The sequence below is a fragment of the Poecilia reticulata genome, linkage group LG3 (genome assembly GCF_000633615.1).
Source record: "Poecilia reticulata strain Guanapo linkage group LG3, Guppy_female_1.0+MT, whole genome shotgun sequence".
NCBI lineage: Eukaryota > Metazoa > Chordata > Actinopteri > Cyprinodontiformes > Poeciliidae > Poecilia > Poecilia reticulata.
This window is the reverse complement of record NC_024333.1, coordinates 21726132-21785884: the sequence shown is the minus strand read 5'-3', so window position 1 is coordinate 21785884 and position 59753 is coordinate 21726132. Positions and strand designations below refer to the sequence as shown.

General features: G+C 36.4%; 3 protein-coding genes across 3 annotated transcripts; 1 reads left to right on the top strand and 2 right to left on the bottom strand.

Moving 5' to 3' along the window:
• Nucleotides 1-15022: 15022 nt before the first annotated feature.
• On the bottom strand, nt 15023-30428 carry apip (APAF1 interacting protein). Its single transcript, XM_008405694.2, has 8 exons — nt 30273-30428; nt 25996-26064; nt 21113-21213; nt 19584-19632; nt 19360-19477; nt 17360-17495; nt 15784-15951; nt 15023-15637 (listed from the first exon to the last, which is right to left on the bottom strand). The coding sequence occupies exons 2-8, from the start codon at nt 26059-26061 to the stop codon at nt 15538-15540; spliced, it is 738 nt and encodes a 245-aa protein (XP_008403916.1). The 5' UTR covers nt 26062-26064; nt 30273-30428; the 3' UTR covers nt 15023-15537.
• A 9907-nt stretch (nt 30429-40335) lies between these two features.
• Nucleotides 40336-43745, top strand: LOC103462731 (mucin-5AC-like). Its single transcript, XM_008405695.2, has 5 exons — nt 40336-40480; nt 41858-42523; nt 42639-42674; nt 42757-42835; nt 42928-43745. The coding sequence occupies exons 1-5, from the start codon at nt 40408-40410 to the stop codon at nt 43091-43093; spliced, it is 1020 nt and encodes a 339-aa protein (XP_008403917.1). The 5' UTR covers nt 40336-40407; the 3' UTR covers nt 43094-43745.
• Nucleotides 43746-43749: 4 nt separating this feature from the next.
• On the bottom strand, nt 43750-56567 carry LOC103462732 (excitatory amino acid transporter 2-like). The gene is made up of 11 exons (XM_008405697.1): nt 56356-56567; nt 53253-53392; nt 51262-51414; nt 50379-50629; nt 50165-50273; nt 49573-49699; nt 49246-49479; nt 48144-48338; nt 47662-47796; nt 47056-47266; nt 43750-46107 (listed from the first exon to the last, which is right to left on the bottom strand). Exons 2-11 carry the CDS (start codon nt 53380-53382, stop codon nt 46036-46038), a joined length of 1617 nt encoding a protein of 538 aa, XP_008403919.1. The 5' UTR covers nt 53383-53392; nt 56356-56567; the 3' UTR covers nt 43750-46035.
• Between the last annotated feature and the right edge of the window lie 3186 nt (nt 56568-59753).

The window sequence follows — 59753 nt, the reverse complement described above, 5'->3', positions numbered from 1 at the left end:
GATTGATTGATTGATTGATTGATTGATTGATTGATTGATTGATTGATTGATTGATTGATTGATTGATTGATTGATTGATTGATTGATTGATTGATCGATCGATCGATTGGACATTTTTAGAACCATCAAGCCCAAAATAAAATGCTGCAGACTCACAGACTGGTTTCCTAGAAAGAAGTGAAATGAGCGTGACGTTTTTAATGACAGATTATTTGGAACAGAGTGTGCTGGAATTGTAACAATTGTAAGAGCAATTTGTGCTCCTGAGCTCAAAGCAAAGCAATTTGTACATGTCCTGTGTTCCCGACAGCCAAGTAGCGTTCGCTGATACACACGAGAGACACTCCAATTCCTCTCACATTTCAGTCAACAGAAGCTAAGCTTGTTGACCAAACATGAAGTCAAAATGGCTTTTTAACACATAGGCAAGGTTCCCATGGCAATTCATTTGTAATTATGATAAAGGCAAATGCAATAAGAATTAAGTTTAAGTAGTATAAAAACAAAATAATTGCTAAAAAAAATAAAGTATCCCTTGCTCAATGTGGATGTTCTCTGTGAGAACAGATGAAATGCCTTGGAAGGGTGCCAGCTTTGGCTGAAGTGCATTTTACCTGGCAAGAATTAAAATGGTGTGAGTCACAAGCTGTTTCTTGTCTGAGCTGGCACTGACCAGCAGTTACCCAGATATATAATAACCCTGCTAGCCCCCGAGATTAAAGTAATTGCTGAAGAAGAGCACGCTGTCCAATCTTTCTCATTTTTCCTTTCTTTTCCCAGATCTCTGTTTTTGAATCAGACAGCTTCTTTTTCTTCTGAAATAAAATCACAGGCAACAATAGCCTAAGCAGCCACCTTCTACTACAATGAGAAATGTATCTTGACAGTTTATTTTCTTCTAACCAGTTAACAGAATCGTTCTGATTCAAATTCCTTTTTAATGCTGTTTCAAATGATTGTTTCAGAGCTGACAAATAGCTTAATGTGACTTAATATTGACAACAAATCAAATCTGCATAAGCATATGCAAAACACAGCTAAAATCCTGGAAGAATAAGGTCGGACATTATATAAATATATACTTTATTTTACTTTTTTCTCATCTAGAAGTTTTGGGTGTCCTTCCACAAGCTCATTACAATAGAATGCTGAACCCTGGTGTAACTAAATGCAGGTTTGTAGGAGATCTGGCTATGACACACTTTTTGGTCCTGCCCATAAATATGAGGTTGAGATCAGGGCTCTTTAACACACAAACTCCAAAGCTTTGTTCGTTTGGAAAACCCAACTATGCCCAAACTTTGCCTTCCTGGGTGATGTATTCAAATGTTGCTTCAATATTTCACATGTTTTGCTTCTTTAGGTCGTCTACGTTGTGTTGTGCCCACCATGCAGTGAAATCACATAATATGATTCCACCACCTCTATACTTAACCGTTAGGAGGGTGTTTGTAAGGCTTACAAAGTTCAATTTTCTTTCAACAATCTAAATGTTATCGCAACCAAACACTTCAATTTTAGTTTTCATCAGAACACAAATCTACTAAATCCAAAATCTTTGAATCTGAGTACATTTGCACGCTGTCACCCTTTTCTGTTGCTTTCGAAGTGGTGACCTCTTCCTCAATTAATGACTTTTCTGTCCATAACAATATAGAGTTGTTCCTGTTGAAAACCTTTTCCCTTAACAGCTCCATCAAGCATTTTCACAAGGTCCTTTGCTTTAGTTCTGGGTTTGATTTGCACATTTGACATCAGATCATGTCCATCTCTGGGACAAAGAACCCGTCTCTTCCCTGAATGGAAAGAATGGACATTTCAACATGCTTGCATGCCATCTTTTGAATGTGGCATCTTCAACCATTTGCAAATCTTATCCAAGAAAGAAGCAGACTTGAGCATGTCCACAATTCTCTTCCTGACGTCTTGCTATGGATATTTTTTCTTCTTCTTTCATGATGTCAGATAAGTAAGCGGTGAGTTTGAGGTGTTGTCTTAAAATACGCTCATAGAAGTGCCTCTATTCAACTTAAATGTTGTATATTTATGTATCAAAAGCTTACAGAATCTTGACATTATCGGAGGTTATCCAAATGTTTAAAAGCATAGTAATCTTAATCTGTGTCAATTTCTGACTTTGATGACACTGATGAAACAAATCATTTAAATATTCCATTTCTGGTTGTTCTGAAATACAGTAAATATAAATAACTTGGCTAATCCTGGCTCGATTAAAACAATAAGAGTTTAGTTTAATTTGACATCAGACAGTGAGAAGAAAAAACAAATATGGGACTTATAAACATTTAGTTTAACTGTATATTTTGTTCAGAAAGTTTTGCACAAAAACAAACATTAAACAAAATACAATCCTGAGAAGTTGTTCTAGTTGGTGGGTACACATAGTGCCCATCGTAATGAATTAAAATGTACATTTTGTGCCAATTTAATTCTAGGATTGACTGTTCTTCCATTGCTCATTTGCTTTTACAGGAACCTATAAAAACTGAGCAGGCTAATTATTGTACAGGGCAACGTTTGAAGGATAAATACTTAACCTGAACCTTAACATGAACATAATTTACAAACTGCGGTGGAGCCACCATTTTTCTCATCTCAGACAGAGGGAAAAACAGTTTATGCGTTTCTGTAAATCACTTGGAGAATGATTTACACTGACAAGCTGTGGGCAGTGAAGTATGATAATGCACAGATCCAAGGAGTGGAGACTCACATTTGATTGTCTAAATCTCCCTCAGTGAAGAGCATGAGGCTCTATGGCAACAGCAGGGTTGAGGAAAATTTTAACTTAGTCAGGAACGCTTAAACAAAACTAAGATATTTCTTTTTCCAATTCTGTTGCTTTAAATTACAAAAAAAAAGAAAAAAAATCCTCAGCTTAGATTTTTCTTAAAACTTTTCTCTCACTAGGAAAGTTTATATTGTTCTTAAATGTGTCTGCATATTTGATCACTAAAAGATCTTTGAAATAAAAATTATAAATTTTAGACACCTATTCTGTTGCCAGATAAAAATATGTCATAGTCATACATCTGAACTAAAAAAAAATGTTAAGTTGTAATTACTGTTCCATGAGCAATTAGCAACAGCAGGGTACCAGCAGAGGGCAACAGAAAATCATCGTCTCCTCTGCTAGGTCTATGTAGGACACCTCCAACAGCTTCTTTTAACAAGAAAAAAATCAAACACTGAAACCATGTGGGCAGCCAAGTTCTGCTGGGATCTGTCTTTGACAACTTCTCTGATCTTACTTATTGCTGTCATTTTATGCTGTGGAGCATCAGGGAAGCTGTCAGCATGTGCGAACCTAAAAGTAGAAGTAACCGGACAGTACTGGCTCTCACAAAAGCACAAACGTCAGAACAAGTCAGATTCTGCTTTTTAAAATCATGTTCTCTTTGCAGAGTTGTTAAATCTCTCAAAATGCAGCCATTTTTCTAAATCACTGAGTAAACCATTATAAGTTACAGGATAAAAGCAAGGACCAATCATTTTACGAGTGGGAGCAGCCTTTTATTTCTCAGAATTCAGATCTAGAAGATTCGGCTCTAGTAATCAACTTGGCTTGCAGCTCCTTTAATGAGTGTGAAAATAACTAAATTAGGGACAAGCATGTTGTATCTTCTCTGTATGTATCAAATCACTTTATGCATGAATCATAGGAATATGGAGTATTGCTCTGCAGATAACCGGAGATGTGTGGTGGCAGCTGCACAGGCGATCGTGTGCCTGCCTCTTGGCACACGTCTATGCCTCTTGAAGCCGGCATGTGTGCCAAGAAGGAACTAAGTTCCTTGCAAATCCATTCACTGGGTATGGTTGTCATTCCTCCAATCCATTCAAATTTGATTTGGCAAAAAGTAGTTTGCATGAAAGAACCTTGAGCTTCAATTCGGGGAGGTGATGAGGAGGAGGGGAATGATGCATAAAACCCAGGGAGCTAAATGAGTCAAGCAGAGGATAGCAGTGCACATACAATACACTTGGTTGATAAATTTAATACCCCATTTTGAAATGGCAGGTTTTTTTATAGCGAGGACACAGTCTGATAGATTTACTTCAGGGTATACAGTAGATAGATGAGCATTTCTCTGCAAAGAAGACCCAAAGCTCAAAACCCCTGGCTGCATGGTGCCTCTCTTTGTGTATTTTGTACGTCCTTCCTGCCTGTGTGTGAATGATTATATGTGTCAACCCTTCCAAGATGAATAGATGGTGGAAAAGCTGAATAGAGTAAGGTGAGAGGTGACAAGCAACAAACAATTAGTCATCACTGTCCAGTCTGTTATTTTTGGTACAGCTGCGATCCGGTGAAGAGGTTGATTGTCTCTCAATAAGAAGGCTGGAAGTTGATCTCCAGTCCTTCTAAAATGGAACTTGTTTGGTTTATGACATGCAAGATGTTCCAGGAACAACCTGAAGTCTAAACCACAATTACTGGGAGTACACAAAAGACTTAAAGTATGTAGTAGTGTGGAGACCTGATGACTCCAAAAGTTGACCTTTTTGCTGCAGTTCTATGAGATTTAGTTCTATGACCACGAGTTTTGGACATTTCATTTGGCTTTTGCTTTTTCCTCTTCAATCACCAAATCAAATGTGCCTCCTTGCCCTGCTGAGATGGCAGGTTTAGGTGAATAGCTGTTTTCTAGTTGCCATCCCTTAACTTGGCAAAATCAGCACACATCTGCTTTATTTAAATATCTCGTGTCATTCCAATTTTGAAGTGTGGCTTCTAGAAAAGGGATACGGAACCAGATTGTATTGATACTTCAGGGTATCACCTGTATGTTTTACAAATTAGAGTTCATCATTTTAAAGTAGGTGATTTTATAAAAAAAAAAAAAAAAAAAAAAGTTATTGACATGTTCACTAGGGGTCACCAATAAATATGGAGGATGATTAGTTTCCAAAATCAACACTGTTAAAACAAATCATGTATCTGAATAATCAGAATGAAAGAACACAAAAAAACACTTAGCAAACCATCTGCTTATATAGAACAGCAAATAGTAGAGACGTGAAAGATGTTAATGCAAATTCAATTAAACATGTTTCTGGTACAACAAGACTTAAAACTGCAGGCTTTCAATAAACTATCAGGCATAAAATAATTTCCAGATCAGTTAATTCACATGTGCATTTTATGCAAACAAATGTGCCTACTGTACATACTTGACCATAGGAGTGTATGTGTATACATGGTTGTCTGTCTCTGTGTTGCCATGTAGAGGACCACTGACAAGTACAGACCGGTAGACCCAGACGCTGTTAGAATTAATCAGGCAAAGAAAATGTGAAGATGGAAATGTTAGCTTCTCTCCACTGCTGTTTTATGTTTTCTCTACACTCAACTGTCCCTCTGTTGAAAGCAGAAAATTAATCTCAGTAAAATGTCTGGAAAGGAAGGACATGTTAGCTTTTCAATAGTACCTGAAAGAACGAGGATGTTTGGACTAACTGTAAGAGAGGAACCCGTTGCTATCACGTTTACCTTGTGTAAGATGGYAAAGGGATCTGTCTTATGTTTCACTAGCCGTAAATATATAAATTAACAAACAATACTAAATGACAAAATGAAGAATAAAATGATCATGGATCAGCTTAAATGCAACATTACCAAAAGGCACCCTGCATTTGTTTAAACAAACCACACACCTATCATCAAGCAATGCTACGTCTCATATATTTTCTGAAACATCAACATGGATCATAATATGTGAACCAAATGGCTCAAGCTGTTAATGTTTGCTTCCTCACCGCCTCTGCTCAGAATGCTGCATATGTGTGACTAAACCTGAGACATGCAGAATAATAATGAAGAGAAGAAACATCAAATTGGAGCTGTTGCCTTGCAGCAAGAAGGTTCTGGGTTCRATTCCYGGCCCCGGTCTTTCTGCATGGAGTTTGCATGTTCTGCCTGTGCATGCGTGGGTTTTCTCTGGGAACTCCGGTTTCCTCCCACAGTTCAAAAAACATGACTGTTAGGTTAATTGGCCTCTCCAAATTGCCCCTAGGTGTGAGTGTGTGTGTGCATGGTTGTTTGTCCTGTGTGTCTCTGTGTTACCCTGCGACAGACTGGCGACCTGTCCAGAGTGTATCCTGCTGCTTGCCCGGAACGTTAGCTGGAGATGGGCACCAGCAACCCTCCCGACCCCACTRAGGGACAAGGGTGTAAAGAAAATGGATGGATATATAAATCTCATTATTATTTAGGATTTCCGTTCAGTGCTGAAAACATGACAAAATACTCAAGTTTGAATCAAATAAGTATTGTTCCAATAATTGTATAAACTCTGGCCTTGTAGTTAAGGACGGTAAAGTAGATGTAGGAAGTCATTTCCCCAAACTTTGTTTTGTGTTTATTTTTCTTCCTTCCAAATTATTCAAAGCTGAGAACGTGATACACTAATCCAGCTTCTCCTCTTGAAAATAACGTTTTATCATTAGCTCAATGCCTTTTTGTAAATTGCTCATCATTCTCTCTTTGAATTTATTTAAAGTAACTCATATTTTGCCTAAAAGTTTGCCTGTAAACAACCTCATTATTTATATTCCTTTAATAAACAATTAAAATTTCCAAGCAAGAGCAGAGAACAGTTTTGGCAACTCAYACAAAAATGCTTTACTTTTTTCCTGACTGAAGAGGTTTGCTGAAGGTGAAAAACTCTTGTTTCCTGTTGAGTTTAGAATATTTTTGTCTTATGAGTTCTTGCAAAGTTTTTGTTTTAATAATTAGAATTTTAAAAAATGACGCCAGCACTTTTCCTTGGCCCATCATTACCTTGGTGACTGCTGTCTTGACTGCTCTCATGAGAGGTATGAAAGGATCCATGACAGCAATTTATTATCATAATCCATTTAATATTTGTGAAGTTAGGGACATTATTCACTGTGCCTTGACAGTTTGAAGGACAATTTAACATCATAACTCTGTATATAACGGCTTTCAATCAAGTAACTTTTATAGATGTGCTGGTGTGTCAGCTTTGACTTTCTAGTGTGGGCTATCTATTGCAAAACTTTTTCTTTTTTTTTATCAGCTTAATCTGATAATTTACACATTTCAGACATATATTAGGAACTACATTCATTTCTCTTACACAAGATCAAAGTAATTCTCTGTCTTTCAACTGTGCTGAGCTCTTGCTTATCAATCGATGAACAGTCTGGCCTCTCTGTAATCTGATAGGTTGATCTTCTTTTTGATTTGCTATGAAGTTTGGAAAAAAAGCATCACATCAAATATATCAATCATAAATAATTAACATGAAGCAAAAGCAGCAGTGGATTCACATTTGCACATGAAAAATAGTGAAAAAAATCCTGTATTTTTTTCTTTAAAACATCTTTCTTGTTAAATCTTTCTGAGGATCTGCTCAGAGCCCATGGGAAAAGCACCTCTGCTCTGGGGGAAACCGAGGCTGCGTTCAAAACCAACGCTGTGTACTTGAAATCGAGGAAAGCAGAAATCTCCACAGAAAATGTCTGAGGAGACACCATCAGATATATAATTTGATGATGTAGTTGATTTAATTTCTATTCATTGTGTTAAGTAAACCAACCACTCAGAAGCATTCAAATATAATAGTAAAGAATATTTGTTTTCTTCAATAGTGATATTTCAATGTATAATCTCCAGGAGAAAAAAGCCATGCAAAAAGTTGCATGAAACATAAGACATTTGGTTCAATTCATATCCATTTAATTTTGTTCTACTTATTAAAAACGTCTATCTGCTGAGGCTAGTCAAGTCCTATTCCCATGTGGTGCATAATTAAGGATCCTCTTAAGGTAGGACAGCTGGGAGAAATCCTGATCAAATGCGACGTACCGCCTTGACTAACTCCTTTTGATTTACATGACCCCTTGCTCCACTCCAACTTCTCTCCAGAAGTCCAAACTCATCTCTCTCTGAAATCAACTTATCCCAGTAAGCYGAGTGCAGAACTCCCATCCTTTCACTCACCAGAAAAATCACATAACCACAGCTAAGGTTAGGAACCTTAAAAGGAAGTAGCATAAAGAGCTTTCCTATTTAACTTAGCTTTGTCTTAAAGATACAGTATGTGCCTTTTATGAAAAAAAGTTTACCTATTTGTTAAAACTGTCATAAGATGGATAATCTGTGAAAAAAACTTGTGGATTTGATTGATTATTTTCRACCAAGAGCGGTGCATTTCTGACAGCTCAGAGAGGAAATGGAAAGCTTGATTCTTTCATAAATGATGTCTCATATTAAACTGTCAAAACATAGTGAAAACATATATTTTTTATATAAAAGTTACGTACTACAGCTTTAAAGTTATAGTATGTTTCATAAACAGTATGTCAAGTCCAGAGGAATGATTCCTGTAGCATCTCCACACAGCCAAGTGTGGTAGTAACATTGTTCCACTGAAGGAAACGACTCCCAGACCATGATGGAGCCTTCTCCCCTGTGCCCTACAGAAAACATCTGGAGTAAGAACTCCTGTGGATTCTACTATCTTTGTCCATTGATCCCTTCTCTTGCAGACCGTTTYGTGTGATTGTTGGGCTGCAGTCAGCGTCAGGAAGGATCTTAATTTCATGCAGTGCAGGTCAAACATTTTGCAGTAGCTTTGGGCCCATAAGTCTCAGCATCTATTAAAAAGTCTAAATGTCTCACTGTGCCTGAAATGTCCAGGGATTTAATGTTTTCAAAYCTGCCACTTTCAAAGACTTTGACATGTKGGGAAAGAGGGCGAAAGAAGTGTAAATKCCTGACAAAATAATATGAATCAAGATATGGCCTAAACATTTTTAATAATTTGACAAGTGACCTATTTGTTTTTGTTAATTTTATTTTATTTGGTCTCTTGCTCCTGCTTCGTTCTTTTGCATTTTGAAGTTCTAGTTATAAGCTGGCTCCCACCTAACAGCATGAAATGTGAATATTTGTAATTTATTCGCCAGTGTTAGATTTTGATCAGCGGTATTAATGCACTTGTTTGCTTGAGGCAAAGAGAGACCCCCAACTAACAGGTTTAATTTGTTAAAACCCTCACTGCTGCAAAAACTACATATAAAATCAAATCAGTTATAATCCAGACGACGTTAACAGAACCAGACTGATATAAGAAATTCAACACTACTTTTTCTTTTACTACAATTAATGTATCTCAAATGTCTTTGCCTTACCATAATAGTAGCATACCAGCATGTCAATAAAAGAAAAAAATATATATATGGATATATAAATAGTCATTACAAAATTCTTAAGTTACTTCAGCAGCCCACATTCAATACCTGTACTGCCATTGGCGGTTTTAATAAAGTTATCAGGGCTGTACCACACTGTGTTTACACTGCTATGGTTTTAAATATGCTTTTATTTATTTTCTATATTTAGTAATTGCTTAAATATTGTTTTCCTACATATGACATCCTTTTTGGTTTTGGTTTCCAAAACCAACAAGGATGTTTTAAACTGTTCCTAACAGGTGGAAACTTTGGATTTAAACCTCAAAGCAWAAATAAAATGACATGTTTGGCATGTAATTGTTTCTGTGACGTTGTGAAATGGTTGTTTAACTTGATTCTGCATAATTATGGCTGCAGGCTGTTTCAGTGAACCCTGGTTGGTTAGAAGTGGATAAACTGGTTCCTGTTGCTACCAAACTGCGGCGAGATGAGTGAACCTCATCAACCACAGGCAAGTTTCTGCATTATTTTAAATAAAATAACCATATAATGTAAAATTAGAGGTTTAGCAGTAAATTATGACAGGGTACTTCAAACAGAATAAAAAAGCTTTCTATGAATGAATGAATGAATGAATGAATAAAATGTATTAAAAATCTCCTAGGAGACTTTAGTAAAGTTTATGCTTATATTTCTGCAGGTATATAGATGGAATTATTATTAAATGTAATGCATAAAACAACCTTGAACATACAAGTTATGAACTTGTATGAAATATTTGGTGAGCATATTCAYTGCTTTATTATTAAATGCGCATACTTTTTGCAAAGACAATTATCATATTTTGAAGAAGTCACAAAAGTATTCATATCTCTTGGGTTCTTCCATAATTTGTTATCTGAAAACCATAAACGTGTGTATTTTATCTGGATTTGAAGTGATAGATCAAAGCAAAGTAATGTTTGATTGTGCACTGAAATTAGACACATGGTTTTCAAATTCTTTTCACAAATAAAAATCTGAATATCTTGGCTTTCCAGTTTTTGGGACCACATGAAGTAGCAGCTRCAATATTTCTATAGTATTTCTTTACCATCTTCACACATTGCCAACTCTTCGAAAAATAGCTCAAGCTCAGTTAGATATGATCAAGAGAAACTTGAAAGAGCAGGAGGCTGGACTAACGTTTTCAGAATTTATTTTTTTTTTCCATCAAAAAATATTACAATAAAATCCAGCAGAGTTTGTTCCAACAAGACTAAATATGAAAATTGATATGGATACATTTTCACAATTTTATATAGCACAACTGTGAAACACTTCTCAGATTCAAAGCGAAAAATCTTGAGTCAACAACCATGGATAGGCTAATTGATGTAATGGTCAATTTAGGCTCCAGACATAAAATATACTATCTTCTCTGCKGTCATTATATAACCACAACCATCTTGTAGTGCAAGTAACTAAAAGCGAGAATGACTAACATACATTGCAAAAASTATTTTAGAAAAACAATACCGATTTTACAGCTCAGACTTTAGCTTTGGGGGAAAGTATAGCTAAGGTTGTTTGCATCACTATCAACAAAGTCAGAGCTGACAAGAAGACAAAAGTGAGACCCGGGTGAATGGATTAAGGGTAGAAAAGGGCTCACAGCCAAGTGCTGCAGCTGGTTTGATAAGTCGGCTGAGGAGGTCGATTTCCATTGGAATTCAGCAGACATTAAACCTTTACACACGGTGTAAGTAAAAGTACACCATCTGTTTTTCACAGACTGCAGCTACCAACATGTACCAGTAAACATAGTAGCTGGCAGGAGATCTTGTYGTTTTTCTAGCACTAACTCACATCAGTACTTTATTTTACCTGYATGAGTTGYTACCCTTATCTACAAAGCCGTATATGCTTATTTTTCTCACTTGGTTCAATAAAGTAATAATTTTACAAAGGTTTAATGGTGTCAATGGTAAGCTGACACAGATCCAGGGCCAGGTTTCTATACTAGTTTCTCTACTGTTCACAAACTATACAAATATAAATAAATGAACCTACATTTATCTAATCCAATCTCACCCATAAATACAAACTAAGCCTTTACTTGCAGAGAGGAACATCAATCAGTATTCTGTTATATCACAAAAAGTGTTTCTAATTAAATAATTCACTGGCTTTTGTCAGCATCATATAAAAAATAATTTACCGTTTCTTTGTACTATTAACTGAATTTCCAATTCTGTTCAAATTACACATAGAAAACTTAATGACTAMCTGGATAATAGATTTAAAGAGCCAATTTAAAAACTTTAATTAGCTGGCACTTAATGCACACATCCTACACATTTATTGTGTTTTAAAAGGTTTTTCTTATCTCTATTACCTTTTACATCCATTAACATTTCACACTAATCAGTGTAATAAGAGGCTGTAAACTAGCAGAGCATGAAGCGATTTCGAAACAAAAAAAAAAAGAAAAACAGAAAAAGAAAAAAAAAGCTCTTTTGTAACATGACCTTCAGGGTGAGGTGGTCATGTAAACAAACACCTATTAGGCAAGGAGAAACATGTAGTGACATTTGCAGTAACTTTCAGCACGATGAAAAATCTTTGTGAATAAAAACCTGTGTCGAACAAAAGCTATATTGTTTTTATTAGCTTCATGTTACTAATGGCTAATGCTATTCTTGATTGTTGAATGTAAAAGTTTACTTTCACTTTCCTACATTTTTTTTTTGTTTGTTTGGTTTGGTATAAGCCCCAGATTCAGTTTAATCCACCTCAGATTTGGGGTTAAGAAGACATGACTTGTGATAAAAAAAAGAGACTTTCTTAGTAAATCTTCACATTTTCTTTTTGCTTACTAGGTAACAAGTCCAAATTTGCCCAGTCATTTTAATAGTTACCTTAACAAAACACTGCAGAATGCTGCACTTCTGCCCTTTGAGTCACACGGATAAGGGCCTCGTGCTTCATCCTCGTCTTGTAAAGAAAAGGGGCACGCATGAAAATCCACACTGCTTTGTTGCCGGTCACCGAATAAAAAGGTCATAGATTTCAACTTCTTGTGTTATTGTATAAAATGCATACTCAACACATCTGTCAAAGGTACAGGGGGGGAAAAAACAGGATACAGAAGTTCTTTACAGGCTTTAGGGGCAAATTATTCCCATTTCAATCACAAAAGCACTGCTGATGTCTCAAAAAACCCAACCTTCAATCTGGAGGGCAAAAGCTGTGCCACTAAACCTCTAGTTCCTTGTTTAAAATGAAAAACTACAGGTGTCTCCTCTCTCACTCTAGCTTTTGACATCCTTCTGTAATAAAGATAAAATAGAGCAAAGCATCAGAGGGCCTGAAAGTGGTACATGACATGTTGATCATTCTTGAGATTCCATTGTTTTCTATTTGGATGTGTGCGCCGAGCGGCTGATACACACAGAATTACAGTACTTTGGTCTGAACGTCAATAATATTAATTCATGTCACCATTTGGCCTGTCACAACGCTTTTACTGGAGCTAAAAATCATAAACACATTTACACTTTAATCAATATTGTAAAAAATATGGGGCAGCAATGAATGTTCCTCTTCTCCTGAGACATGGGTGCCAAACACGTTAATACAAGTTGAACATAATTTATGGGTTGAGAGGCGCCACTACAGCACTTGAGCCGTTATACATCCCTCAGCTGATTGAAAACACTGGTGAAAATAACATTTTCTGCAATGCTTTTAATGAGATGCTCTGCGCAGAAGCTGATAATGTGTTCCAAGAAGGACATTTAATGGGTACAGTAATAAAGCAGAAGAGGATCCAAAACATTAATTTGATTTTGTGGCTATTCGGTGCAAGCTTCAAGCTTTTCTCAATAAACATAACCATCAAGGAAGGTTTTTGTGAGAGTTTAAACCAACATGCAAATATAGAAAATGTAGAGCTTGATAAGTCCTCAGAGGCCAAGTATTTCCCAGAGATTTGGCTTCTGGGAAAAACAAAAAGCTCAGTCTCCCCATAAAAGTTGGAAATTATAATTAACAGAAAACACAAACATAAAAAAAAAGAGATATTTTTACAGTTTTGTGGCACAAAGAAGAAACTTTTTTGTGTAGTTTTTCCATAGCTTGAATGTATGTTTGTATCTTTGCTAAGGGAATCTGTGGGATACTACTTACAAAGGTAATTTCTAAAAGTAAATGTTTTTTAATAACGCATATAGCATTTGAGAAAATATTGTACAATTAATACTTTTTAATTCTCAGTGATAGTAAAGGATAGGCTAGGCTACTCCCAGTCTTCTAACTTATCTACCTATGACTTAGAATTGTAATTTCTCTATTATTTTCCACTAAATTAAAATTATGAAATGGTAACTTCAGAGGTTAATTACGAATAAAAAAACCCTACTTGAGGCACGTATGTGCTTTATGCTGAAAAACTAGCCTAAATCTCTACAACCAAGCAATGCACAATAAAAATGGTGAGTAAAATCAAAGCCATACTGATATACATATTAATATACAAACACTTGACATAATTCTTGTAATATCAACTTCATCAATAATCAATTCCATTGCAGGTTTTGTTCCTGTCTTGTCATTTTCAGAAGCTGAAAACCATTTTCTTTCCTTAAAGATCAGTTTGGGAATATTAAACATTTAAATTTATATCGTTTAATAAATATGTAAACATCAAATGTAAGAGTGATCAGCTGGAAAATGCCCATAATTTCCCTTTTAAAATCACTGACTCTATTAACCCTAAGCGACTGTTTATTTTGTTTTAGTTACACACCTTTCCAATACTGTAACATTTTAAGCCTGAAACCACACATTAAGATTGTATTAGTGGTTTATCTTCAGAAGCAGAGTAGTGCAGACACAGTGCAGTCAGATTCACTTTGTACCTCAGTTTGTCTTGAGCTCTCAATAAACCCCGCCCCCATCTTTCCTTGACTTAATGTCATGTTCAAACCAGGTCAAGTTTAGAAAAAGACATAGTGGGTCATTTCTCTACTGTATGACAGTACCTGTCCAGCAGTTCAACTAAATCATAAGGTATCTGTGACAAAGATTTCTGTGCCATGCTGGCCTCGTTCCATGTGTGATTGATGTGCCACAGTGTCCCTCCAGAGCTCTCATATTGTAATCTTGATGYGTCTGTAAGTAAACTTTTTATACAGGCCATCAATATTAATATAAATGCATAATAAAGCAAGTATTTGGAAATACGAAATATGCAACATTYCCCCCAGTCTGGCATTTGAGAGTACAGAGTATTTGCATGTTTTTATTTTTTAATGCCCTGAATGTGAATATGCTTTTAAACTATCAAAAAGAAACTAAAACTTTGTTGTTTTTTTTCCAGATACTTGTGATGTTCACACGGTCTTTTTCATCTTTGGGACTGTTATTTGGGAGGTGATTTATCTGAATTCTTCATTAGGAGGTGAGCAATCTTGGCAGCACAAAAAAAGATTTCTGTTATTTTGTTTCACTTCCCACCACCACCACCACTCTAATAAGCCTGCGGCACATTTGACAGCGCTCTGTTTTGAGTGAGTAAAGTTGTGGAAGCGCTGGGATAGTGGCAGCAAAGGGAGCTTGTTAAAAAAATGACAGCTCTGCCTTTCATGAGAAATAAGTGTGCACACAACTGAACGCATGCTGTGCGAGGATCTACAGGCACTGTACAAGTTTTGCGCTAAACATGCTTCCCTGCTGCTGGGACGGTGGAGCGGGACTGAAAGGACGTCCACGAACTCAGCACGACTTCTTTCGTGCCACATAAAGTTATTTTCTGTAAAAGATGTTTGACAAAATGACCACAGGCACTCGAGWGTACGCTGTGATTTTTATTCCACCAGTCAAAGTTTTGTCTCRTTTGTAAATGAGTTGTTCAATATGAAATGTGGCTTACAAAAATCAAAGRGACAGATAAGTAAACAAAAAAAATAAATCATCCAAGTCACAACTGACATCTCATGTTTTATTCGCCGAGGCAAAAGAAGTTAAAAGTATTACAGATTAAGTGAGATCTGTGCTCTAGTTCTCTCTGACATGCAGCCATTCCTTGATTTCAGTGCAGCCAGGCTTGAACAGAAAGGCATTTGAACCTGAGGACATTGGTTTGACAGCTACTCTCTTGTGAGTTGTCCCACAGTGCTTTACAGTGTACCTGCAGCTACCTCCAGATTGCAGGCACTCGATCTTCAACCCCGAATTTGCCCTCACCATCACATTTCATCCATTTTGAGGCGGGCTGCCGTGAAAGGCAAATGATTACAATCTGCTCCCCTGATTGAACTCGGCTAACCTTTCTGTAACAAATGTCTCAAAAATAAGCACCAGTAAATGTCACACTATTCCCTTTTCTTCCACCGGAAGGGCTGAGGGGTCCAGACCGCACTGCTTCATCTGGACAGCAATATCAAACAGGTAATCATAGCATTCACACCTGTAAAACACAATGATTTAGGGAAATAATTAACATRAAAAGYAGAAGTTGAAYGTGTTTGCTTAACTATAATAAAATAAATATAGTGTATATGCTAGGTTAGATTTATTAGGGAAAAAATATTGCTGGAAAAAATAAATGCTTACATTGTTTTTGCTTTTTCCCAAGACTCTCCCCAAACATAGACGCCATGCCGGCGAACAAGAACTGCACATGAATCCGGGTATTCTTCCATCGCTCGGGCCATCCTGTCCTTCAAGTCCTTCTCCTCTGGTGTGTTTTCAATAATAGGAACTACCAGCATGTCATCATACCTACAAAAGCCAAGTATCAAAACCAAAAAGGCACAAATTATTGAAACCTTCTGAAGCTGTCCATTTTATAGCAAGAATCTCAGTCCCTTACAAAGCACCATCACACCTTGAAATGTTCCACATCCCAGGCTGYTACAACCACAAACTTCAATACACTTATAACAACCTGAAAAGAGCAAATGTGTTGCTATTTAGCSTCTTTGAATCCGATATTCCTGATTAAAATTAAGTCTATATTTCTTCAGGAACCACCTCATTTCTAAATAAAGAGGCAGCTGCATATAGTCTAATCTCTATACACATAAAGCTGTTCTGGAAAAGCCTCAGAGGTTTGTTAGAAAAAAAAAAAAGTATGAATGAACAATGAATCATGAAGACCAGGAAGCACACCAGAGAGGACTGAGGAAAAGTCCTGGGTATATCAGCAGGGTCAAGTCATAAAACATTCTCCCAAACTGTGCTAATTAGAAGACAAACCTAGAAGAAAACCTGTTAAAGAGAAATGCAGTTGCACAAAGTTTTGACTCAGGGGAGCTGGATATAAATGCCCGTTACACTTTTCAGAATCTTTAATAAAATTTCAAAACCTGAGCATTGTTATGCTACGGCCTCAAAATGATTACTTTGTTTGGCCAAGCACATAAAGTACATGRAACCTTTTGGTTTGTGACATGACAAGATGTAAGAAAGTTAAAGGGCAGGAACCTTTTTACAATCCACTGTTAACTACCATAACGTTTCTTTGATACAAACAACATATAATTCTGGCTTTGCACTTAAATAGTCATTAGAAATATACATCTCTCTTTTCCTGTGTTGTCTGCTGCATTTTTCGTTTCAGGCAATAAGTGAAGCAAAACAATCATTTTCATTATGTTTAAGACAAAACAAATTGGATAGTTGAGTAGTTTGCTTTGGTTAAAATCTTCGTAAAGCTAAAACTAACTGTGGGAAACCAAACAGTGGACATTTCAGAAGCAGTGCAGACAAGTCTTAAATGTTAACAAATCCAATCAACCATCAGATGAGTGTGCGTCAGGTTCACTGGGAAAAGAAATGGCAAGACGGGGCCATGTAGGCACACTGTCAGAGAAAATTCTGGCAAACACTTATTATGGGGAAATAGTACGTGCATGCAGTGAATCAGATGTACGATGATTTATGCCTTTCCCAGGAGTGGTGAAGGACAAAAGCCAAAAAGCAGCGTAACCAGAGGAGGGTGAAAGTTTCCACCATAACATTTCACAGTGGATGAACCTGTTTCAGAGCAACACATTGATAAATTAACTTCGGAGGGAAAGTTTTCATTTAAATTACAAATGTTTGTTGATGAGCCGAATGTTTCTCTTTAACCAGGAGATTAAACCTTTCTCCTGACTTTACTAATGCTTGCCGTTTGATTACATACCGATAGTTTGTGCCTGAGGTGCCCTGACGAATCCCCTTTATCATCTCTTGGTGTGTTATCCTGAATTCTTTGCCAGGATACAGCAGCGTTGTCATGACAGCAGCCTTGGAGTGGGTGTGTATAACTGCCTGTGCCCCTGAGTTTTAGCAAAGGGATAAACAATTTCAGGTTTTTAAGTGTTGTACTCCGGTGCATTCTCTATTAAATGTTATTTACGGTCCAACWTAAGGAATAAAGTATAACACATGGKGAAATATGAAAGAAAAAACTAAATTGTGTATGTTGATAGATTCTAATTTTAATGACTGASCATCAATTTGAAGTGAGAGATTTTTTGAAATACTGACCATTGTTGACTTTGCCTTTATTAGTGGACACTCTTTAATGYKTTTATATGAAAACTGCAGCATTTCTTAAAATCACAACTCCCACATGTAAGATATGTGAGATGGCCTTATTAAGCATTTCCTGGAGATTTTTGCTAGCTATCCTGTGATTATCATGCAGGTTAGCTGTGGGCAAGACAACCGCTTCTAAATTCCCTGTTTTTTTCCAAAAAACAGAGAATTTTTGCCCTGTTTTTCGAAAAAAAAAAACAGGGTGTCTTTGCCGTGTCTTTCCCAGCAAAGACACAGCTGGGAAAGGGAAAGGATGAGTGATACAGGCAAACGGTAGGGAAACTTTAACAACATGTCTTCAAGCATGAACATTGTTGCTACAAGTTCAGTCTAAAATGAACCAGCAAAAAAAGGATCTAAAACCAGTCTGACTCAAACTCCCTGCAGCACATTTCATTTATCTGATCACTGAATTAAGTCTTGAATACATTAAGCTGACATAGTGCTGTAAAAAATAGGMAACTTTGTAACAACTTCCATTCACCCCATCTGATGTGATTTCATTTTCAGTGGATATTGGACATGATTTGATATGAGATTCTAATTGCATTATAATCTTGGTTAAGCTAAACTCTGTTTTGCGATGTCACAGCATTTGTACAAAACTTTAAAATAAAAATGTATAACATGATCTTTTTAGTAAAACTGAAAATGACAATATTATTCCTACCAATGAAAACATGTAAATTTATCTGACATGTATAATTTGAGCATGGTTAATTAGCCAAGCTATCTGCTCAGGTAGCCAGCATGTAGTTGGTTTTTAACATATCTGCTGCTCATGGCTTACCACAGTAGTTTTAAAAACAGTGATATGTGAGGTCTTTTAATATTCTTAACATCTGAAACATTTTCAAGAGCTCACTTTGTTTCTTTTGTTTGTTACAAAGAAAAAGCGTAGTACCCTTCATTTTGCCAGCTGACATGCAGTGTTGCATTACTCTATGCTCCATACAACCAGAGAAAACTGATCACTGGAAATTTATTTGGGATCTCATTAAAATAACTTTAATCTGTAAGAAAAGCAGGAAAGAAAGTTGGAACTAACACTTTAAAGCTTTTATATACTTCATTAACTCCAACTGGCTCTTGTCCATTTCATAAATAATATAACAGTGAGGGACAAACAACTCATTGCAACACACAGCTCCCATTCAAAAGAACTCACTTCATGCACAAAATATTAGATCAATACAACTTTCACCTACCATATTTTCACTTACAAATGAAGCCCTGAATGTGTTTGCTATAGACCCTAACCTTTAGGGTTAAATCTATAACTAGCTTTAAAGGAAATTCATAAAATTTGAATCTCCAGTTTCATTCTCTTCTTAAAGTATGCTGTCTTTCGGTAAGAAAAAAAAAAAGAATAAGATGGCCACTGACAAACTCAAATTGCAGTTCAGACACGGACAGGTCCATTCCTCACACCCTATAATTTAAATTCTCCTCCAGTCTTTTGCTGAAGTTTAAAGTTTATGGAACTTTAAAATGAATGATTGCACTCACAAAATGGATGACTTGTAACGTTCATATTAAAAGGTACAGATGGGTAGAAACAGGTTAGCATAAGTGCGACGCCATGTGTGAGGAGTGACTAACCTCTCATGGTGTAGGCGTTCATAAAAAGTGGCGTACACTGGCTTTTCTTCAACTTCTTCCAAGCAGGAGGACAACTGATGTCTCTCTCTTCTACGTCACACACAAACATATCTTCTGGCTGAATACAATCAAGAGATAAAGCATGAGAAATAGCCACAGAGCTACTGAGAAATGTGAGTCATCTTTATTGTGAACACTTTATAGTTAGGTTGAAAACTGCTCACCTGTATTCTCTCCTTCTGAACGCCTGATGGTGCAATGTAGATCTGATCACTATGAGTTATAGAGAAGTGGTTATACATTATTGCCAAGAGAAGAAAGAAAAAGCTGCAAGAGCATGACGTTTTCTTTGAACTAAGCTTGTGTTTTCCCTGCCTTGTAAAAAAAAATGCCATCATAAAACATGGGGGAAAAAATCCCCCATTACAAACCCCACATCCTAAATTACGTTTATTCTCGCTTCTCTGTTACATTAGATTTGAATTTCTGTCAACAACTGGCATAGAAGGTAAATATGATTACAATGCATGTCAATAGATCTTATTCTCCAACTACTACATTGAATTTGCTGCAAAAATTCACATTACGCAGGCTCAGTGGCAGCATCGAATAGAAGAGAGTCTGCAATGAAATGTAAATAAATGCAGAACTGCAGCATTAAATCGAAGGTGCTAGATGATCCTCTCTAAATCTTTGGAATAATCTTGTTGTAGAGTGTTAGCGTTTCCAAATAGAATGCAAAGGATGAAGCTATTGTAGTGAAGCCTATCGAGCTAACGTGTCCAGAGAAAGAGGCATTTTATTGATTTTGATAGGATGGTTTGACAAGGCTGCCTTAGTCTGTGACTCATTTCTGAGTCAAACCAAAACTGCAGCCGGGGGATCGAAACTTAACATCCATGCCTGCACTCACAAAACAAAAGAAAAAGCATTTTCTTTATATCATCCTATAACATTAGGATAATATCCACTCAATTGCTTGATCAATTTAACCTATGCTTGTGAAAATCTTGTTTGCGTTACCTCAAGGAATCCAATTGTTTATCATCTGAAAACACAATGAGGAGATAATAAATGTTGGGCCCAGACTAATTCTTTAAAGGCAAGGTTATTTCAAATTTAGATTTTGTTTTTGAAGAGGATGAAAAAACAGCCTCTGCACAGGGTCTACGCTGCAGAGGGACTAGGAATTTTATATGGGAATCTCGGGCATGGTCATTAAACAAGATGAAAGGGAAATTCTTCTTTGACTCATTTTAGCGTTTCAGTGTTTTTCTGTCTGAAATACCAATGCACATGGAGCGGCAGTCAGTGAGTCTGATTTAGCTTATTGGATGTTTCATCATGATCCCTTGTTGACTTCAATAAATGTCTGCAATTGTACATTTCAAACAGAGATTTGCTAATGGGCGGTACTTTCTTTGTAGCAGCCAAAACCACAGATTTCATTCAAGTAAGTAATAACCTGTCAAAGCCTTCAATTTCAATTCCAGTTTGTTGTAACAGAATTGTTGCCTTTACCTTCAATTTGCAAACACTGCCTTGACCTCCTACTGAACTTTATACAGCTAATTCATGGATAAAACTTCATATTTGGCACTGTTGGACATTTGCAACAAGTTATATGACATCAGAACAGGAGGGCAGATGAAAGGAATTTTCTTAAAGTAGATGGAATAGGCAATCACAGACGGACGACAAAGAATAAAAATAAACCCGCATTACTCTGCGGCAAATATATCCATATACGAACCCTCGTCTCAAACTGATCCCACCACCAGTCCCTGTCACCCATCCAAGCTGGTAGAAGAGCCGGCATAACTCGGGAATAAGAACACGGGGATGCTCCTTCTCCTGCAACACACACACACACACACGCACGCACGCACGCACGCACGCACACACACACACACACACAAAACCACTCACTAAGAAATAAGGGAATTATAGTTGAACAATGTCATTTCAGATGTGCCATAACAGCAGAAATGGGAGCAATAACAAATAAAATATTTTTGTAAGTTGTTTTTATAGACAAATAACACATTCCAAAGAGATAGTATTATGTATTTTCCAGGCACAGAGTGCCCTTTAATAGCACAATCCAGCAACTATTACATTTAATTTAGAGAGTAAATCAAAATATTGTTTTTGTCAGTTTCACTTTATTTATTTTAAATTGACTATTGTACTCCTAATTCCACTGACTGAACAAAATAAAGTTCTGTTTTTACATGCTTGACCAAGCTTTTGAAGTAATTGGTGCATTTAAGTCGATTCAGCACCATTTTTCTGTATCTGATCAGTATTGGTCGATACTAAACCTCAGACATCTCGATTGGTATCAGAAGTGAAAAAAATGGAACAGGTATGTTATAATCAAGCATGACTTAAAAGAAACTGGACTTTGCATTTTAACACCTTGAAATTGGATCTCTGTTGCTTTAAGAAACTCCTGCTCTTTCAGAGACTCCGCCTTCAGCACGTCATCACATCAATATTTCTCCATTAAATCTTTAATATTGTTCTTAGGAGCGTTGTGCCGAGAAGTAGCTTATGTGACGAGCTCGGCATATGCGCAGCTCCACCAGGTGTTTGCTGTTGCCACTAGTCTGGAGGAGGTGAGTGGGGAGGTGTGGTCTGTGAGGCAGAAGCTTGGCTCGGATACTGAAGCTCCAAGGAGGAGCTGTGTGGAAAAGGAGGAATGGCTGCCATGTCCACGGGTGTTTAAAGGATTTCTCAAACATACATAATACCCCAACTTTACATATGATTTGATCAGTGCATATGTGATAAAAAAATATCCTGAATTCTGTGCTCATAATTTATGAAAACTATATTCCAGACTAACTATGTAGAAAATGCTTCACTTTGTCTAAAACGACAGAATAAAACATAATCTACCTTCTCGATGCACCTTTTCTCAATGAATTTAGGCATTTAGACATGGCAGGGACAACTTGCTGAAGTCCAACTTGAGTACAAAAACGAGAAATAAAGGAGATTTAAAGGACTTTGAATAGCTAAGGCCTAACAGTCTGCTCTGAGTGTTTCAAAGACTGCTGATCTGCTAGGATTTTCAGGAACATCCATCAGTGGGGTTTACAGAGAACAATCGGAAATAGAGAAAATATCCAGTGAGTAGCAGTTGAGTGAACAAAAATACCCTATTGATGTCAGAGGAGAATTAGCAGATTGGTTTGATGAGACAGAGAGGCAGCTGACCAAAACTGGACAATAACAGATTGGAAATACATCAACTTCGTTGAGTCTGGGTTTCAGTTGCAGCATTCAGACAGGAAGGTCAGAATCTGGCATAAACAACATGAAAACAAGAATCTAACATGCTCTAAATCAACATTTCAGGCTGCTGCATGTGCAAAAATGTGGATAACATTTTCTTGGCCCGCTCAGGGGTTTATTACTAATTGATAATCAATTAAACATGACAGTGCACCTAAAGATTGGTGTTGAACATTTCTACTCTTTCATCTTCTAATTTATGGGATTAAACTCTTGACCAGAGGGGACCAAAGTGCGGCTCCGAAATGATACAAATTGGTCCCATCAGTGAAGGCAGTTGGTACAAAGATTTCTTTTTTATTTTTAATTAGGACAAAACTATGGCTCACTTCTTAAAATCCTCTTGCAAAAATGTCAGCTATAGCACAAAGTATTCATATTTTCATAATCTAGCTTTCTGCTTTACTTTTTCATAGTAAATAATACCACATCTTTTCACTGACTAGTACACTAAAGCAGATCTTGGCACACCAAAATCTGTGTTTCATTAAATTAATAAAACTTGGCTAAATGTTTTCAAATAAAAAATCAACTAAATCATGTTTTTATTGCTGAAAATAGACAATCTTTTTGAGTTCCTTCTATCAAGTTCAAATTAAATTACTAAAGTGGTTCACTTTCTTTTAATAAGGAAAACATGCCAAATGTTCTAGAAGTTTTGGACTACAACCATTTACACATTTCTTTCCTACAAAAAGAAAATAATAATAATAAAAGAAAATCTGACCATTTTATTTCAGTTGCACCTCAAGAGTAAAGCAGACACCTTTTATGACAATAAAGTCCAGATTTCGGACAAAAACAACAGATAGCTTGAAAGAGATAAAGAAATTCATTTTTAGTCAAAAGACAAAAACCAACACTGGACTGAGGAGGAGTTTCAGCTTTCAAGCATCTCCAACCCTGTTTTGAAACTCATTCCAAAGAAATTGCATAAGCAATACCGTCATGATTCAAGTGACCAAGCACACAACCCACTCCAAACAAAAGACCCAAATGAGCCAGGTGAGGAATGAGCAGGCTGTTGATTAAGGGGAATGTTTCAAAGAAGATGGGTCTCCATGTGCTTACAAAACAGCAAGTTGCTCAACTTCAAGCCTCCAGATTGACAAAGAATCACAGACGCGTGTTGAAACGTTTTCAGGAAACCCAAACAAAAGTCTGGACGCATTCAATTTAAACCTATTGTAGGAAAAGATTGTAGGAAAAGTTATTTTTCAGAACATAAAGGAAAAAAAAATCTCAATAAAGCTTTTTGTGATTTCAGTTTTTAAAATAGATTTTTTATTTATTTTTGCCATTTGAGAACTCTTGGTCCATGTTACAAAAAGTACTTTGAACATCCCTGCTCTAGACCTGAGGGGCCATTTGCTGTGTTTCTATTGACCAGACAATTGTGCAATTTGACAAACCGAAAATAAATTTGCTGAAACTACATGGCCATTTCGAACTCTCTTTTTTTTGATAAAAAAGTTTTAGCACTAGGATGAGATGTGTTGGAAGCAGAATGACGTCTAAAAGTTGCATAACTCTGGCCCTTGAGGACTCGAATTACATTTGGAATTTCTGTTCTAAAACTTCCAGGAGGATAAAACACCATGTAACAAAGTTAAAATGAACTCAAACCACTTTTTTGGACACAAGGATGACTCCTCCAGTGGTATCCACATAAACAAGCTAAGATCTCATTACAACAGAGTGCCTTTTGGATGTGGAGCAGCTGAAAAATCTGCAGAAACTCTGTGATGTTGACACGTTAATATAGAAAAAAAATCTCTGACAAATGTGTCCAACACTCAACTAAATCTATACAAAAAAATGTTAATGTAGTTTTATAGTTAAAAGAGAGCCCAACTATGCGTTATTTGTTATTATAAAACAATAAGAAAATTGGTAACCTGACTGGATTTGCAAAAAGTAACTAATAGTAAAACTTTAATCAAATTTGGAGCCTGAAATCACAAGGATCTCAATTTGAGTAAGATAAAACAAAAAAACACACTGATCAGGATGATTAAACTGACTGAAAAGTTACTAATATTTTCTTACTATAATCTACATTCACAACATAAAATGTTCATGATATAAATTAGTGCAGCTGTCTCGTTTCTTAATTAGCAGTTGATGTTGTAGCGTAACATGTAAATACATCTCTCGACATTTGTGTGTTTGTTCCTATAAAAAATTAACAAATTGACTACACTAAAAAATTACAGACTCATGAGACGGTTAGTGCAGCCAAGGTCAGTAAACCGGTTATTAGCAGGAAATTATTTTTTTCCCCCCTTCTCACTACTCTTTGGCATGCACAATGTTAGTGTTGCAGTTTATGTTGAGATTTTGGCTGAGATGTGATTTTTCCTTCTTTCCTTTTTTTTTTTAGGTAAGGTTCTTTAGAAGCTCTTATGCAATTTTGGCACCGTACTTTGAGGCGTTATCATGCTGGCATGCAGCTCTTCTGCCAAGCTTCTGCAGACTGGGAGTCATCTTGTCAGACAGAATTTTGGCATTTTCTCATGCAAACATGCGAACTGCGGTCGGCTTGGCTAGAATTACTGTAGGCTTAACTCCTTCAGAGCCCCCTAATAAAAATATACTAAGACTGGTCACATCTGACCAGAAAATGTGTTGCAAAACTCAATTTGCCTGCTTTGGAATCATGTCTACAGAGGTTGATGGTACATCCCTGACACCGAGTTAGGTGTCAAGTAAACTTGGATTTACACTCATAAACCTTGTGCCAATCCTGGAACGCTTGTATGTTTGCTAGTGTCTAGCTTATTCGAACATAAGGCTCTTTTCTTACAGCCTATTTTGCAGCTTTGAATGGACTATGTTTCAGCATTCTATCATGTTCTGGTATCCTTTTGTTTTTCCAGTCGCTGTGATTGCATTTACCATTTCATCTTTTACTTTCCGCATGCAGGCAACACACTGAAAGTAGTAGCAAGGATTTGTTGTTTAAAATTTATTTTACATCTCCACGCTGTTATTTAAAAATCACATTTGTTCTCAACTCTACATTAATATTATTACCTTTTCTAGTCTCATACTTCCTTATTTTTTTTAGATGGTTTATAAAAGAAAATGCTCTATTTGCCTGTTTATATATACTGCTCAAAAAAATAAAGGGAACACTTAAGTGTTTTAGTGTTCCCTTTATTTTTTTGAGCAGTGTATATTCAGCTATAAAAATGCTGAGACAGCATTCACCTTTTACTTGCTAAAAAGTCGACAGGATAAAAAATAAGCACTTTTGTTCTTTACTCCACTCTAGTTTCTCTTTTTATAGGCTTCAAAGTCTGTTGTGCTTATGAGTAATATTATACTTGCTTGTTTCTCTGCGGCATCTTGCCACACATCTGAAGAGCCGTTGCTAGTCCCACACAAGGCCGACATCTCCTGTGAGAAAATGAGAAAACCATTAAATGCATTAGATGACAATTCAGCACCTCATTAGAAGACGTCTGTGCATTTTTTATGTCAAATAAAACAGGATTAGGGCTCTTGAGTTACAAGGAAAATTGTTCTATTAAACTTAGCTTCCTGATGTCAACTAATTACCCAGTGGAAACATTTTAGTGGAAATACCAAGGAAGAGCTGGGAGGTGGAGATCTGAATACCTTATAACTTCTTCCATCGTTTTCCACTATAAGACAGTAACTGTAGTTTTGTATTAAACTGAAAGACAATTGCGCACCACTGGAAAATGCCCACTGTTATTTTGAATTAGTCTCAACAGTGAAAACTTGTACTCATCTTTTTTTCTTCTAAAGAAAATATATTGTATATAATTACTATGGAAGCCTGTCTCTGCCACCTCTGGTAAAAAAAATAAATAAATAAATAATTATCTCAAAATAATGAGATGGTATCTCAAAATCAAGATCCAGGATAAAGCGGGCATCCCCTCTCGATCCGCGTTTCCCCATCAGACATGTTTCCCGCTGCATCTCCGCACTGCCCAGTGCTGTGGGTGGTAACAGGTGGTTTTGATTCTTTCAAACACTTCCGACTTGATTGAAAAAATATATATCCTTTATTTGTTAAAATATCAACAACATAGAAAAAAATCTCTTACAACTTAGTTGAAAATGAAAGTTAACTTAATCTGACGTTTCAAGTTCAAAAAGTGGTCAGAAAATAATTTTACAAAAACCTCCCGTCATCACACCGGACATTTGCCCAAAACAGCAAACCTCCATCAAGCAGGTCCGGTGTGTTCTTAATTTCTCAACTTAATGGAAGGGTCTAACAGTTACCAAAGTAATCTAAACAATTACAAACACATAAATTAATGACAGATTTTGGTTCTAACTGTTAAATATATTCTAACTGTCCAAAGAAGAAATGTGTGTGTGTGTGTGTGTGTGTGTGTGTGTGTGTGTGTGTGTGTGTGTGTGTGTGTGTGTGTGTGTGTGTGTGTGTGTTCGCGTGCGCGCGACATTGTCTCAATTTGTATTTTTTTTTTTTTTACCAGTAGCTGAAACAAACTTCCATACATTACAAACTTTTCAACCAATAATGTGAAAGGAAAAAAAGTTAAACATATAGCGTCTAATGATTTTATATGTACAAAAATTTAAAACCTAAATGAAAACAAAAAAATAATTAATGTTAGTTCAGCCACTACAATCTATCATGTGGTTCAGGGGCAGTCAAACTTCATTCAATTGTTCAAATATATTATTTAGAGACAAAGCATTAATATATAATGAACATACTGATTACAGTGATGATGCTTTTCATGTTAGTGCTTTTTTTAGATGTAATTGCTGCAAAGGAATTAGCAGTTGGTCCATATCATGAACATGGCAGGCAGTTTAAGGGGGGTACTATAAATTGTATTCCCATTTATTGTGATTTTGTAGGAAATGATTTACAGGTAAAACCAGGAGATTATAAATATATAACTTCTCTGCTCTGACTTGTATGAAGTAATTTACTTTTTGTTGCAAATCTGGACTGAAATTATATATTTCTAAAAAACTAAAGGATCCAAAACAGTGATCATGTATGCTTTGTTGTAAGTAGTTGTCACTGTCATAGTGACTTGAGTAAAATGCAATCCAACATTCTTCTTGCATCAGAAATGTGTGACTAGTGAGAGTTTCGGTCCAACTTGGGTCTCTGTCAAACGCAGGTGGAGCCGTTCAGCTCTAATAAAAAGCCAGTTTTCACTAGTTTTACAACTGAATTGTTTCCAACGAAAGATTTCTGACTCTACATGTCAGAACACAGACTCTTTGATGAGCCATGCTATCATTAAACAAAGTATGCAAATCTTTATAGAGGGTGAAATGCGATCATGAGATGAAATTTTAATAAGAATATCCTAGCTTAAGCACTGTCAACTGACACATACCTGAAAAGAACATGGAGCTTAATATAAATGACTGGCATAACTAAATTCGGTCCATAAAACAAATTAACTTGCAGCAAATAAAAAGTAATTGCATCTGATTAATCCTACCTGCTCAGGAACAGGGCGGCATGATATCAGGAAAACAAAAGCAAATATTGCTGAATATAGTACAATTATCCCAACATTTCTCTCACTCCTCTCCATTCCAGCGACACACACAATGCCACAGAAATATCAAAGAGTTCTGATCTTGGCAACTAAGATTCATATCTAGTGTGGGGATATGAAACTATACAAATGGCCAAATATGCTAATAAAAAACACTGATTTATTTAATACAAGGCGCCTGAAATATTTGTCTGCCAATATTGCATCCAAGTTGCCTTTTGTTACAGTAATATTACGGACATCGGCGTTGCGATAATGACTGCTAATTCACTTTACTGTGGAAATCCACTATAGGATAAACACCTCATGGTATTAATGGCAAACACAAAATGACTTAAGAGGACTTTGATTATTGCTGTAAAAAACTGTAGACACTAATTATCAAGTTTTGTTGATATCACTGTCCTTGATGTCCAAACATAATATGGAAATTAGTGTCCAAAATGGTTAAACTCATTAAAGTGTTGGGGAAATTGTGATGATGGAAAAGAAAAAGAAAAAGAAGGAAAATGTGAGTTAGAGACATTCAACAGGGCTCTGGGATAGCGCTCCGTGAATCTGATAATAGCCTATGCAGATATATTTGGATGCTTTATTTTACTGGATTTCCTAATCAAGGAAGCTCTTGTGAATTCAATTTAAGCTGAACAACTAGAATAAATAAAATGCTGAATGACAAAATGGTAATTGCATCATCTGGTGTTGGCTGGAATAGATGTTCCATATTATTCGCATAATATAAAAGCAATAATGTATATTATTATAAACTTATGTTTACTCCAATTTGTTACTATAAAGGGAATCCTGCAATGACTGTCTGTGGATAAAGGGCCAGTTTTTCTTGTTCTTCATTTTTAGTTTTGCATTTGAATAGTTTTGTTTTTATATATATATATATATATATACTCTGTTTTGGTAGTTATTTTATCTGCCCTCATTCCTGGATCATTCTAAATTCAGCCCTCATATACTTATAAGGTTTGCTTAAAAAGTCAATTAGACAGCTGCACCTGCTGTTCTCACTAAAACGGCGAAAATAGAGCATATCACCCCAGTTCTAGTTCTTGGATTGGCTCTCTGTAGCTAATCACTGAAGGGCTTAGCACCATAATACATTAAAGATCTGTTGTTGTCATATCCATCCATCCATCCATCCATTTTCTTTACACCCTTGTCCCTCAGTGGGGTCGGGAGGGTTGCTGGTGCCTATCTCCAGCTGACGTTCCGGGCGAGAACGTTAGCTGGAGTTCACCCTGGACAGGTCGCCAGTCTGTCGCAGTGCATGTTGTCATATCAACTTTCCAAAACACTCAGGTCTTCTGGTTCAAGTTTACTGTGCTTCCCCAGAATCCATGTTTGCATTCTCCAAACATGGAGAGGCAGCATTTAGTTTTTCTGCTCCTTCAATCTGGAACAAACTTCCACAAACCTGTAAAAAAACAGTGACTTCCTACGAATGTTGTTTGTTTTTGTATTCTTTATTTTAATTTACTTAATAAACGATAGTGCATATTAACCAAGCTACCATGTAAGCATTCCAGATTGAGCAAACAAGGCTAATCTTTACCTATGTACTGTTAAAGCACTTTGAATTCGCTTGTTGTTTAACTGTAATGTCCTTTATAAATAAACTTCTCTTTCCTCAAATCCATTAAATTATGGTCACTTAACTTTTAGCACACGAGAAGCAGACAATCAAACTACAATGGCTGCATTTTTCCAAAATATATCAGCAGCTAAATTAGAGCAGCTGCAAATGGTACATGACCATAATACTTTAGGTGGCTAGGCTAACTTTTTCATTTTTTATTGAATAAGGTATTGCTCCTTCCCTCGAATTATGCTTTTAACTAACTTATGTACAAGAGCCCTGTAATATGCCAGCCGGCCCCAGCTTCAAAGCAGACTTTTTGTCTTTCCACTAAGTTTGATGATAATATAGCGGCTAACAGCCGAGACTAACATGCTGGTATTAGACGTTCGGTTTACGAAACTTCATTATGACGCAGTTCACCACAGCTGATTAGATTGGGATCCAAAATACTTAAAAAATACATAAACGGGACAATTACTTACCGCAATTTGGTTTTTAATCTACGATTAAATTCACAAAGTTACAAACTGATCACAGTGACGTCATTCACGTGCGACATCCAAACATGTCGATGACGCGAGTGGTCCTCCTGTGCTACAGATTGCTTACAGGGGACGAGGTGGGATGGTCAGTCAGTACAACTGAGGCAATCTAGCGCTCTCTTTCAACACACTTTCCCTTTTTTGTGGTGTTCCATCCCGTAGACCTGAATCTGTAACAAGGGGTGTGTTTTAGAAAACCAAAAACCTGCTCCTGGGGGATACAACAACGAGCCTATTGCCTGATGTGAAATAAGAGATTTGACCCAGCTTCAGCTTCCATAGGATGTAGCTACATCACTCAGGACTATTTTACAAGACTTTCAGATTGTGTTTCTGTAGGAGAGACTTGAAAGTGTATTTGACCTGAAATGTTTACCTTTGGCTCAACTGCATTTTATTTAGGATTATCAAAGGGGGATGGATATGCACTTCAAAACATGCATTGTTTTTAATTGTAGTTGTAAAACTAAACACTTCATAAACATGCACTACTTTGTGTTGGCTCATCACATAAAGTAAAAACAAATAAAAGAGTAAAAATACTGCGATGCTTGTGATTGTAACATGACAAATATGAAAAGCTGAAGGGGTAAAAATACTTTTTGCAAGATTATGTATCAGAATATTGTTAATTTACCTTAATTTACATCTAATACAGTTAAGAATAGTGTTGGCCCCTACCCTGCTTTATGTTTATGCATCTAGGTTATAGAAAACACAGTCAGGACAGACAAAAGGTTGCAATTAAATGAACATAATAACCTATCTACATGTATTATTTATCTTTTTTGCTATTTGAAAAACAAATCTGATGGTAAATAGCAGATTGCCAGGGGTGGTTTGGCACCTTTTTGTGCCAAACCACAAAAAAAGTGGTTTGGCACAGAACAATATGGTCTAATGAAGCACTCCACCATGTTTTTTTCTGGATTGAAAAGACCATGATTTTTTTTTTACACAGTTTTCTTGGCACATGTGTTATAGTTACAATTATATGCTTTCAATCTGTGTCATTCAAGTGTTTTATTGGCACTTCAAAGATAAATGTCAAGGCACATTTAAAAGCAGTTTAAATACAGCATGTAACTTTAGTTAAGACAACAGACATCTAAGAGCTCACTAATCTATTGAATACAGAAATCATTGTGTCAAAGACAGATATATACAGGTAATTCAATGCCTTAGAACAGGCAAGCTTTTGTCAGTTTCAGATTACTTTTTTTTGTTGTTTTCTTTTACTGAGTCACGCACATACTGAGCATGATAGAAATACTGTTTATCATCGCTGCAGCAGTCAAAAGTGAACAGTTTTTGTTCTCGCCTTGGACACAACTCATTTAACCTGACGGCTTAAATATTTACATCTGTATTTTAAAAACTAACTTGGAATTCTTATAAATCATTAAAATGAGATGTTTGAACAATTGATGTTGTCTGAGACAAACTAAATCTGAAGGTTTTTGGAAAAAAGTACTGTCACATTTCAGTCAGCATCTCACGAAAAGAAAGAAAAATGATCAAATAAACTCTTTTCAAAGACATGATGTAAATATTTCTGTTAAGACTTTGAGGTCTTAAACAAGTCTTCCCTTTTTTAGAGTTACTGATTGAAAAAAGTGCTTGYTTTTAATGAGAGTTAGGAAATATATTTAAGAAGTGTTCAGAGAGATTTGCTTTTGATAATTAAAGTAGACACCACAAAGGAACTGAACAAGCAGCTAAGGGGGAGCTTAAGGGAGCTCAGAGAAGGCTTTATTGTACACAAAGCAGAGTATTGGTTTCAGAACAAGAGGATCATTGACTTCCTGGTTTGTTTAGGTTTTCAAGACTTTGTCCTTTTTACAACGTCATAACATAGCTGGGGTTTTTTTTGTCTTTTTTTTCCAGTTTATACCAGATATACACCGAATAAAAAGATGCAGGCACTTTTTTTTTCTCAATGTCAGTTACAGTTTCCAAAATATTTTCTATTTGCAAAATGCCATAATAATAAAAGAAGGAATGTCATGTATTTATTTATTAATGACTTCAAAAGCAGAAGTTTGATTACTGTCTCTTTACACAATGAGAGAAAGCCCAGATGATGATGACATGGCTTTGGGAATTTCTGATAGATTATCTGAGACAAATGGAGGCACACCTGTGGATGTATTAAGGGCCACACCTGGAACACGCTGCTTTCAGGATATGTCTCATTTTTTGAGACATATTCTGTAGACTGATGAAATTAAAGTGGAACTGTTTCGCAATAATGATCATCAATACTTTTGGAGGAAAAACAGGGATGCTTGTATTATGATAATTTGGGGCTGTTATTTCCATAAAATAGATGGAATAATGGGGACAGAAACACTAGTGTGAGAAGCTTGTGGAAGTAAATTCAAAAGGTTTGAAACAAGTCATACAGTTTAAAAAACAGTTATCCGTGATTCTAAACAAATCTGTGTCAACTTCTGAATTTGTAGAAAGCTACAAAGAAATCACTACAAAATGTTATTGTTGACTATTTCTGGCATAAAGCAAGTAGAAATAATTGTGGTAATTGTAACTGACCTAAAACAGGAAATGTTTAGTTTGATTTACCTTCAGTCAGTGAGAAAAAAATGTGCATGTCTCTTTTTATTCAATGTATGTAAATATCTGGTGTCAACTGTATTTTCTGAAATCACTATTGAAGTCACACAGACATCTTTCAAGTAAATACAGGCATGTTTTATATGTTCAGCAACCAAAAGCAAACCTCTTTTTATTTAACATTTGAACAGGTTTCTTTCATTCACACTTGCCTTGACATGTTAACTGTTGGACCTCTTTCTTAACTGGCTAAAGTGTTGCTCTGATCAGGCACTCCTCTTACTGTTTACTTTGTTTCCTGATGGCAAGACTCCAACTGTGGCTCCCTGTAGAAATAAGAGCTCCAAAAAACATTGTTACAAGCAGCGAGAACTGTCTCAGCAATATTTTTTTTTTCTGACAGAAGTCAAATAAGGTCAGGCTGTTGGCAAAATAAGAGTCAAGATTTTACCCAGTAGCATCAGTGACATGAATGTTGGTCTTTTTTGTGTTTTGGTAGCAAATGATGATTAGATAGGTTTCATACAGTTCACAATGACTGATGTTTCTACATTTTGTGTGGAGTAAAATGAAATTAATAATAGTCTACATGTAAATACTTTGAAGAGACCAAAGACAAAGCACTGAATAACTAGACCACAAGAAAAGAAAATGCATATCTCATCATATCTGTCATCATGGACTAGGATACATCGGAAAGATACTTCAAACTTAAGCAGGAACAAGGAAATTGTAGATGCACAATTTTTCAGCTACATATAACTTGTTTTCCATGGAAAATCAGGTGATTCAAGGGAAATCGTGTAGAACAAGTTCTACAGACACCCATGCATCTGGAGCATATGAGGAAGAGATTTCAGACTTGACCATAACTACAAGCAATGCATAACAAGTTTGGAAAATGTCATGACACGGAAGAACTCGAATGTAGGAATATTGTTGTAGGAAAAATGTCCACACAAAGATAAGACTTAAAAAAAAACATCAAAATGAGGAAAACGTTGATTGACTCAGAAATGGTATACATATATAAAGTTGTTAACAAAAAACAACAAAAGATGCAAAAAAAAATGCTATAATATATTTTTTAAAGAAAACATCACACATATCAGACAAAAGTCTGGATATCTGTGTGTGACAGTGTGGGAATTTGAGGTGGTGAAGCACCAACTTTAAAGGCCTTTGAGCTTGTTCTTTTTGGTTTTAAGTTGTTTTAAGTTATTACATCAGGTATATATGAATAGCGAGAAAGACAACTTACTCTAGTTCTTTTTTCCACTGTCAATGCTCCTTCATCTTTGACTTTTCAAAGATAAACCTTCTCTAATAGAGCTGTCATTTTATCTACAGAGCAATGTCTGCAAGCTACCTTTGGAGCCATAACACATGGTTAAAAAAAGAAAAAAAAAGACTGTATGCTGCGCGTTTGCCTTACTTAAACCCTGACTATTCCTGAAGCCCAGAGTTACATCAGTCTTGCTCTCATTGAGCTCTATTGAATTGAACAAAGTATCGTGCTTTATCAATCTCAACTTGCTTTCCTTTCACAAAGAAGGTCTAGATTCTGCATTAAGATTATCTTTACATGTTTCTTCAGATGTGGCATTTTTGATTTATTGAAACTAATCAACTGCAAATGCTTGTGAGCAAAAGCTGACACTTCCTTCAGTGAAACATAGAGGCGTTGCCAGAATTAATCAAGCTCTACTCTCAGCAGGAGTCAAATCAGGTATTATTTTAAAGCGAAACTCATTTCACCATGATTTTTGTTGCTTGAATATGATTTCTGAAACATGGTAATTGTAATAAAACATTGCACAGATTTAGCAGTGATCCTTCACGCTGCGGGAAAGCTCGAGTACTGTGCAGAAGTATTTGCCCTCTCTGGCAGCCTGTGGTGTAGTGGTGGAGCTGGCGCCCCATATAACGAGGCTATAAGTGCCTGGCACAGCCATCTGGGATTCACTTCCTAACCTTTCGATCTGTGCTGCATGTCGCCCCCACCTCCCTTTCTCTGCCCATTTTCTGCCTGATTGCTGTCAGTAAAAATCTTTAAAAATAATAAATGCTGTCTTATTGAATTTCTTCTGTTTTAGCATGTTCCAAGTCACCAAACTAATTTTAAATTCAGGCAAAGATTAAAAAAAAGCAAATGATTATTTCATTATTAAGAGGAAAATGTTACTGAAACCAAGTTTTCTTTTCCTCATTGGCTTTTAAGTCAGCTTGTTACAAAAAGTGTTTTCTGAAACCTCTGAGTTCAGTAGAACTGATAGTGGCCACTTCTTGAAGAAACAACACATTTAAAACAAAACTCAGCTGCAGCATGATAAGAGGTAGAATAACCTGCACTTGTTTAGGACTTTATCTAATCAGAGATCTCTAATCTTTTTCACACTGCAATCATTCATTCACCTGTTCACACTGCATCTCTCCTAGTTTGATTTATTCTAGACAATGTCGTCTGATCAGTGTTTGCCATCAACAAGAGGAGCATTTTTTTCCCTTGAGTCTACATTTTATTGTTTATGTGGTACTAATAACAGACATTTCTTTTTTATAAAACACAGTTTATTTTCTGTCAATATTCTAAGAGCACGTGGATGTGCAAAATACTAGAACTTGGGCTGTTAGACTGGACGTTACTCATCTGGACCTTAATAAGCACTGGCAGGGTAAAAGCCATACCTTTTAAATTGTAATATTCAGCATTTGGTGTTCTCATGAATTTCTTATAGCTATAGAGATCTTAAGAGCTCACCAAACCTATATTTATTAGATTTTGAATGAATGAGTCAGAACAAAATCACTAAAAATAAACCATTCCAACATGATGACTTAGAAATCAATTTGAAGGGACAGATTTATAAAATCGACAATATGAAGACTAATAAAAAAGAAAAGTTTATCACAACCTTGGTATGTGATTCTCACTTAGTGTAGCCAGTCACTAATATCTCTTGAAGGGGATACATGGTTAAAGATTACAAAAGTTGGTGCTGAAGACTGATGTGAAGGCTTTGCAGCTGCTCGCACTACTGCTTTGCAACAGGAAGTTTCTGGTTTCACCTCTCAACCAGGAACTTTCTGCATAAAGTTCATGTTTTTCCCTCTGCATGAGTGGGTAGTCTGGTTTCCATCTACACTCCAGAAACTGCATGTCATTTTCATTGCCAAGGATGAGTAATAAAGACTTAAAATTTTATTACAGTGTTTTGTGACATTTATTGTTATAACACTAGAAGCCACAATGACATGATATTTGCTCTTCAGGAGAAATTTCTCGGGTTTATAGAAGGTTCTTCTACTTCTAAGCCTCACACCTTTTATGCATCATCTACAGCTATCACATCCATTACCTTTGATTGTTTGTTTTCTCTCTGTTTATTTTTTCTGCTCAGAGAAGTCTCACTCGGCCTGTTTATTCTCCTTAACGGTGGCACCTTCCTGGAGGGTGGCCAACTATTGTGGCCATTATTTACGGTCGGTTTTTATAGATGAAACACACAGCATGTTTGTCCAGAAAGAGAAATTGCTGTAAAGGYAGCGCTTGATGCAGTCAGCTGGATTCCCTCCGATTTAGCATTCACACTCAGCTTTTCACCATCTGGGAGAATTAGGAAGAGGCAGTGATATTTTAAACATAGTCAAGACACACCATATGGTTGCCAGCATAAATCATTAAGGGTAATCCCTGTCATTTGCCTCCCATGTAAACAGATCATTTTCTTTGCTGCCAGGCAGCGCGGGATGATTTGGCAAGTTAAAATTGCATCCAGCAGCTGACACAACTGAGTGAAATGGAAGGACGTGGATCTAATAAAGTGCTGTATTTTATTTTGTGGTTTCTGTTTACACTCGTTCCCTTTCCTCCCACTCTCCTGTAGCTGCAGAACTAATGGATTAAACTTTTTGAAAGCACAGAGGTGAAACATTCAAGTATTTTTTTTTTGTATAACCTTATATGTAAAACAGTTATTACAAGCTCTTATTTTTCAGAAATGTTTACAGTGAGCCAGGATTTGCATGCTGCCTCTGATTTTTAATGCAGGTCACTGACACACTGGACCCCTAATGTTTCTCCCTCTTTTCCACAGTGGCAGCACATTTGAGTGCTGCTGTTCACAGGTCACTGGGCTCAGTTGCCTCGGGATTTTGGACATTGGAACAATGTTAGCTTCCATGGAACATGAGATAACGGTGAAGCAGAGGATGAGGGAGGACAGCTGCTAATTGGCTTGGAAAGGCCATTGGACATGCCCTTGAAGGGTTCCTGCAAGTGTTTATCAATTCATATAATTCATTTTACAAGAATGGGAAAAGGAACTTTTTTCTTCTTATCTTCTACATTCAGTCTGAAACTTTATGATAATGACTTGAAGAATTCACATGAGAAAATGATGTGTATGCTAAAATGTAGACCCTTAAAAATAAGATGCTTGGCCAAATGTGCTTGTGGACAGACACTGCTTTTGAGAAACTGGCTTTTTGCTTTCCATCGCTTAAATATAATGAATTTTTAATGAAAAACCTCATAACCCTGGGGGCTATGTGTTTGCTGCTTCATAACCAAGTCTGCTTTTGAAAACTGAAAAAAAACTATTCAGGCAAAATTAAATACTGCTTCAAGTCCAAACATCTGAAGTCTCTAGAAAAAGGATTGCGCCATTACCATTTCACCCATCTCAGATGAACCTTTGAAGTTTGGGTCTTGCGGTTACATCTCAAACGGATCAACGTTCTGATGTTTTAAATTCTTAAAATTCTCACATTTCTACACACTGTACTTGTTTAAGTATTGGAGTGGTCAGTTTATCTGGTCAGTTTATCTGTCACAGTGACATCTTTTAGCTTTAATATTGTAGATCATCAACAAAGAAATAAAATCATGAAATAAACCTATTTAATCCACAAAATATTCACTATGTTGTGGAAATAGGAAGTTATTTCTATTTTATAAATAATAATTTCATGTYTTAATGGTGAAAAGTTAGCTGCACCATCTTGGGGCTACAAGAAAATGTAACTATTCACCGAACCTAATGAGTACTTGAGTCCTTCTAGTCTGATAARTGCGACAGTGACTTAGTTTCTCATCTGTTCATGAATGCCATCARATCAGGGCATAATGTGTTCACATATTTTATCTCACTTCTTATTGTATCACAAGTTCAGTTTAATCAACCGCTTGATTCTAATGGTCTGGCAGAAAGCAGGCCTGCGTATGGGTAGTGAAACTGAACTCAGCTGTCACAATTTTTTTTATTTATTTTTTTTTATTTCCTTTATTTAACCAGGCAAACCCCATTGAGATCCAGATCTCATTTTCAAGGGGGACCTCATGGGCAGAAGTCAGCAGTGCACAGCAACCTACAAAACAAAATTGATTAATACATATACACAAGTAAAAACCGGTTAATCAAAGGTAATTCATGATTTAACAGAAGGTAATTACTTCCATGTTTGTTTGTTTTTTGTTCTTTATAACATATCATTCTAAAACATTTAAATGCGGAACAAAGCTAAAACAAAAGAATTCAATAAGCGACTGTGTTRAACATAACATCAGTCTATTTCCTCATGCTTTACATCATAGAACTTATTCTTCCTGTGTGACGTAATTTGAAATCTACCTTGTATCACATACCGACTAGACAACCCTGAAATGAGCCTGACTGAGAATCACAGCAGAGTCTAGCCACAGAAAACTCACCATTACACCCATGTAAAGGCGAGTGTTGTGCCTGAACCTATTCATTATGTTGTGCATCACAGCTAATATGCTGTAAAATTCCATTCTTTCCGGTGGCAGAAAGCAGAGCCTGTGCTGGGTGTGGAATACAAGCTTGGACAAGCACTCACCCACTCATGCTGAGTAATTCATGACGCATGTCGCAACTTCATGTATGAGCCAGATAGCCTGGAGCTGCAGCTCTTCTGTGACGCTTCAGTTTTGTCAAGTGCAAGCGTATCACAACAGCCATTATGTAGTATACAATACACACAACCTGCAGGGGGATGATAAAGAGCTGAGTTTGTGGCAAAACTTTTCAAGCTAAGTCAAAAATCACAGCTTTAAAGGGTTACAGGCAAAGGCAAGGGAAAAGGGGGGGAATTAAGTTCCTGTCTTTCTTGACATGAGAAGGACAGAAGATGGAATAAGACAGTGCAATGAGATGGGTGTGTTGTTTGATGTGTCTCACAATTTAACATAATTTATGATGTGCTGAAGACTTGAACAGTTTCCAGTATGTTTTCCAGTAAATAGATAATAAATAAATAAATGTTAAACCAGTTTCACACAGTTTCAAGTGTCGTTCCTATGTGTTTCCCATACCCTAATTAAAATGCTATATGAAGTGGAGTACWTATCATTTTCTTATATATTTTCGTATATATACTTATATATTTTCTTATGTCAACCCTAACTTGCAGCTGAATCTTTYGGCCAGTTTCGACAGTGACAACAAAGACAACATGCATCATGATTTTAGCATAAACAGTTTTTATTGTAAGATTAAATTCTTGTTTGCCAAATTATGTAATGGGTTTTTCCATTACATAAGAAAGAAAATTTGGAAGAARAGATAAGCTTGCTCACAAAAGCTGATTTACTGGAGAAGAGTGSACAGGCAGAAACCTTGAAGTTGGCTGCTGCTTGTATCGTCGCAGCAAACTCCCTTTCTATGCGTACATGTATTTTCCAACTCCRATATTATGTGACCGCCTTTTGTATGTTCTGTATGTGTTAGTTCCTGTTCCTTTTTGTCCTTTGTGTAATTTCAGTTTTTTGTTGTTGTTTTTTGTCTGTGACACTATTGTTTAAAGACAGTCCAGGTGTTTAACCTGTTTTGAGTCCAGAACATAAGTGTATTATATAACTTTTTGGTAACACTTTATTTGAATGGGGGTGAATAAGACTGACATGACACCTGTCATAAACATGAATAAGCCTTCATGAATATTTATGACTGTTGTCATAAAGCGTCATTCGGTAAATTATGACACTTTTAAAACAAAGTTGACATTATTCAAAATGTCTTTGTTACTGATTACTGATATAAATTTGTTATAAAAATATTACTGATTGCACTTTAAAAATTTGGTAACTTTATGTTATTAAAGGTAAAGTTTAAACAGTAATGATTTATTGGTTAATGTCAAGTTGACAAAGCCTCACAYGTTTTGTGGTGTTTCTTTGCATATTCTTTAACGCTGTATAACCCTAAGGAAACTGCCAAGAGAATGGAATTTCCTTTYACGTGCATTTTGTCATTCTCTACCTAAGGAGGAAGCCGAAAGCGTGAGAAAGTGAGTGGAGGAGGAACTTTCCTGAGCAGGTGTGTCTACCTTCCTGAGTGCTTGTCTGTTACCATTATCTCTGACGCGATACCTGCTGCTAGTATATAAAGGCAGAGACGTGATTCACCCGCTTCAGATTCACACTTCCAAAGTTCAAGCTTGCWAATTGTTGACTTTAGCTCTGGGCACCACTGCTTTTATGAAAATGAGGAATCTTCTTCCAGCGGTTTTACTTGGTCTTCTTGCCGTGATCCACTCCWCACCTATTGACTGTAAGATATATATTTTTTCTATAATATTTCATTTTCAAATCAATAGAATATATTTGATGATATAATTGTAACAATTAATTGAGAAGTAAAAAAAAAATAGCTTTAAGAGATTGTCACTTAATTCTGAACATACTTTAGTATGCCAAACAAAATCTAAATGTTTTATTCTATAGTATGTAGTCTTTTAACTTTACACTGTGACTCAGCATGTAGCCTGAACTCTCTGTGTATTTTAGCTCTCACTCCTGCACGAGTCATATTTCTTAGCTGCTGCTCAAATCTCAACGCCACCCCCAGAAAACACACAGAGGGCTTTGTAAAAAAAAATTGTGAGCTGCTCCAGGAGGTGCATTTATGTGTTGATCTTGATTACTGTGAAACCAAATATCAGCAAATAGTTGTTACACCAGTTTGGGCAACAGCTAATCTCAGAGGGGGGATACACCTTATCTGAACATGACCGAGCAAAAAGGAGAAAGAACATGATTTAAAGCTAAGGCCYTTAACTTTCATTTATTTTTTAATGTAACACACCAGTTATTGTTTTCAGTGATGGAAAGAGAGTTTCCTACCTTTTCAGCATTACTATAGGTATTATCTAAYATCTAAAAGTGTTAATGCAATTTCTTTTAAATTTTACCATCAATTTGTTGATAAAAAATKATGTAAAATAATCCGTCAACCTTTTAGATATGTAAAAATGAGCAACAGCAAGAACAAACAAAATAAATAAAAATGTCATGAATGTGAGTTCTGACTCCTCACCATCAGTGATCATGAGTCAGCGTATGGTGACACAATGTCTGTTGACAAAAAAAATATCTGAAATGTTGCAAGAATAAGAAATGATCAAACACAAATTGAAATGTCACTTTTGCAACTAAAACAGAGAAATCGATTTAAATGAGAAACAAACTTCTAACTTCTAAAAACATTAGATCCTTTAAGTGCAACTAAATCAATGATAATTCACAAATTTACATTTGTAAGGCCAAAAMAAACATCAGCATGCTTACCAGTGAGCTTGCTCCATAATTTGTCYGACTGCATCATCTTCAACAATTATCCATTCCTAKTAAACGGGAAGCAACTTCATTAGTCATTGCTCTGACGAAACAGGTGTGTCACATTTTGAGAATGATGCATTGTCAAAGCACTGGTCTCTTTTGTTACCCAAATATTAGTCACCCAGGTTAATTATTAGAGTTCTCACCACACCTCATGTCACAGAGGAGTGCAAAACAAGCTAACACAAGAATCCATGGTTCATGGTTCTGTTGTAATACATAAAAGAGCTTCGTAACTTTCCTTTCCACTCATGTCAGGACCAGTTTGTAAATATAACAGTTTATCCATAGACTTTTCTCTTTGTTCTAGCTATGACCCAGATYCCTGCMAGGCCAGAGGAGGACGTTCTGGAAGAGGCCATGACTGATGGGTTCCTTGTTGAACATTTTGCTGGCCCCTCATTCACAACTGAGCCACCCAAAATAAATACAACAGTTCAGGCATCCCAGCAGCCATCTTTGGAAATCTTACCAGAGGGCAGCGGTTTCTACCCTGCTTCTATGACTGAATCACATGAAATGACCACAACCAACGTGCARACATTCTTTGCTGACGCAAGTGAGGGCAGTGGTTTCTTGGGGAYAACTACTTCACCAACAACCGAAACACCTGMAATCACTAGAACTATTTCTCCATCTCCACAAGTGACCTTTGAAACCACAGTCGRAGRAAGTGGCTTCACAGAATCCCCTACAACAGAATCATCCAAGCTATCTACATYRATTCCACAGACAAGCACAGATTTCCTAGCAGGTGATAATGATGACAGTTCASTTTTCAGTTTAGGTRCCACRACAACATCTCCGAGTGTTTCAGCTGCATTGACCCCTACCTCCACAATGGAGTCTGTGCAATCACCATYCATTGAAGATTCTCARGGGCCACTACTCAGAAGCTTTAACAGAGGATTGGGAWCAAATCAAGAGGAGGTCTCTACCGATGGAGTTTCAACAAAACAAGTTCATCACCCCCATGGTAAATATTCAGTAAATAATTATGATTATACATAAATAAACATTTGATAGAACAATATTGTACTGTCCTAGAKAATGTTTAATTCTGAGTTGTTCTGTTTCTTATCTACCAACAGAAGATGAAGGCATTCACAAAGGACACAGCACACCTGGTAAGTTTAGGAATAGTTATTAATATTATCTATTTGTGGCTCATTAATTCCATTAAAATAACCAATTTCCTCATTTGTACAGATTGGATCATCATCCTTGCATTTCTAGTTGCACTGGCTGCACTTATAGCTCTTTGCGCTGCCATTGCTACCAGAGACAAGTAAGACCTAATTGTCAGAATACCAATCACTATTTCTACTTCTACACTCTGTAAGTGCTGAACTAAATTTTTGTTGACTTCTTCATGTGTAGATGGAATGGTCCAGAGCAGATATCTGAGAAAAAAACGAATGCTTCGAACCAGAAGAGGGAGCAGGAGATGCAGACTTTCCTGCACAAAGAGGAACCCAAAGAGAATGGAATGGAAACTGAGTACACGGTTATTCCACTGGACGATCTTGCTGATCATCACTCATAAGACTGAGTTTGAGAGACCGACCCTATGCAGACTCACCTGTTAATCATAAGACTGTTTCTTAAAGGATCTAAAATTTGAACTGAGGAACAAAACCTGACTGTTAATCAGAATTAATTCTGGGCTTTATCTGGCAGTCAAAATGATGCTTTTCTTTTTTTTTTCTTTTTTAATGATGCCTTTCAAAAGCTTTAACGAGACCTGTACTTGAAATGGTAAAAAAAAAAAATGCCTGAGATATTTATTGCCATAATCATCTTTTTTTTATTACTTGTAAAATAGACAACCGTTTGAGTGGTGCACAAATATATTTTATTTCATTTCAACAAGAAAAGATTTTACAATGTATATTATTTTATCCTCATTTTTTACTTTCTTACAATTTTTATTTTTTAAAATGTGTGTTTGTTTTAATATTATCAGAGAGCCTTGATAGTAATCTTATTGAATAATGTATTGTGAGTTCTAACTTATGTGAAACTGCTCTGCTGCTTTCCCATCTTCATTTTGCAAGCTGAGAGCGCTGAACAGGGCTCAGCCTGATAACTCCGCTGCTCTTCCTTCTCCCACACAGCACTTCAAAGGTTGTGAAATGCACTTGCCGAATATTCATTGCATCCCACGTCAAACAGGAAATAAACACAACAGAAACACATCGGTAAATATTTATCTGTGTTTTTATTTAATATACACACACATGTATTAAAAGATTTACGCATACTATTTTCTGGACCAATCCTTCAGTACAAGTCCATTCAGTTCTGTTTGCATGTAGTCAGCCAATGTTATGAACAGGGAAAATGTTATTTATTCTTCAATATATGCACTGAATAAAATTGAAAATATATATAACGTACCTGACATTTTACATGATAAAAGTAAACAAAAACAAAATGAGTCCAACTCACTAATAATGTATATTTCAAATCAGAAAACCATTGAAAAATGAACTTTGATGCATTTCACATATAGCTGATTTAAAAAATATAAATAAAATTATGCACAGTTAGTCTTTCAAGGTGACAAAGCCATAKAAATCAGAGGGCTTGATGGTTTTATTCATGTAGGCATAATGTAGCTGCCAACATCAAGTTGAACACACACTCACAGCCTCCTCAGCAGAATCAGAACCTAAAAATACAGTCTTCATGGGATCAGTCATAAAATGTGCTCTTTTTTAAAAAAGAAAAAAAAGTGAAATAGTTTTAGTACGTCTTTATCTTACTCTTTCACAGCCCATCAAAAAGTCTATTAGGCCAATAAATAAGTACAGATATAGCATTGCTCTATTATTGCTTAACACTGTTAATAAGAATAGTCTTTTTTTAGAAATATTTAGGATAGCAAAAACACTTATGACAAAAAAAGTCAAGTCTATACATTTGATTTGTATATCTCTAAAAGTGAATATATACACAAAGTGCAAGCAGGCACTTTAAAAACAAGGATATATAAGCTGCTGCTTATAAAAAAAATAATCCATTTGTTTGCTGGGATCAATTAGAGTTTCTTATCCTGTGATACTCAAAAACATGTGAAAACAACATTCAGTGACCTTGTTGTTACAGTGCTGGATTCATGAAAGTGCTGGAGGCAGAATTTAGTGTGCACTTGCTAAACAGATGTGACCATAGATAATTAAGTCTAGATCCAATTACAAGCTTGTTATTTATATGCAAATCTGATGTGAAAAATCTACAAAATCTAATACAATCTTGCGAGAAGGCCCAGCCATCCTCAAATGCTGTATTTTCTCTGCAAATGTATCCGGTGAACTAAAGTCCACTAAAAAGCTTAGCAACGTCAGTCCAGAAATATTTTAGTCAAAGTGATCACACTCTGAATGTGACATCTTCAAGGCAAGGTTGTTATATAGCACAGAAAAAAGAACAGTTTGTAATAAAACACACAAAACTATGTCCTACTTAGATTTTCAGAGGAAATCATTTTTTCTTTGTTTTCTCTTGTTGAACCACTAGCTTTCTTTCTTCTTTTCATCTTTGCTCTTTTCAGCCCCAAAATGCATGGAAATAATCAAACTTCCTTCCCAGGTCACAGGCAAACGGACACTCATTGGTTCATACGAAAGAACAGACACATAAAGTAGAAATAAATAAATAAACAAACACAGTAACCGATTTCCTCTCTGCAACACATTCTGTTCTGTTTGTTGCCGCTTTTAGAAGCCACTCCCTGTCTTAAGTCTTAAGCTTCACTTCTTAGACTTGACCACGTGTCTGTAGGTATAATCCCATAAATCAAACAGTCAGAGGTAATGCAATGCTTAACAGCCCTGTACTTTAAGTTAATGCCAGCAGAAGCAGGGCTTCACTTTGGTTATGTTCTTTTTAACCTTTGGATAAATCAAACGGCAATGAAAGTTACACATTTGTGAATGTCAAATATTTAATGACAAAGCTCGCATTTCACCAACAAATTTCTTACTCCATTCTGATTCGTTGTTACGATCTTGACTGCCAAGGCAATTTCTCCAACATGTTCATGTCTTTGTCCTTTTTGTCCATGGAGCAAATGCTTAAACACAACAATAAAGAAATCGATTGTCTTGACAAGAAAGGAAGAATGCAGCAACCCTGAGTAAGGTCCTGAGTGTCGTCAGCCAACTTTTTGACTCATCCGAAGAATTGCTTGAAGCAGAAAAGTTCATTCCAGTTTATGTGCATGCATAAACTTCCAGACATAAAATCATATTTTATGATGCAAAAGCACAGCGTCCTCCAGCGGTTACCCAGGACAGAAGGAGAACTCTTCGTTGACTTGACAGCAGTTAGTTCTTGCAGAATAGTTTCCATTCTGTGTCATCTCTGTGTCCTTGCACAAAACATATATGCTTTTTTTTATTTGTTTGTTTGTTTATTTTTATTAAATTAGTGTCCTCAGAAAGTTACAGCTGGTCAAATTCAGGCTAAAGTCCTGAATCTGCATTACTTGAAATTCCACGGATCCTCCTCAACAATAGTGAACTCTGGAGTGTTGCCATTTTTGCCGTTTTTGACCTGCAAGCAATTATCAAGAACAGCTAACTATTTGGGCCAAGGCACCATCATTAACAAATACTCAGTGGTTGTGGGAAGAGAAGCCATTCCTTCATTACATTCAAAGCATTGTCCGGTTGACAGACTTTAGTTTACAAATCCCCCCATAAGAGTCAAATACGCCATACCACAAACAAATGGAATGATACAGAGGTTCTGTTTACATGTTCCTCTAACTGAGAACACCAAAACAGTTCTCCAAACTTGGTCATGTATCTTATGGATTCTCTCCCCAACCGAATTACAATACTGATAGTAAAACACAGGCAGTGAAATGTCAACAAAATCTGCTGTTTGTACACAAACAGAACTACAAAAATAAGTCTGAGAGGCATTTATGAATGTAATGCATCGCTAGCGATGACATATGGTGAATCAGCAGTCTTTGTGCACACCACTGGCTGCAAAAGAATTTAAAAATGTCTGTTGATTGACGAATGTAATTTGGTTAGGGTTGCCATAAATACATGTCCAATTAGACAAAGCAAATACAAAAATTACACCACAAAATAAAATAAAATAAAATAAAAGTAAAAGGTAAGCATTCACAAGAAAACACAGTGTTGTTAAAGTTTAAAAAATATTTTTTTAGTATTTATGTGACTTCTTGATTAATAAAACCCAAGAGGATAAAAGTACAGACTTTGCTTTTGCTGAACCGGGTATCACAAAAACTGCTTTTTCGTTCCATTTATGGGTGAACAAATAAATATGGACATATTTATTTTAGAGTTTCACCACTTATAAATATATTTTCATAAATGAAAATATCACAAGTGCTATGACCAAAGACACATACAGGGATCAATAATAAAAAAAGASAGAGAAACAAGCACACCAATAGGACAAACACAAAGCTGAGGGGCTTCTCTACATACAAGTCTCTATGTCCGTTAATGTGAAATGTACCTTGCAGTCGTCTATCAGGATTGAGTTGTGGTGAGCATACATATTCTGGTTGGTGTTGTTTTCATAAAAAGACTGTGTCTTTGCCATCTCAAAGTCATCCATCCGGGTCTGCTGGGCATCATACATGTCTAGTTCGTCTTTTGAAAGGTGGTAAACGATTCCGGCACCGTAGGAGTCCCCGACCACGTTAACGGAGGTGCGGAAACGATCGCTGCATGTTGATGAATGATGGAGAGAAAAAATATATGAGCAAATTATCACAACAAACTACAAACATTGGTATTGTTCTTTTAGATAAATATGGTTCAAACCTCTAAAATTGTGTTACTTGGTTCTAAATATTGAACATTTATTATGAGATCTTCAGTTGGTTTTCTCTATTCTCTTCATGTCTTTTTTATGAAGTTTTGATGTCATAAACATTAAATATCATCATTAAATTATTATAAAAAACCTGTTTTTTATATCAATTGGGTAATAGATKTGATTTTCTATTACCCAACTCTTTCCATTGCTTCTAAAATCATAAGTTTTAGAATCTAATGCTAGTATGGTCTTCAGCCCTTCAGTTTTCAATAACGGAAGTAGTGTTTGTGTACAACTCACAGCAGCCAGTCAACAGCGACCAGGAGGCTTATGTCCTGAGTGGGGAGCCCCACTGCTGTGAGAATCAGAAGCATGGTCACAAGTCCTGCACTGGGAATACTGGCAGCTCCAACACTGGCCAAGGTGGCTGTCATGCTAGACAGGAGACAAATACATCTCTTAGCAGGTGAGGCCAAAGGATGAATGTTTTMATTTTTCATTGCAAGTATTGAATGCAAATGCAGTAGAAATACCATAAATAACAGATTCACAACTAAAATCTGGACATTCAAGGGATAAATAAATAAATAAACAGGTCCTTGAATAATTAAAGGTTCAGTTGATCAAATCAACTGTTTTAAATTATTTGAGAACATTTTAAGCCTAGTAAAGAATAAATTAAAATATGATGAATGGTACTTATGATTTGATAATTTTAAAAACTCAAGGAAAATAGAGTAATACAGTGCAGTTGTAACATTTATCTCTAGCCACATTCTCACCTCACAGTGACTATCTGGCCCCAGTCCAGCTCAATCCCATTCATTTGAGCGATAAAGATGGCCGCCACTGCCTCGTAGAGCGCCGTACCATCCATGTTAATGGTGGCCCCCACGGGAAGGACAAAGCGAGTGACCCTCTTGTCGATGCCCAGGTTTTCCTCTAAGCACCGGAATGTGACAGGCAAGGTACCAGCGCTGGTGAATCAAAAGACAAAAACATTCTCCATGACGACMGTGATATTTAGGTTTTATACTCCACTTTCATTTATAGCTAAATATTAAAACAATAACAACTCTTCTAGACTCTCAGTAATTATTATTACTTTCAGGTCTGGACATAAATAAAGAACAGTGAGCCATTACAAAAAATATGTGAAATTATCTAGATGGCCACATAAAATTGTATAATTCAACTGAAATTACTGTTTTATTTTACAGTGACTTGATCTATGTTTCTGCTGTAAATAATGATTTATTCCTGACAGGTTGTTATTAGATGTTCATGTACYGTATTTCTTAAAAGAGTAATTGGATTCTGCTAAAATCAGTTTCTGAAAGTAAGAGTTTGACGAAAAAGCCTGAAATCAAAAACTAACACCAAAATGTGGTTTGTTGTCTCTCTAAACMGGTCATASTATCTGTTAATKCTGATAAAATCTCAGTCTATACTGTTATAATGCATAAAAATCACAGTTTAAACCTTGATATTAAATTTACCAAAGAAAAAGTACAATAGCTTGTTTAGAATCAACTGTTTTTTGTATATTTGGCAAAGAGTGGGTGGTTAGAAACTTAAGCTCACATCAAGAGGGAATACAATGCTTTACATTCCTAAACAATTAGAAGCAAAGTTGAATTTATGTAGGTAAAAGTTTATGATACTGCTATGTAAAATAAGGCATGCTAAAAAMCCTAATTAGATGCAATTTTACAGAAGCAATAGGTCAGAAATTTTGTATTCTGCTGAAAAGAGCCATATTGATTTCTTCTTATATACATAGATTACTGTTATAGATTACTGTATAATTGCTGTGCAATATTATAACATTGATAGGGAGTTCAAACTATAGAACATAAAAAAATATATAAAAGTCTATTTTACCTAGAAGCCGTTCCGAGTGCTGTGACCCAGGCTTGAAATATTCCCATAAAGAAGGTGAAGGGATTCTGTTTTACTATCACAAAATATATTAGCGGAAGGAAAATGCCTCCATGGATGATTAGGCCCACTATCACAGTCACCATGTACATCCCAAGCTGCCTCGCAACCATCTCCAAGTCAGCAATGGAGATTATTTTTCCRCAGATAAGGCAGGCGATACCAACAGGAGAATACCTGAAAAGAGATATAATGTAACATTGTTAAGCAGTTTCCCTTCTTTCCAGAATGAATGCACAAAAGGCAATAATGGAGAAAACCTGCACTCACCACATAATTGCGCTCACAAGCTTCATAACGATTTCATTCAGAACGTTGAAAAACTCCAACATCAGCTTGGCCTTCTCTCCCATTTTCCCCATTATAACTCCAAAAGCCACAAAGAATCCAATCAGCCCTGTATGCAGAATAATAGTGATGTTAATTTTGCTAGAATGAAAGATTGTTTTTAACACATTTTATCTCTTGCATTATTCATCATAATGAGTTTAACCGTCAGTCTGGGAAGGGTTTGGATTTCAATCTACRAAGCTCTTGTTCATTATGTTTGATTCATACCTCCTAATTAGACTCATATCTCTTTAAATTGAGGATGAACAGGTCATGTAGAAATGTAAAGAGATGATCTAAACAACTGGTGATGAAAAGACTGAAGGTTTTTCTCTGGTATGCACTTACAAACCTTCTTTAGCTATGAGCTTACACACAGAAATAAAACACATTACAAATATTTGAATTAAAAAAGCGGCTTTTTTTCTTTGCTTAAATAACTAAAAATTTAAATGAAAAATGTTTTATTTTTCTTTAAGAGCACTGTCAGCCTATTTCAGACATAATGTGGGTTTTTTGAATTTGCACCTACCGAGGACATTCATCCCACTCTTGAACTGAAGTGACCTCTTAACTGTGAACTGTGGAGGTGCTCTCGTCCTGTTGGTTGGCACTGGTACTTTGGTGGTTACTGTCTGGATCTGGACAAGAAAGACATTTTAAAAACAGGCAAAAAAAAGAAATAAGTGGGAGCAGCTGACACATCACGTTACATGGTGAGAGAACATTCTTTGTGTGACTCCTACCTGCTGGAAACAGGCCTGGACCAGATTCTCAGGGAAAAGATTTCGAATGAGATCGAAGAAAGCATCAACGCTGGATACATCATCGTTCTTTTTTCCCTGTCCTAGATTAGCTCTCAGTTTGGGATTCCCTGGATGGATGACCAACACCAAGATTACTCCAAGGACGGCTGCAATTACTGTTGTTGACATGTAGTACACCATCGCTCTGGAGCCTAAACGACCACTGGATTTGGCATCCAAACCCGCAAGTCCTGTTGGAAAGAAAATAAAAAAAGTTCAGAAAAAAAAATAATTCCAGGAAATGTTGTTTTCTTGAATTTTTTTTTAACATTAAAGAAATATTTGTTGAAAAGTTTATACTTGGAAAATGTTTTTCAGCGTTCCTGTTTTTCCAAGGTTACAACTTTTATATCTAATCAAATCCTGGTTTATTTATAAAGYRCCATGCAAGACAATGGAAACAAAAAATTACAATGTGAACTTTGTCTGCCATAAATCATAATAGAAGAGACAGCATCAAGAACAATACCCTGAGCTATGTTTAATGTTGCAAATTAAATCATTTTACAGTTCAGGTTTTGTCTTGTGACTGTTTCAAAGACACAAGCAGCTTCAAACTGAGGGGAAACAATACCAGCTGTGAAACATACACATTGCTCATAAGTTCCTTAAGACAGAAAAAAATATATATCTTTGGAAGAACATTTTAGTTTGCCAAACAAACACAAATTTTAAAAATTAAAAAATGACACAGACTCTCTCTTTTTCCCTGTTGCAATCCAGCTCCCAGGTTACAGCAAGTACAGTGTGACCTCATTTCAGGACACTTGTTTGCAAATTCAGCAGAACATTTCATGCCGCACAGACACCGAATCTCACCCACCTGTGACCAAACTGGAAACAACAAGAGGCAAAATAAGCATTTTTAGCATCCTCATTAAGATCTCCCCAGGGAAGGCAATGATCATTATAACGTCAGGAGGGAGGGGGGATATGTGCCGTAGAAGCATTCCAGCAATGGAACCAAGAAACACACCTGTAAAAGAGAGAAAGAAACATATTAAAGATAAAGCCTGGTGACTTTATGGGCTGGAATAAAATATTTGAACTCTTATGCAAACACATGTTCAGAGGAAATATGTCAACACCCTTTCTGCAAACAGAATCTCATATTATTCACATTTACTATTTATTTTAACAATCAGCATAATAGTTGCAGTTTCAAGATATTTGCCTTCCACAGACATTGTGATTGCCGTGCTTTTGTAATAAACAAAGAGCAACGATTTAGAAGATCTCTTAAGTCAATCAGTGACTAATCTAATTTATCTTCCTCTACCTACCCTGCACTGAAATCTACATAAATAAGAATTACTGCAAGTAATGGTATGAAAAGGGTGGCCATTAATCAGTGTATTTCAATGTAATAAGCTCCAGAAAACTCTGAAACRTGCTTTCTTTTACAAGAGATTCCAACATGCAAAAGGTTGAACTCTCTCATATTTGCGCTCCAGTGTGTTCACACTGCGTGGGTGGATTTCTCTCTGATGTTCCGAGTTCCTCTCAGAGCCCAAAGACAGGCAGCAGCAGCTGCTGCAATTGTTGAAGCCAGGTGCAGCAGTTGCTCTCCACTGATTGCACATGTAGGCATGATGGGAAACACTTGGCTATCACCTGATACTGCCAGTGGCTTTTTATGGTAGACGATGAGCACAATGTGAAATAGCTGCKATTGGATTTTGGTTCTGGACGACAGACTTTCTCGTAATTGATTTTAATTTTTCCCATCATGAAAGTTGATGGAGCTTTTCTCTTTTTTTCAGACGCTTCTTCAAAACAACACACAAAAATATGTTCGAGGAGGATGAACTGAATCAAAACCTTTGCTAAGAAGTTCGAATCAGATTAGGAAGGTACGTTCCCTAATAGTCAAGCAGATCCCTTGGCATGGCGGTGTGGGAGGAGTTTTGCTTTTAAACGGTGAGAAAAATACGTCTACTGGCTGGGCGAGATCAGAAGTGACCTCTCAGAGGGACTGTGTTTTATTATGACATATTCACGATAACCTAAACATGAAATAATAAAAGTTAAACTACCAGGATTCTCTCATGCACAGCCTGCAGTCATCCCATTGATTCATTCACTTTATTCATTATTTCAGATATTTTTTTGATGCTCTAAAAAAAACCTGTTAGGTTTTTTGAAGAATAGAACATCAGAGAAAAATCCACCCACACACTGTGAACACATCAGAGCTCAGACGTAATAGAGACTCCCACTTTAGATGGTTGAAGTGGGAGTCAACTTTTCTCTTCGGTGGGTTTAAACGGGGGCATCTGGCGCAAACCACGSCCAAACTGTGCACCAGTTTTCTTGCTGATGGACAAATGGTGCACACCCAGTGAGTCAGACATGTTTTTGACAGTTATTTCATGATCTGAATGTCCCAATTTAAGAAACACCAAGTCAAAATCCCATCWGGGCACCAAATCCATACACTGCTGCAAACTGAAATAATGGCCTGCATGAGCAGGACAGTTCAGTTCTCTTTGAATATTTGTAGATCAAATAAACACAAACACCAATGCACTTTTGTTTGCTTCCGTATCATTTACAGGAATAAAATAAATAAAAGACGGCACAGACTGATCCTCTGCAGACTCTGAAGCCTGCAGGGAACACTCAATCTTCACTGGAGCTTTTTAATCCATCCACTTGCTCCAGTCCCGTTTTTTGGTGACCCACTTCATGTCAAACCARTCTATTGTTTGAAATATGCTTCCAGCCCCTGTGTGTCCCTGAACAGGATATATGAGAATTGAAGATAAATGGACTGTGTGTAGACTTATGGAAGTAGGGGGACAATGGACTTACCCAGGATTGTGAGAGTGAGAACCATGTTCTTCATTATCTTTTCACAGATATTGCTGCATGGATTCTCGGGAGTCTCCACGATTGGGTCTATGTGGCTCTCGCTCATCCTGACCTCCACTTGCTTCTGCATTTTGATGGCACTGAAAAATACATAGACAGAAGAGTTGGTGTTTAGGAGAGATAGTTTTAATTGTTCTGCGGGTTTTGGTTCAGTTTCAGGAAACATCTTCTTGGTTTAATCTTGTATTCATTGAGATTTGGCTCCTTTTTTCTTATCCATATGTGAGTTTARATTCTCAGTTGTCCTTTAAACTTAAAGTTGTCTCTAGAGTCCCTGATCTTGTCTCTAAATGCCTTGTTACCAACTGTTCTGTCTCTTGTTAATCAGTTCAAGCCACTATAGCCGACACTCTCTCCAGTATTTGTGCTCTATGTTTTTCTTTATTCTTTTCTTATGGTTGTTGTTGACTTCATATTTGCTTTGTCTTAGTTTCTGCTGCTTTGTTCTGCTTAGTAGCTGTTCAGTCSTTTTGTTTGCCATTGGCACTACTTTTTTATTTTTCTCAGTAGATTCATAAAGAGCTTTTTGAGTTCTACTTTCTGGTCCTCTTCTAAATAATCATAGCAACACTAACAACACTTGTGTAGTGTTATTCGATTGTTATTATTTCTTTTCAGGTTATAGAAGATAATGACAGAGCCAATGCCAATGCAAAATTGTTAGATTAAATTTTCCTCTATTTTATAATTGAATAAGTGTTAAAAATACTAAACACAACTGAATTAATTTAACTTCTTACCATTTGTTTCATTAATGTGGGAAAACTCGTTAAAAGTTTCAGGAATGCTATCAAATATAGTAACTGTTATTCTCAAAAATAAAATGAAATAATTATAATTCCCTCTGTTTCTGTGCCATTTGCAATTATTGTTATTAATGTCCCCCTGTTGGAGGAAGGCCTAGTCCTGTGTTTCTGTGTTGAACTGTTTCTTTCCTGTTAGATGAAGCCACAAACAGAAGCTAGCTGCCATTTACGCTACATATTCTCTTTTTCTTCTGGTCCTCACAGCCAGTCTCAGCTGACATCCCATCATACTGAGCCTGATTTCTTCTTGTTATCTCTTTCCTCACTTGCCACATGCTTAGTCAGGAGGTCAAATCTCTGCAAAGTCAACAATGCAGTTGTTTAGGTCTCGTTGGATATGTTTTTACCATTTAGTATTCAATGGTTCCCTGAATTTGACTGTATAAKATTGAATGAAGGTGTATGCAATGACTGCATATGGACTTTGTTTGAATGTGCTGAATTTATATGAATTAAATGGGGACTGAATCTGACTCTTAATGACAGGGAATGAAGGTCACCATTTTGCCACGTGAAGTGCCTGGAAATTATGTTTCTTTTTAATTGGCACTGAATAAATAAACTTAATACAACTGAATTAAATCAGAAAAGAAGTTACTAATAATTTGTCTTTCAAAATAATTTSTTTGATGTTTCAATTTGAATAAACAGAATGCTTAGTTTCACAGATATCCTTGCCCAGGGCTATGTTATCTTTGCCTTTGTTTAATCAGCTTTGCATGATGATTAATGCAAATTTGGAAAATTGTATGTACTGAAGATATACAATTAATCATGAAAGATGTATAAAGATGTGAATAAATAACTGGCTCCAGGATATTTTGTGTTACCAGACTGTTATTGAAAGGTCTTTTGCAGGTCTTAGCGCACTAAAGTATTCTACAGTCTATTCAGAATGCTGAAAATTAAATTCTGGATGCTAATTGCACTTARCAAGCTCATCCATCCTAACRTGTACTTCCCCARCGCTCTGACCCTCATTTTGTCCTTAAAGCAACACATAGCTAAGGTTTGTTGTGGTCTCAACTAAAGCCTCTTTGACTAAAGATCAACTYCCCTGAGGAGCCTTTAAATCTCCTAGAGAACACAGACGTACACAGTTATGCAACAGTGAATCCCTGCGGTCACTTGAACCACCTTGACCTCAATGACACCGTCAACATCAACTTCAGCAGCAAAAACTACAATAAAACCACTGTTGTTGTGTCTCACTAAAAACTCTCTTCTGCAAACAACTTAATCAAAAGTTGTTTGTTTTTTTGCATAGCACATTTCAGCACTAAAGCAGTTTAAAGTGCTTTATGTCATAAAAACACAAAAATACTAAGTCATAGAAGTCACCACAGCCAATAATTGAGAAAACCAGTAAACATTACATTTTGTAAAGTGCCATCATTACACATCAAAATGTTGGTCAGTGCTTCATTTATGCTGGTTCAGAAGCAACTCTAAACAGATGGGGTTTTAATTCAGATTTCAAGGAATTCAGGGTTTCAGCTGTTTCACAGTTTTCTGGAAGTTTGTTCCAGAAAACGGCAAAATGATTATAATTTGGAATTACTGCTTAACAAAGAAACTTAAAGGGAGCGCATAAGGGGAGGACATGACAACTGCCAAGTCAATCAAGGCTGTCTGATACAGTGTGCTCTGGCAGTAATGAGACTTAAGCGATTTAGTAAGGATAAAATTAGCTCTTCCAGCTCACAAGTGGTTGACTTATGTAACAGAAAATTGGCTTCCTATGAAAAGTCAAGGTGGTAACATCATCTGCAGAACATTGCTAATTAGACTTCATGAAGCTTCATGACAGACTTCAAGCACTGCATTCGTAGAAAATAACATTTCTTCATATTAAGAAGTTAACATGTTAATTGTTGATCAGTAGGCTATGTAGTATCTGTTTTCTAAATGGTTGTCGCATAGCAACAATTGGGTTACTGTGAAACACAAGCAAAGCATTAGCATGGAGGGCAGATTTGGTAGAGGTATAGAGCAAAGACAAAATAATATATGCACTTTGTCCAGTACACAATGATTGAATAACATGTTATTTACCAATGCATCGCAAAAGACAAGATATCTGCATGAAAAACATTGACGTATACCATCATTGCATGAGTACACATGGTTGTAATATGGAATCAAAGTTGCATCAGAGATAATGATCCTTCATCTCAACCTTTAGTTGTCATTTGCAAAGCAAAGACAGCAATTGCTATTTTAATAATAAAACTTACCAGATGTATGTTATTCAGGACAATGTCTGCACTTGTTGGGAGATATCACACGACCAATGCAACTTTTGGAATCCTTTGCAAAGTCATGGCTCAATCATCAGCAAAACGTCAAAAAGATTTTAGTCCCCTCAGTTGCAACAACAATCTGCTGGTCACTTGTCGTAAATCCACAATCAAAGTCAAAGATGCCTGCCCTTTCAGCTGCAACGACGTGTGCAGAGGTAAAGTGGTTAAGTGGAGGTGTGACTGAAAGCTCCCAGACAGGAAGGGTGGAGTCATCCTGCCAAGATTAGCGAAGAACTGAAAAGCCTTGGTAGCATTTTTTTCTTCTTCTTTGTCGTTATTTTGATTATGTTTAGTTTCTTGTGTTTTCCAGAGTATCTGCTTAAAAATTAGTAATGCACAGATGACCTTTGACACCAATTTGTGCCTGTCCAAACGCAGAACGTGTGTCTCATAAGTGATAACAAAAAGCTGCATAAAGTTTGGATCGTACAGAAGGTTAAAACTTGAAAAATGGGGGTTTTGCTTGAACATTTCATTGGTAAGAGAAGCACAATGTTCATATGCATTTCATATAATGATGGTTTGTTAAGAGAAGGCACTCTGCACCTAATCTTTGATGAGCAATGTCCAAAACCTAAACGTAAATAAAATTCAGCTTCAGGTAAGACACCAACCAACAAGAAACTTAGGATATCTAATCCATTTTTAAAGTCCAACTGAACAGTTGTTGAAAATCAATTGTCTTTCCTGCCATGTCAACAATAGCTACTTTTGAGCAAAATAAACATACATAATAATTGAATTGGGATAATCTTTTTTTTCTGATTTCCATGGAGAGTGAGAGAGTTCTGTAAGATCTGACACTCAAAGTTACCAAATTCTGGGATAATTTACCAATTTAAAACTGAGTAGAATAAACTGTTTGTAGTACTATAACATGAAAGCCTGGAAGGCTTCTTGTACAGCTCTCAGCTCAGAATCGCTTTAATGGACCCAGTTCATTAATATACTCCCTTTGTAGATGGCAGCAACAAATAGAGTGACTCAGTGCAACCATTTATTTATGTCAAACATTGCAGAGTCACATCTCCTCAAACCAGCTTTGACATTTAGTCTCAGTGGCTCTAGGTGCATTATTTTTTCTTTTTTTTGCTATCAATAGTTCAACCTTACGCCACCGGCTTTAAAAGCATTTATTTTTAATTTGTTTGTAATTTGTGGTAAAAGCGCTATACATTATTTGGAACATTAACTGTGTTTCAAATAATGTATGTCAGCCTGAATTCTCCTGAAATTTGTGGGGGTCAAAATGATTAACTTTTAAAATCCTTGGCTGCTCTGAAATGTTAGAAGATTTTTATTGTAGGGAAGTCCTCAGCGCATGCACAGGTAGGGAAAAGCCAATATCAGAGCACATGGCAAAGCATTTGTCCGTGCAGCTCCACCTTTTTCTTCCCACTGCAACGAGCCGTCCTCATGCTGCAACACCTGACAACACAAGGCCATGCTTAGACAGCAGGTGTCTATAATTAACTAATCTGTCCTGAGCCATCCTAATTCCAGCGCACATTTACACCAATATGTTTCAGAAACAGGGAACATGTCTACAGCTGCCTTGAAGTTGACAAAACTTTGAAAATGTGTATAATTGAGGAAGGACATGTAAATCTGTGCATTAGGCCTCATGTCACTTGTCAGTAATAGTTTAGTTCTTAAAATTTCTAAGGTATTCTGTGTGACTGTGCACAAAAATGTCCAAAAAATGTCAGTTTGATGCATTAACTATAATAAAATGTTATATAAATCCATGCCGGCAGGGGAAAAACTTAAATGCCTCCTAACTGCTTTCCAAGGGGTTAAAATGGTAGACATTAGTCAAGTAATCAAATCTATTTATTTGATGGATCATCATCAAGAAGGAGCAATAAAAAAAACAGAGTCTTGTTTGTGTTAAGCCTTCAGGAAGTGACATGTGCCTGCACACGGTCAAGAATATGAGAAATTTGCTGTAATCTAATCTACAGTGTAAAATGCCAGACTTTTGGATTAAGAGGCTTCATGGTAGAGCAGCTGTTAGCACTGATTTCTTGCAGCAGGAAGGCATTGGGTTTGAATCCTGGCCTCAGGCCATGATGTTTGCATGTATTCCCTGTTCATGAGTGGATCCTGCTTTACCTTAACATCACCAGAAAGTCTTAACACAGCTATCCCAAACCCAGCTATGATGACATTCCCTCAGCTTACGGACAAAACCTCACTTTGCAAAAGGATTTGGGATTTTCTATACATCACACAGCAGGCAATACATTAAGAGGTAAGAAGCAGCACTTTATCAAAATAAGCACAGGGAGTTCCCAGGGATTTGTCTCAAATCTCTGCTCTTCATTCTGCTGACTCTCCAGTTTTGCTGATACTTCAACAATGAAAGTGAAGAGCAGAGGTGGAACAGTGAGTGAGCTGATGTGGGAATAATGTTTTGTCATTTAATCTAAACACTAAACCTTGAAAAGAAAAATCCTATTCGCGACTCTAGCAGAAAGGATGATCAGCACAAAATTCTGGTCTGATTCACTCAGGATCTCATTTAGACTTTCAGGATCATAAACTATTTCAGCTCAGCAAATAACAGACTTCTCATGAGACTGCAGTGAAGGAAAATTCCTCCTCTTACCACCTCTCTAACCTTTTACAGAGCACTCTATTTAGAGGATTCTGATAAGTTACAATTCACATTAGAATTTAACTGGAACTCCCACCGAGGAAAAGACTGTCATATTTGGTAAGAATAGCTGCAGGATTTATCAGGGTCACCTCCTTGGAAACCAATTCCAACGACCATTATAAGACGAAAGCTCTCCGAATTGTGAGACATTTCTTTTACAGTCTAGGTGTTTAAGGTGTTTAATCTGAAAGAAGACACTCTATACCCAATCAAAAGGTAAGAAAATGACACTGCTTCATGTCTTAGGCAATAAAACTGCTTAATTTATCCACCCATCCATTCATCCATCCATCCATCCATCCATCCATCCATCCATCTATCCATCCATCCATCCATCCATCCATCCATCCATCCATCCATCGATCCATCCATCCATCCATCCATCCATCCATCCATCCATCCATCCATCCATCCATCCATCCATTAGAAATAGAAACTTCAATGGACAAGCAATGGCCTGGATTTATATTATGTAAAATGCAAAACAATATTGTGCATGTATTGACATTTATTGGCAAGGCTATTAAAGATGTGCAAAGAAAACAGAAATGTTTTTCTATCTATTTTCTGTTCACAAATTTAACACATTTTGTTGCCTAACATTGTTGTTACAGTAATTTTAATTACCTCTGCAAATAATCTTTGTCATTTTGTCTTGGACACAAAAAAA

Bases quoted from the DNA above. Each gene is read 5' to 3' on its own strand.
- apip (XM_008405694.2), bottom strand. From the start codon at position 26,061: ATGTCGGCCTTGTGTGGGACTAGCAACGGCTCTTCAGATGTGTGGCAA. The intron at 17,496-19,359 runs GTTAGTCACTCC...GCTAAAACTCAG, and splicing joins GAACGCCTACACCATGAGAG to GGGCACAGGCAGTTATACAC. The intron at 15,638-15,783 runs GTAAGCATTTAT...TGTGTTTTACAG, and splicing joins TGGGAAAAAGCAAAAACAAT to GTGTGAATGCTATGATTACC.